The sequence below is a fragment of the Leptidea sinapis genome, chromosome 3, assembly GCF_905404315.1.
Source record: "Leptidea sinapis chromosome 3, ilLepSina1.1, whole genome shotgun sequence".
NCBI lineage: Eukaryota > Metazoa > Arthropoda > Insecta > Lepidoptera > Pieridae > Leptidea > Leptidea sinapis.
The window spans coordinates 16890869-16959279 of NC_066267.1; the positions used below are offsets into that span (position 1 = coordinate 16890869).

General features: G+C 35.1%; 1 protein-coding gene across 1 annotated transcript; it reads left to right on the plus strand.

The window, feature by feature from the left end:
- The first annotated feature begins 9700 nt into the window (after nucleotides 1-9700).
- Nucleotides 9701-58706, plus strand: LOC126979356 (photoreceptor-specific nuclear receptor). The gene is made up of 11 exons (XM_050828596.1): nucleotides 9701-9728; nucleotides 9919-10056; nucleotides 10882-10996; nucleotides 24270-24373; nucleotides 40951-41065; nucleotides 50853-50998; nucleotides 52577-52667; nucleotides 53898-54006; nucleotides 55308-55422; nucleotides 56550-56669; nucleotides 58176-58706. Exons 1-11 carry the CDS (start codon nucleotides 9701-9703, stop codon nucleotides 58412-58414), a joined length of 1320 nt encoding a protein of 439 aa, XP_050684553.1. The 3' UTR covers nucleotides 58415-58706.
- The last annotated feature ends 9705 nt before the right edge of the window (nucleotides 58707-68411 follow it).

Genomic DNA, 68411 nt, shown 5'->3' on the forward strand with positions numbered 1-68411 from the left:
TATTAATAGTAATTACAGTCTCGCGATTGGTCACGGAGTATAATCCGGCTAAGTTTGAAAGTTCGAACAGTTACTTAAAACGTAGTGGATTATAGCCGTCATCTGTCAATCTGTCAATGTCTGCGCGTTTCATACAATCGAGTGAATCGCTTTTTTCTTAGAGAGTTTCGCTAGGCTGGCTAAAATTCGAATAGCTATATTTAGTTATTGGGAACTCTAACCCCGATTGTTGTAAAATGTAAAACTACAAAAAATTTACCTCACTAACTCACAGTTGCACAAAACTTGGCAACAAGAAATTTGTTTGTCAGTCTGTATTGTTCTTTAAGATATGATATCCTGAATAGCATTCCATGCGGCGGTGTCGCGTGCCGGGTCGTCTCCTTCCTGCTGCTTGTGGTGCCAGGTCGATCACGACCATCATGCTCACGAAGAATCCTTACACAAACAATGAAATAATTCTTGATGCTTTGAAATAGTCTTGGCAAATTCCTATAAAACAGTTTTTTTTATTATTATTAACAACGTCTGTCGGGTCAGCTAGTATTGTATAAAAATTTCTTGACACGTTGTTTGTCCTCGATGTGCTCCTAATGAATTAAATTTTAATCAAATTCTGCCCACTGAGTACATTTTGATCCAACTTGAGAGATAGAATAGTTTTTACTTCAATTCATGTCCCTGATTTTTTTTTTATTTCAAACTTTATTTCTATATGAATAACTGTGAGATAAATTTTTGACTCTCAGTCTGCTGTGACATTATTTCATTTCAAGAACAGGGAAAAACGAAATAATTGTTGTAATCTTAGCAGTGCCGGATTGAGAAAGCGCGGGGCCCGTAGCAAATTACGTTGAGGTCTTGGGCCTTGGCGTGCTATGAGATTAAAGTGTTATGAACATCCTCAATACATTTTGTATTTCACTTTTTTTTGTTAATTTGTTTTAGTAAAACTATGTTTAGACAAGTATTTCAATAGGCAAGTAAATTAACATAAGCTATGTCTAAAACTAAATATTTCATCAAACTTAAAAAGTCACAAAATATTTTGCAAACTAATCATAAAAATATAGTAGAAAATTGCGAAAGTTGCTCAAGTCATTCACCAATATCATTGGAGTATAACTGGTCGAGATAGCTTGCTTGATGGAGATCACCTTCTCTTCGGCTAAAATACGATATGGTGGAATTAGGACTTAGTCGTCTATTATAGCAATAGATGGCCTTATACGTATCAATATTAGTATGTAGTGTGTACCACTCACTGTCCTGTATAAATAACACTGGACATTCTGTTCCAGTATATGTTTGACAGAAATTTATTTGAGCCTATTTGAAGCGCCACTCGCGAGCGTCCAGAGAACTAGTTTTGACGTATAATACAAATGGCTGCGAGAGAAGCATACTCTGAAGTACTTTAGCATTTTGAATTAATTTCTGTCGTTTCCCGTGTTATTTATACTTCAGGAATCAACGTAATAAAGTACACAGTTTTTTTGTAAGTAGTTTTCCCATCGATGTTGTTTAGCTGAGGTTGTCAATACTGGTTTTAGTACCGCAGACTCTCGCTACATGGCCAACAGCGCCAAAATGGCGAATATCAAACAGGCACAAAAGCACTTTGACAGCCGCCAGTCCAGTGGTTAATAGTACAGCTCAGTGGTACCACGTATTCATAAATTTCACTGAAAGAACGATCAGGCGGATGTGGTTATGTGGGGCCCCAATTTACGCGGGGCCTGCATCAGTTGCTACTTTTGTCACCTGGTTGATCCGGCACTGGATTAATATCCATTCATTAGAATAATTAGATTGCAATGGAACTTCTACAAATTGAAATGAAATACTTGAATTCGTAATAAACAATAAGTAATAAGCGCGTACACCTTCCTTCAAGGCCGGCAACGCTCCTGTGATTCCTCTGGTATGATTGTAGGCGGCGGTGATCACTTAACAAAAAAAAACAAAAAGGATTATTAAAATTTAGATACTTACTTAGCTTCAGAATCCTATAGAAATGTAAATTAAATATAAATTGTCTATGAATGAGAATGTGTGTACTTGTAATAAGCAGGCATGTTTAAAATGACTAAACTAAACTAACACATTGCTAATTTTCTGGTAGGCATTGCTGTAAATGTACTCTATATAATGAAATATATGACAAACCGTTTAATATACATTTTACTTAAAGCATAAAGAAAAAATATTTATTGCCTATGGTATTATATATATCTATACAGCCAATACCTACCCGTTGAAGACATAAAAGAAAATTGTATGAGACATAAAAAGTACAGTTTGGAAAATTGGAAGTCGCGGAGAGAGCGAAGTAAATCCCTGTATCAAGATAAATCAATGTTTGTACAGAGGCACTTATAGGCGGACAAAGACAACCATGGAGCTGCATTAATTATGACTTTTGATATGGTATACTCAGAGTAATAAAGTTTTTATGAGTCTTGTCACTTAAAGTGATTTTAGTATACCATGAATTAAGTAAACTTTTAGCACAAAACATATTTTAACTAACTAATTATTGAATAATAAATATATTTTGTCGGTTGACATTCCCACACAGAAGTATTATATCTACAATTAGGTACTTAAACTTTTGCTTTTTTTTTAAATCTCAAACAAATTCACAGCATTTGTTACTAATGATATATGATAATATTCACATTGTTTGGATGTTAAATAAAAACAATTTTATTTATCATTTTATTATTAATTATTTGCCCACTTCGCTACCGTGGACAGTATATTTTCTTATATTTTCTCATAAGCGTTTATAAATAATTTAAGAAAATATATATTTGAAATATCATTCCTTTATGAAACAAAAGATGCTGAAATATTTTAGGTATAACGACACAGCGACTCCTTCCCTTGCTCTGTTCCAACCAGCGAAGCAACTTTGTCGCTTGCCGTTTTATTTGGTTTTCTTTTGACGCGAGCTTCTGAGCCTCTCTGATTAATTTCCAGAGCCTTTGAGAATCACGTCTGAACAATCTTTTGTGCCGCAATTATTTTAAAGGTGTACCTTTCTCTTTTTCTTTTGGGATACAACAATTAATAGTAGACGCGTGTTTCTTAATTCATTTATAGTGAGAGATGACTACAAAATATACTAGCGGCTCGCTATGATAGCCGGTTTGACATATTATAATAGTGATGTGAAATGTCATTTTATTCTCGAAAAAAGTATAATCAAATCTATTAGTCTTTGTTGCAAGTAGTACCTTATTAATAAAACAAAACTATTTAAAATGTTTACTTAATATATTTGAACGAACTGAATATTGGAATGAAAATGAATATACATACTGTTTATGCACATAAGAAACATATGAATACAAAAAGAGACCAAAAAAAGGTGTAACAAAAGGCCAGATTTAATCAGATCCATCCATACTGCGATTTTCACTGTCGTCACTGCTATCATCACCTAAATTAATTATAAGTTCGTTTTCTAAGATATTATCTATTTTCACATCTCTTTCATAATCTTCCCTTATTAATTTAACAGTTCTATTTCCCAGTCTCCTTTAGTCACATGTTCACAAGCTTCTTCTAATATTTTCAGAATTTTTGTTGTGGTATATGGGGGTTCTGTATTGCAGCATATCACTTAATTTGAGCCCTCATCAACTCAATTGCATTATATTCACAATGGTAAGGCGGTAACCGTATAACTGTGCCCATGTTCTAACGCTATTTCGTCAATGACGTATCGGATCTTGGTTGGTTTGTTTTCTTTTAGAAGACATACTAATTCTGTGCCAGTCTCGCCATATTTTTCTTTAGTTATTCGTCTAACAGTTCGTTAGTTAATAGGTAAAATTGGGCCTCCATTTTGAGATTCATGATCGAAATAGTTACAAAGGCGTATAACGAACTCACGTGTCTCACTGTTTAGAACAGTTCTCTGCGTACGTTCGGCCATATCGACGAAATCTTTAACAAAAGGCGTAAACAGAGTCCAAATTAATGAGCAAGGGTTAACAGTAATGCAGTATCAATATCCGAAATCCAAAGCCAGGTCAAAACTATATCATAATCGCAGTGCACTCACAATTTGTACTTTTCGAAGCAACGTCAAGTCGAAACTGCTTTGTTTTGCATTGACTATTGACGCGAGTTTGCCGGAGATTGTAGTTGTGCTGGCCAGCGATCCTATGTGACGATCGTATTAGATTCCATTTTTAAAAAAATTTAATTTCGAAAAACAAATGCCGTGGTTTGGGGTAAATAAGAACACCAACAATTAGAATCTTATAAAAATAAAAAATAAATATTCACGGGATCCAAATATAGTTTAGAAATCAATGTAATAAATAAATTTTGTATCCTTAAATTATACATTCGATAAATTTTTATGACTAACTGCACGTCACTATTGACAATGAAGAACAGTAATTTGCTCCTTCAATGTAATTATTAATTATTACGAAATTTCATGAGTGGACAAACGTCAAAACGGCCATCATAGTGTGCCGTACGTATAAAAAATGTTTAGATAAAAATGAAAATGAAATTATCTATTCCTACAAATAAATAAAATTGGAGTGTCTGTTTGTAAAATTGAAATAACCGTTTTTTACTACATGTATATACATACACCAAAATAACAATTTTTTCAATTTTTGTCTGTCTGTCTGTTTGTTCCAGCTAATCTCTAAAATGGCTGGACCAATTTTGAAGGGACTTTTAATGGCAGGTAGCTGATGTAATAAGGAATAAATTAGGCTACGTTTGTTTAAAAAGATCTTTTATTTTAGAAAAAATAAAGTAATGTTGCAATGTCCAAGAAACGGTCTACTAACTCTAAAAATAATTTATATGGCAAAACAACGTTTGCCGGGTCAGCTAGTCTTAATATATACCTATATATCCAGTATCCTGATGTATGCTTTCAGTGAACTCCTAAACTAATTAACTGATTTTAATGGGGATTACTTCATGGAATGCAGTTTAGTCGAACTTGAGAGATAGGATAGTTTTTATTCCGATTCGAGACCCATAATTATTTTTATTTCCAATATTTATTTTGTATGGACATATTTTCTATGAGAGAATTTATTGGCAGACGGTTTGACAGTTCTGCTGTGAAACAATTTCATTATACGAAATAATTCATGTGATGAAATATTATTGACAAATTCTTAAAAACAGTATTTTATTTATAATGCAGAGAACAACCTCCGTCGAGTCAGCTAGTATTTAAATAAGATTTGTAAATATCGCATACAAAAAATTATACTCTATTATGGCTGAGGTAGAGCCTAGATGCTAAATGGCCGACTCGACAATTCTAGTCCGGCTTGCTTATAAGCCTGCTGCTGTTTTTACATCAGTAAATAATATTTTGAAGTTATTCTTCTTTAGATGCGGCATGAAAAAATGATGAGAGTGAAATTTTAAGATGCACGCGCATCACTATAACACAAAAGTAACAGGGTGAAGTTGGTTCCTAAAATCTTCTGACGTTTTCGACATTCGTTATTTTTTTTTTGATTTCTTCATCCTTTATTAGGACAGGTAAAAGGTTCAAGCCCATACAGCCGCATCCGTTATTAAATAATTAATTGTCAAAGCCATCGTTGCAATTTTTTACAATATTGTTCTTTCTACAAACGTAGAATAGCACGAGAAATATATCATTTTAAGGATTTTTGCTTTGTAAGGCCAAAGAAGTATAACTTCTTGCGTGCATACATAAGAACTCATACACTTATTTTTTTTAATAAATATGCCATTTTAAAAACTGGTTCTTATAATTATATTTTTTTTATGGAATAGGAGGACAAACGAGCGTACGGGTCACCTGGTGTTAAGTGATCAGCGCCGCCCACATTCTCTTGCAACACCAGAGGAATCACAAGAGCGTTACCGGCCTTTAAGGAAGGTGTAAGCGCTTTTTTTGAAGGTACCCATGTCGTATCGTCCCGGAAACACCGCACAAGGAAGCTCATTCCACAGCTTTGTAGTACGAGGAAGAAAGCTTCTTGAAAACCGCACTGTGGAGGACCGCCACACATTCAGATGATGGGGATGATATCCTAACTTGTGGCGTGTCGTGCGAAGGTGAAATTCGGCGGCAGGAATCAGGTTAAACAGCTCTTCGGAACACTCCCCGTGATAAATGCGGTAGAAGACACATAATAAGACTCTGCGATCTTTTCATTGTATTGTGTGTCTCAGTTCTAACTATTCTGCTATGTCGCAGCGTGTTAAGTTAAGGTAAGAAGTATGGCTAAAACAGGCATCCTAACAAGGACACCAACGGGGCACTACAGACTGATTAAAGACTTACTGAGAGTGTATAGATTCTGTAACAGTTGAGATGATATTGCCATTTCACTGCGAAAATTATAAAATTTTATCATATTTTTTAATCTTCACGGAAACGGAAACAGCAGCGTTACTAAACAGTATGCTATAGTTAATACTTTTCGTATTCATATGTACGATCACTCGACGCTTTACGACTCCTGTGATTCATCTGTTGAACTTCTCAATCGGTCACTCTTGTCAGAGTGTTCGTGTTCGCTAAAATGATGCAACATTAGTATCCGTTGGTCTCCGTAGTTTTGGGTCACACTGCCTCCGTCGCGATGCTCCTCCACTTTTGGTGGTTTGTAGCATTGCGGGAGCACTTCACCACAGTTGTCTGGGTCACTGCTTTGATAAGATCCGTCCATCGCGTTGGTGAGCGTCATATCGCTCTTTTCTCCTCCACCTGTCCCTGCACTATCAACCGCTCCATCGATCCTTCATTTCTGGAGATGTGACCAAATAACTTCAGAATTCGTAGTTGCACAGTCGACGATAGCCTTTCTTTTATCTTCAGTTCTTTTAAGATGGAATTGTTGGTTCGGAAAGCTGTCCAAGGGATCTTCAAGAGTCGCCTCCAACACCACATCTCTAAGGCATCAATTTTGCGGCGGACTTGCAGTCTTGGGAACCAGATTTCAGCCCTGTAGAGGAAGATTGGAAACACAAGGCATCTGGAGTTACAAGAGAGTATAGTGCGGTGATCACTTACCATCCGGTGACCCGAATGTATGAAACGACCGTTTCTCCCCCTCATCCATAAAAAAGTAAATAAATATGTGAACATTGTAACAATATTATGTGAACTTTAGATTAAGGATTGATCTCTGCTGCGTTGGAACTAGATACCGCAGGCGTAGTCGCAAAGTGCGGCAGCTAATGCTATGCCCAAGTGGGCGTACTCGAGCCAGTCTCGAACAATGTGTGACGTTGACGAGCCACATGTTCTGTTAAACCTTGCTAATAATTGGAACGTACGGCGGGTTGCGTAGTAAAACTTTGTAAAAATAATACTAATAGAATTAAGAAAGACGCTGGGATCACATACCATCAATAAGTATTTTGTATTTTCTTAATTTCAATGTAAAATAACAAGAAGCGTATGTTACAAAATTTGAAATACTCACATAAGCATCTTTACAAATAGCCAATACACACTACAATACAATGTTGCCGTAATAAAAAAGCTATTGTTCTTAGGTAGTGCGGTATCTAGTTGGAGGCAGAGCGGAGACCAATCCTTAATCTAAGAATTGAATCATAATTAGAGAATTTTATAAAGCAAATCTCTTGATTACCAATCAAAATCAGGGTTCTTGTCGACCTGTAATCCAAGCCACAGACTATAGATCCCTATCAGCGCTCGTTTCAAGCATTACATAAGGATCAACCATGTGATTTAAAAATTTACGAATTATTAAAGTATATAAAAAAAACAGATACTACTTTTAATTTTAAATTTATCTTACTTACTTATAATTTAGGTACCCCTTTTGGGTAATAGCCTCCTCCAAAGAATTCCATGCAGTTCTGTTAATTGCGGTCTCTATTGCTATTCAGTTCTTTATAAGCTATTTTAATATTTCTGTTTCTCTTTTTTCAGTTTTTTTATAAGGTTCTATAAGTATCGTAACATCTTCTAATTTCTTTGTTTGTTGTTTTGTAAAGTATTTAAGCTTTTTTTGTTCGTTTCAATTAAAACCAAGTATATCAATAAATTTCTCCGATCTTTTAACGATATAAATCAGTCTAATAAAATAATCATTGAAATCACACCCTTTCATCCTAATAGCATTTCCGTATATGATATAAAGAAGGGGTCCCAATAGAGCCCCTAGAACAACACGTTTAAGTGTGATTATAGCGCTTATACCCTGCTGATAAGATCGAAATATTTTGTACATATTTCAAATGTGTACACTAAATCGATTAAGTGATTGCCATAATGCCACATGATCAAATTTATATCAAGTAATGAAATAAAGCTAATTTATTTAAATAGATTTGAATAGTATGGTATGAATTTATTTCATAACTGAAGCTGCGTAGGTATAGTAGTATCGAGTATATTAGAAATGACATCAAAAAGAATTCTAATGGGATAAATTTTGAGAAAATAAAGGCCTTTTATGCCTTTTTATATCCCCTGACGCTTTTAATTTTTATGACTTTTAAGATGAAATCTTATATTAAGTTATTAATGAAATATTAAGGTTGTCTTGATAATATTAGTTATATTGGCGTTATATACTGCTGTGTAACGTGGACTTTAAAGAAGAAGTTACAAGACGCTTGCAGGCTTTCAAAATGTGATGCTAAAACCGAATATAGCGCAAAAGCTGGACACAAATAAAACCGTTCTTCAGTGCGTTAAAATACACTCAAGAATGATGCTGAGTGTAAAGAAGATCAAGATTATCGCCCAGCCAATAGTTCAGAAAAAATGCTTCATCTCATCATGATGGGAAAGATGGAGGGGGCTACGGCTACGGGAGTGCACCGGGAAAATATCCGTCGAACAACTGTTCTGTCTCTCCGGTGATAGAGACGGATTCAAAAAGCTGTCGGCAAACCTTCATGACTAAAGATGCACTTAAGAAGATGGAATCAAACTGTCGACTCAGTAGAATGATTACTCGTTTTGCTGGAATGAAAAGAACTTTTATCTCATTTTATCATAATTTTTTTTCGATATAAATCAAGGAATTAATAAAGTAAAGAAAAACTTGACGGTTTATAGCAAGAGTCTTCGAAAAACAAACAGTAGATTGCCGGAAGGCTTTCTGACAGCTTTTACAAGCTAATTGTTCTAGGTAAAGTGGAGGTGAACGATAAGCGGCTGGTCAACTTCTCAGTGGTCGAGCTAAGTTACCAAATCTTACTGGCGTCCAAGTGGCCACAGCCCGTAGAAAAGCCGATGACCTAGTGTTAAATGTAGTTATAATTTTGTAGTTATCATGTATAACACGGCTCGTCAGGTCGTTTTCTGCCTTCAAATAATATTTGTGAAGGGAACGATGGCTGGTCTATGTGTCAACTCGTGAACGGGTGCTGCTTGTGGTGGCAGGTCGATCTGTTATAGTTAATATATCATTGCATTTGTTGGATTCGATTTCTAATTATGACAGTAATCACGATAAAGATTGATGCATCCAATATACAATAATTTATATTTTTACAATTTATTCTTTGTTACTTTTTATGACATATTTGATATTTAAACCGGTTTTAACTTTGGACACGATTCATATATTGGATGCAAAATGCAGCACCTTACAAACTAATTTGTTGTGTATACAGCCTTTGTAAAGTACCAACATTGCCACCTTAAGTACAACGAATTTCTTGACACTTGGATTTGAGTATGTCCATGGGTCACAACTTCCCATCATGTAACCCTATTGACCTTATATAAAAAATTTGAACTTTAAAAAGAGATAAAAATATAAAAAAAATCCGCTGAGTTTCCTCCAGGAAAACTGGCAATTATTGTCCAATTATGACTATCATTTAGTGACTTGAAAATCGAATTAAAAGTTTTTATTGAATTTAAAGCTTGGCCTGATATTTTGCTGTCGACAGGTGACGACAGCACTTCTCCGCGGAGGTGGTCACCTCCAACATCGGCGGCGCTGGTGGCTGCGGCGCTAGCACCGCCAGCACTCAGACCCTGGCTGCCGGATCCTCCCACTAAGAAAAGCAATCATTTGGGTAAGACAGGTTGGCATCAAGCCTCTCTCAACTTCAAATATATTTATTCAAAATATAAAATCAATTTTTGAACTCAGCAGTAGGTACATTTTTTTATTTTGGTGTGGGGTTTACATTAATTAGGTACATGAGAAATTAAAATTAATGTTTACATTTTATTTATCAAGAACATGACTTGTAGAGCTATAGATTATTACAGTAGGTTGTATTGAAACGGAATTTCACCTGATGGACTAACAAAATAATTTTTCAAGGTTTCTCTAGTCTTATTCACGCTTCTTCCGTAGTGATTATATCTCCGTGAAACTGGCACATTCTTTAGGGACTCAAAGTCCACCTCGGGAATATCAACGGAAGTAAGACCTTCTTTATCGATGTAAAATAAAATTCATCAAATTCGTCCATCTTAGCTGGACGGCAGAAACGAACTGACTATCAGAATAACAGAAAAGGCGCACAGTGTAAACAACGCCTTGTTCTGACTAGGATTTCGGACGTACTCGTCAGAACAAACTTTCGTCAGAACTCGCATCCATAGTAACCCTAGCCTTAATCAGCAACGAAAATCTCTGCTTAAACCAATTTGACACTCTACTCAACATCTCATGTTGGCTTGCCAAAGTTCTCTTATTGACTCTCTCGTTCCAGAGTTCGGAACAAGTTGCCCCCACCGCACCACCTCTTCCGAAGCACACGCACCGTACACAAAGATTTTTCTTAATTTGATGTAACAATTAGTATAGTGGCAAGCGCTTAAAGAAGAAACTTTTTTAGTAGAGTTTTTATAAGCGTATCTATATACATTCCAATTAATAGTCAATTGCATTGTTTTAGGTCTCGTATGTGTTGTCTGCGGTGACACGAGCTCCGGCAAACATTACGGCATCCTGGCCTGCAATGGATGTAGTGGCTTCTTCAAGAGATCCGTCAGGCGGAAACTTATATATAGGTATTTATGCTATTATATTTATCTATTAGAAATTAATGTTATTTACTTTGAATATCTTTTGGGATATTCAAAGCCAATAAATATAAAGATATTTTTGAGGGACGTAGACGCTAACTATGGGCCTTATGAGGAAGCTCACTGTTGCTCAGCGGAGTTTCCCTGCGAGATTGAATCAGAATTGAGGAGATCCGTAGGAGAACCAAAGTCACCGACAAAGCCCAAATGATTGCGAAACTGAAGTGGCAGTGGGCAGGCCATATAGCTCGGCGGACAGATGGCCGTTGTGGCAGTAAGGTCCTCGAATGGCGACCACATACCGGTACCACATAGACGTAGTGTTGGTAGGTGGAGTTGGATGAGGGCAGCGCAGGACCGATCGTCGTGGAGATCTTTGGGGGAGGCCGTTGTCCAGCAGTGGACGTCTTCCGGCTGAAATGATGATGATGATCTTTTGGGATGATATGAAAACAAGTTGGATATTAATCCAACTTGTTTTGACGACTTGCGCTATGATGAAGTAACCAATAGACTGGCTAACATGATTAGCCGTAGTACTTCAAGTTATCTCAGATTTGTCTCAATATGTATATACATATTACATACCTACGGCAAGACCCAACTCGCTCCACTTTACCACAGAGGCTTTATATGCTGGTTTTCATGCATAAAGTATCCAAAAAATTTTGTCATAAACACAATACAAAAAAGTATGTTTTCATTGAGCTAAGTAAATATCGCAATTCAAATACCGTTAACATTTTTACCGTGAAAAATAGATCAACCAAACATTTCACGTTGTTTGAACAAATGTTGTTACTTATGTTGTCAATGTAAATGCTCTTCAAACCTCAATTTTAACATCTGCTGTTCCAATTTTCATCTTTGTTCCTTTAAGAACGTCACAATGTTTGTATGGTAGCTTGTGATTGGCGCATTCAAATTCAAATATATTTCATGCGAAACTAGCTCTGTCCCGCGATATGTACTTTGTTTGGAAGTTTGTAATTTTGATCGTTAATTGTACGAGAACTTGAAGTCTTGCTTTTGGTAACAAATAATTGATGTGTTTTTTATGACAGTAATATATGACAGTATACTTTAAAGTCAGTTAAATATTGTTAGTTTTAGTTCTATTTCATTAATTATTAACATTAAATAAAATTACACAGCAGACGGTAATCACTGGTTGGCTCTGCACAGGGTTTCCTAGTGAGCCATCCAGAGGAATTTAATACATTTAAGGTGCCTCTTTGTTTCTGTTTTTGAGACTGACACTGTAAATTTATATCAGGCATGAAGAGCAATGTATGTAATTATAATTAATAATAAATAAATAAAGACAGTAAGGAACGAGACGAGCAGGACGTTCAGCTGATAATTGATACGCCCTGCCCTTCTTGATTCTTGAGTAACCTAAAAATTCTGAGCAATACAACTACAACTGCACTCGTCACCTTGAGTCATAAGATGTTAAGACTCATTTGCCCAGTAATTTCACTAGCTACGGCGCCCTTCAGACCGAAACACAATAACGCTTACACATTACTGGTTCACAGCAGAAGGCGCCACTATGGTACTTATATATAGGTATACCTATCCGGTATCCTATGCAAAGAAGTACTGGTACTTCACATACAAGCGATTAGTTAATATTGAAGGAATAATATTAACAAGATGGACTGACGGTCTGAAGATCGCCGGAATACGAGTGTACGATGTAGCTTGTCACGCACACTAAAGTAATAAACCTAGCCTGTTTGTGCGTTGCCTAACAGCAGGAGACTCTATCTAAATGTTTAAGTGTCTAAGGAGAAAATTATGAAGGTAGCGCTGTTTATTTGACTAAATCTGTTCCATGGTTCAACCCGTGTATACAATTTATTTGTCTTATTATTTACATTCATACTAATCGTATGGTAAATTATAATGTCTATTGGAGCCATTTATGGGTACCGCAACGGCGCCTATTTCTTGCGTGAAGCAGTAATGTGTAAGCATTACTGTGTTTCAGTCTGAAGGGCGACGTAGCTAGGGAAATTACTGGGCAAATGAGACTCAACATCTTATGTCTCAGGGTGACAAGCGCAGTTGTAGTGCCGCTCAGAGTTTTTGGGTTTTTCAAGAATACTGAGCGGCACTGCCTTGTAATGGGGAGGGTGTATCAATTACCATCAGCTGAACGTCCTGCTCATCTCGACACGTACTGGCACAAAAAAAAACATGTAGTAACAGATAAATTTAAGAAGATTATAATATTTAGAGTGCCAATTCAATGCATAATTAAAGTATTTGAAATAACAGTGATAGTCAAATATGTGTTAATAAAATGTTGATAATTAAAAATAGTGTCATTTGTAACACTAGAAATAAAAGTAATCTTATAATGATTCAAAAGGCTATTGAAAATAAATAAATCATTAATGTGACAATGTGTACAAAATAACTGAATAATCCTTTAAAATATTTGTTAACCGGGTTTTTATAAAATATAATAAGGTAAATAATAATAAGTAGAAAAAGGTGTATTATTAATCAATGAGGTAAGCTTTGAATATTTTAAAATTACAAACAGTTGTAGGTTTTTGTGTCTACAGAAAGTGATTTTGGATTCTATTATATTCTTATTTTATAGCAATAACAATGACAGTACAATTTTTAATTTTTATCTATATATATATAAAAATGAATTGCTGTTTGTTACTCTCGCTCTTTGATTATCCTTTGATGTGTCCAATTAAAAGAGTCCGTTTAAAGAAAAAAGAAAGAATAGTTTAAAATTAATAACTAATTAGAATCCTTATATCTTTCTAACTTTCTCAGGAATATAATAATTATTGTAGTATGATACATTTTATGTACGATTTAATATTTGGTAGGTCTGAGAATCGGTCGTCCTCTATTTTTTATATCCCAAAAATTTTAATTATTGAATTTTCCTCTTATTATATGGCAATACAACGTTTGCTGGGTCAGCTAGTTTTTTATAAATAATATATTGCAATCTGTCTCGTCCTAGACAGATTCATCAATAGGTCATGAATTTATATCAGGCTTGTGCGATACTCGTTCATTGACAAGTCCGCCTCATTACAATCGGTCTACATTAGAAGAACCTGTGGGTTTTTCCTTTTTCTTGATATTGTGACACTCAGTTATTTCTTGCTTAACTGTTTTCATGTTAAGGTCATGATACAATCTGTGGTTGCTGATATACGTGTACCATGGTGTGTTAACTATCATTCTTAGCATCTTTGACTGAAACCTTTGCAGGATCTCAATGTTTGAGTTTGCCGCCGTGCCCCACATCTGCAATGCGTAAGACCATATGGGTTTGATGATGCATTTACACAGAAGGAGATTATTTGTCAGTAATAAGTGTGACCTTTTGTATAACATGTATGTTACAATGCCAGTACAAAATTGTATATTTTATTAAAAAGAGCGCAAATAATGAATTTTGGAAGGGTTTCTTGCGCCGCTTTTTGTCTCACGGAGCGCTATTTGTTTCCGGAGCGGTAGTACCTAGTATTAGAAAAGACATCCAAAAGAATTCGAAAGGAATAAATTTTGAGAAAATAAATGCCTTTTATTTATTAGAAATGAATAATTTTATTTGATTACGACAGCACACACAGGTAAAACAGTTCCGGAGCGAGTATCTTCAATCAAGAAATCAATAAGTATGTCTGGGTGAGAGTCGTAGTCTTTGTTAGTTGTGTATATACTGAAGGACATAAATAATCACTACATTTTATAAAACAAAGTCCTTCGCCGCGTCTTCTGTCTGTCTGGTCACTGATAAGCACAAAAACTGCACCGATTTTCATGCTGTTTTCACCAATAAATGAGTGTTTCTCGAGAAAGGTTTTAGAACATAATTGTTCAATTTTAGTCAGGTGTCGCAAAAAAATAAGTCGTCTGGGAGCTTTCAACAAAAACGCTGTCTAAACCCTTTTGAGATATAACAAAATAAAGTATGGTGGTTTTGTGTATCTAATATAGTTCTTAATATATTAAACATAGGAATGTAAAAGCTGTTTACACAAATTCAATATTAATCCTTATCATTTTAAAATAAGTTAGATATTTACTCTGTTAATTTTGAAATAAGTTAGATATTTTAATTTCTTCATAAAATATGACTCTCCCCCCGCACCTATTGCCCCCTACAAATAAGGAACGGTCGTTGAAAGGTATGATCATTAGAATCAATTTTGTGTCTAGATAGTCTCTTGCTGTTAGACAACCGTTAAAAACAGGCCAGGTTTAATTCTTTAGTGTATATGACAAGATACGTCTAACACTCGCGGTTTGTATGACACTTTGTTAGTGTGCGTGCATTGCTCAAAATAGAGGTTAACTCTAAGCTCATTTTTTTTCGACGTCTATTTAGACGTATAATAAAATTAAATAAAAATAAAATAAGCCTTAACTGCTACTACTACTACTTCACAAATATTATAAATATCGCTATTTGAATCCATTTAGGCCCAGCGGCTCTTTTACTTCATCTTCCCAGCGTTTAGTTTGACGCCTTTTTCTTCTACTTCCATCTCTTGGATACCAGTGTATTATTATAGTCAATTTTTCTTGTTTTTCTCTTAACTTGCGTAAGTAATAAGTACATTCTAATGGGTAAGACCCATTGCCATTTCAGTGTTCTGCATATTGATTTTGCGTCTTTGAATTAAGTCATTCTTTTTATATCTTTCAATTTTACTTTCTCTACTTTTAACTCTCTAGACGACTCTATCTAGACGTATCAATGAACTAAAAGGCATAATAGACATTTATTTTCTCAAAATTGAAGAAACAAACAACAGAAACAAGATCAAGAAAAAAATAAAGCGCAAGAAACTCTCTAATCTATGCTCACATTGTAAATGTTAGTAAAGATTACATTTTTAAAGTCAATATTTATCAGCCATTCGAAGGACACGATATTAAGATACAAGTTTCAAAATGAAAATAACCTCTCCTTTTGTTGAGCGATTAATTCAATCTCAATTATAATTACTAGAAAAAAATCACAATGGAGAATCAAGTGCGCGTACCCTTGCTATCAAAAACGCAAAATCCCTTAATCCCTATCAAAAACCTGCCACTAGACACATCTGCAACAAAACTGTGTCTATGACAATAGGGGACTCGCGAACGCTTGAACCTACTTAATCCATTGTGATCGTAATTCTTACTGCATCTGTGGCCCAAAGCACTTTGCTCGCAGTATGAGTTGTGATCAAAAATATTTTTTTTACATATTCAAATAAAACAAATTTTATTTGATTGGAGTAAACAATTTGTTATGTTTTAAAGTGATTTCGCTCACTTCTGGGGTTAATTACACAAATAACATTTGAAAACAAAATTTATGAACGATGCGGGCCTCGAACGCGCGACCTTTAAAAATGAGCTACAACATAAAATGGCGAAAAATGACATTATTGGCGGCAATTTACATATTAAAACTTAAAAGGTCCATTTATTATAAAAAAAAAGACCGGACAAGTGCGATTCGGAGTCGCCCACCGAGGGTTCAATACAATTTTTTTATGATTTAATTACAAATGTTTTCAGATTTTCCCCAATACTTGTAGCATAAGACGGTATTACTTGCGAAGTTTCATAGTTCTTGGTCAACGGAAAATACTCTACTTATTTTGATTCGCTTGAGAGTGTCAAAATATACGTTTTTGCAACATAAACGGCCGCATCTTTTCAAAAGACCGTAAAATATCGTTCAAACTCGATACCCCACGCGATCCCGAGATTCCCGAGGTATTGACAGACAGACAGACGGTCGAACGGACTGATAACAAAACCCTAAAGCGTGGTTTAGGGTGGCCAAACAAACAAGAATATTTTCAAGTTTTATTATGTGGAGATGTCCTTTCATAATAATAAACATAAACTAAACGTAAAGTAAACTTGGTATAAAGTTATAGGTACGTGATACAAAAACCAAGAATATTTTTTTATGAAAATAAGGGACGAGACGAGCAGAACGTACAGCTGATGCTAATTTATACGCCCTGTCTATTACAATGTAGTGCCACAAAAGATTTTTGAAAAACCCAAAAATTCTGTGCGGCACTACAACTGCGCTCGTTACGTTGAGACATAAGATGTCAAGTCTCATTTGCCCAGTAATTTCACTAGATCGGCGCCCTTCAGACAGAAACACAGTAATGCTTACACATTACTGCTTCACGGCAGAAATAGGCGCCGTTTTGGTACCCATAATCTAGCCGAGATCCTGTGCAAAGCAGCCTCCCACTGGTAATATGCAAAATGGTGGTGAATATGCAAAATGTTGACTATATCGTTGACAACACTGTCAATACAATGATAATTCTAAAGTTTTCTGAATGTCAAGCAGCCTCACAAATAAACGCGGGATACTTTATATGTCCGAATGAACCAATCATAAGCAAAATGTCTGTAATTTTTTTGATATTTGAGGTTGTACTGTTGAAAAGGTGAACAATAGACTCGTAATTGATGAAAAATTGATAATCCGCCAATAGACATCTGCGATGCCAGAAATCAAGAGATGCGTTGCCGCTAAAGATGTTTCATCAATAACACGTTGTACTTCTAGCTAAATTATAAAAATAGGTAGAAGAACCAAAGTTAGACATAGCCCAGATGTTTGCGTAACTGTAACTGAAGTGGTAGTGGGCAGGGCACATAGCTCGACGGACAGAGGGCCGGTGGGGTACTAAGGTCAAGATCGCCGGTATAGGTTGGATGAAGGCAGCACAGAGCCTTCGTCGCGCAGATCTTTGAGGGGAGGCCTTTGTCCAGCAGTGAACGTCTTCCGGCTGAAATGATAAGGATGATAAAAGTAGAAAAACTAGATTTTCGGGGTCTTGAAACAGTCATTCCAAAATTATAAAAGAAAAAAGGGTATGGTTTACATACAGCATGTATTGTTGTATCACGCGCCAAAAAAAAGCGTCGAAAGAATGGCGGACATTTTGCCATTGCCAGCATCAGAAGAATCACAGGAGCGTTGCTTGCCTTTTAGAAAGGCTTTTATTTTTTGGAGGTACCTATGTCGTATCGACCTGGTAACACCGCGCAAGAAATTTTTGATGTAAGCAACAAATAAATTGTCTCCATTAGTGAACAGAGGAATTTTCGTTGAATGTTGTTTAACTTTAGAAGTAGGTGAAGTATTCGAAGGCATGTCGCAAAAACTTTCAAAATGAATGAAATTATAAAAAAGTGTGTGTGTGTACTTATGCACGCAAGAAGTTATACTTCTTTGGCGTAAAAAAGGAAATTCCTTAAAATTATGTATTCCTCCTGCTATTCTACGTTCTAGAAAGAACAATATTGTAAAAATCTTGCAAAGATGGCTTTGACAATTAATTATTAAATAACGAATACGGCTGTATGGGCTTAAACCCTTTGCCTGTCCTAATAATGAACGAAGAAACCAAAAATTTTAGGAAGCAACTTCACCCTGTTACTTTTGTGTTACAGTGATGCGCGCCCATCTTAAAATTTAACTCTCACCATTTTTTCCATAACGCGCCTAAAGAAGTATAACTTCAAAAACATTTGATTCTTCCAATATTTAATACCTTGTGTGATACTTACCGCTGTGTTAGGAAATTTATAGAAGCACATGTAGTATCAACAACATCAATTGATCAATTCCCTGTATATCTGCACGATGACCCTCAACGCAAGATAATATTAAAAACAGTTTAACATCGGGAGCTCATCTCGTTACAATTAATTCGCCACCCGCCTCAATAACGCACCCCACATTATAAGTGTGACATGTGGTTCACTGCGATCTACAAATTGATTTTGTGAAGGTCTTTTGTTGGTCATTGTTGTGACTCGCTCCTGTAATCTAATGAGTTCAATGCGTTTTGTCTTTGAATCCGTGATTTTATTGCAACTTATTATATTATAAGTATAATACTTTTTTTTGGCATAGCAAGACAAAATAACTCCAAACTTTTTATTTAATATTATATAAATCTACGCGCCTCAATAGGGCTACTGCCTAGCTATCCAACGCATGAATGCAACCAGTATTCTTGGTACACTTCCCCGTAATGACAGTTTTAATTTAATTTTATCATAGTACATATTATAAATATATTTATAAGATTTGTTTAGTTTTAATAAATTTATTTATTGATTAAATAATATGATGATTAGCTTGTACAAAAGTGTCGATGTCGATTACACAAATCTCCGCCTTAACGCTACAATATGGCTGCAGCATAAGAAATTTAAAACTATTTTTAATACAAATCTTTGTAGTACCGTGACGTCCTGATTACCATGGTGATATGTCCTGTCAGTGTCCCGGCTTGCTTAATAAATATCACTTCACACTATACTAGAGGGGGATCGACTAACTTCATGGTGTTGGCAAATCGTGTCGCTATGCGAAAAAATCCTATTTTTTTTTTGACCTAAAGGCATCATATGAAGTGTTACTAAGTCTTAGAACCAGTTCAAACTGACCGGTTTCTTGTTATCTTTTATTTGATCGTTTTATGTGTATCAATTATTTCGTTCCATACCTTAGTTTTGCTGTCGGTAAAAACCCGACCTAAAATTCATATATTCGAAACTCCCAAAATAAAGGGCTCCACGCGCATAAATAAGTTTTCAATTCTATAAAAAAATTAAACTGGCAACATCTGAACGAAAACCGAGTTTAAGTGCAGAAGTACCCTTTTCGTTGGTCGACAAATGTCACAAGAGCTAAGCCTATTATATGAAGGATTACCAGTAATGAAATATCTTTAATCTTTATTAGACCGCCGCAGATTCTTGTGCTCATTCACTTTGATTGAATAGTTTTTCCTTTCGCTAAGGGATTTGTACGATTTGATTGCTTTTCCTAATATTTCTGAGTGCTTAAGGGAAATTGGTTTTACAAACCGCTTGTGTAGAAAACAAGGATTTGTTACGTGTGTAATGAATTAATGGTAAATGTTAGTATCGATACGATTCTATGACGCTCTTTTTTCAAAACACGTAAACAAGCATTGACGTAATAATGTTTACTACATAGGTACCTACTAGAAACGACGTTTCACCTTGATTGCTTGTAACTCGAGTTGTGGCCATTTGTAGTCAACTCACTTAGTCTACGCTCAGCGTTTGTAGCTATAGCACACATGCCTTAATGTGTATTGAGAAAACAGAAGTAAGGAGTGGCCTTTAATTAACAGGTTCAACATATTTTATTTGAAACACACTTCATTTAATTATACTTTGTTGAATTAACTGATGACGAGATGTCATCGCGTCACTACTGTCGACTTTTACATAAAACATTGAATGATTTTTTTAACAAGTTTCACAACATATACCCGTTTCTTCCCGATTATTTGGGCTATAGTGGGTTGTATCTCTGTATCTTTAATTATTTTATTATTATTATATTATTATGATTGAATGTTAATTTTAACTTAGCAGATGCACAGATGGACATAGAAGGGTTCCTGTAAGAGGCTTAAAATTTAATATTTGGTTGTTTTTGACTGGACTCGCGGGTTTTGGTTTGTGGGAATTATAAATACATACCACATAATATTGTAAAGGCCTTTATTTTTTGTTTAGTTTAGCTTACATTGTTTTTTGATCTCTCCGGGACTAGAAGTTAAAATAATAATCAGAAATCTCGAATCATAATCCTAAATTAATCCGTGAGTGATCACTTCCAACAGTGCCGACTTCGATATTAATCTACATTCGACATCAAGGAGTATGTTAAGAACATGTTTTATATAAAAAATCATGGCGTTTGAGTTGCCACAGACTAGGATATTAGACTAGGTACTTAGTATGCATTATTTAATGTAAATATTTTGAAAATCAGCCATTTTGCATCGGAGATGCGTTAAAAAACAAAATGGCGCTCGCGGAAGTGACAGAAGTGCGATCCGAAGCGCGCTGGGAGCAAAATTACAAACGGTCGGATCACCATCAAACTTATAATGCATACTGCATTATAAGTTTTTAATATATTATATGATTTTTAATTTATTACTTTATTAGGACCAAGGAGTTTGTCCTTAGCAACACACTTACATTTTACTATAAGTAACTAATAAATATATTAATAATTAATTGGGAAACCAACTACATTAGCCACATATAAAATATACAAGGGAGATGAACACGTACATCTTTAAAAACAATCAAATGTTTGTGTTTGGTAACTATTACGTAAGAAAGCATTGTGCAGCTTATGATTGCTGTGTTAAATTATATTTAATATAGGTGTAAAGGGCCCTGTAGACGGTCAAATTTGTTTGTCGAATTTGTTTGTCAAACTTCATGTTTTCATCAAACAAAAGCGCATACGATCAAACCAATAGATCAAATAAATTTGCCCATATTTCAGTTTTCTCCTTGACGTTCGTGTGTTGTTATCATCTTCTGTCGTATATAACAATGAGTAATAATACAGATAAGGCGTTTTTGGCATTGACACTAGCACTATGTATGAAGAAAAAGAAAAAGGTCGTCGATGGTCTAGAGAGTGGTTGAAATTACGGGATAAATATACGCACGAAAATTTGTTACGGGAAATAGTGCTCACAGAACCAAATGACTATGCAAACTTCCTGCGCATGGACCATAAAACATTTGAAGATTTATTAACATTGCTAAGTCCTTGCATAGCAAAACAGGCTACCGTTATGCGTAAATCTATACCAGCTTCTCAAAGATTATCTATAACCTTGAGGTACCTGGCTAGTGGCGCCGATTTTGAAGACCTAAAATTTCAAGCCTGCATTGCACCTCGTACACTCAGCGGCATTATCATTGAAACTTGTGAGGCAATAAATGAAAAATTAAACAATATTCAGGTAAGATTTTTATTTCAAAATTACAAAATATATAATTTAAAGAGAATAAAAATTGTTTATAAATTTGGCTGCTGTATCATCTTCAGGTTCGGTTGGATTATTTTCATTTGTTTGCGAGTCTGAAATATGAATCATCACAGGTTGCTCCGTATTGGACAGATATGATTGTTCAGATGAAGTGTGTGAAATAGGAGATGGGGTGTACGGAATAGGTGATGGAGTGTTCCAAGCGAGTGCTGGCTGAGACGGATTAATAACTACTGAATGTCTATGAAGGTTTCCTTCTTCTCCTTCAAAGAGTATTTCGTTTATGAATTTTTCTGCCAGTCTTCTTTGTTCTCCAGACATGCGCTCTAGTTTAAAGGCCCAGTTTCTTGCCATCACTTGATATTCATTTTCAGGTTTTTTGAAATAATCCCTGGCTAATGTCATTAAGTCATGTTGCAAGTCCTCCTTTTTCTTCTTTTTTATTTGTACAGGACTAATAGATGCTGAAGGTGGCAAAGGTGATTGTGTTGATGTTGATGTTGGTAGTTTTGATGATGATTCCTAGAAACCAAAACAATAAATATAAACATATTACATAATAATAATAATACATAATAATAAACATATTACATAATAATAATAAGTATTTTTATGTTTTAGATACCCAAAACACAAGAAAGTTGGAAAATATTGGCACAACAATTTGGAAATTCATGGAACTTTGATAATTGCATTGGAGCTGTAGACGGAAAGCATATCACTTTACAAAAACCTGAGCATTCCGGTTCCTATTATTATAATTATAAAGGAACACACACCATAGTGCTTATGGCCATAGCTAATGCAAATTATGAATTTATCATGATTGATGTCGGTACAAATGGTAGAGTGTCAGATGGAGGAGTACTTAAAAATACAAAATTTTGGAATATGTTTGAGAACAACCAGTTGCAGATTCCAGAGCCACAGGAATTGCCAAACTTTAATAAAAAAATGCCATTTGTATTTGTAGGCGATGAAGCTTTCCAGCTTCTTCCAAATTTTATGAAGCCCTACAATAAGCAGGTTTTAAATGATAACAGAAGGATTTTCAATTATCGTTTATCCCGTGCTCGGCGAATAATTGAAAATGTATTCGGCATTCTTGCGAGTCGTTTTAAGATTCTCCAAAAACCCATCAAATTATCTCCTACAAAAGCTAAAATTGTAGTAATGGCGTGTTGTCATTTACACAATTTACTAATGAAACAAAAAAACTACATTAGGAATGGAGAATTAGACATGAAAGATTGTATTACAGGGACTGTCATACAAGGATCTTGGAGAAATGAGTCAAATCAATTGTTGAATATCGAACGTACACGGGCTGGAAATAGCGCTACATTAGCAAAAGAAGTGAGAGATGATTTTTGTGAATATTTTAATTCAACGGGTGCTATTCCATGGCAAAACAAATGTTTAGAATAGGTATTTGCTGTACTTGTGAAAATAAAAAATATTTATTAATTGGTTAAGTTAAAATATTATTATTGGTTAGGTTAAAATATTATGTTGTACCTATTTGTAACAAGTTGTTTATAAAAATATTCTTTTGAAAATTAATTCTTATTTGAAAATGAAAAAATTACAAATGTTTAGAGTAGGTAACTGTATATGTTGTACTTGTAGAATTAAAATAAAATAAACATTGCTACTATTTAGCGTTTGTCCTGTTATTGAACTGATCCCCGATTCTTCCTCCACTTGGTCTTGTAGAAATTCAAGCTCTTTGTAGTACCATAATGAAGGTACATAGAGTTCATCAGTACCAGATCTAGAAAGCATAGATTTTTTCACCTTATTATTTTCACGCTAGAAAGTTGTTTGTAAAATATTATTTTTTTTTTAACATCTTCTTCAGTGATGTTCCCGCGAGACACTTTCAATAACTCCGTCATTTTTTTGATCGCATTCATTCTCTTGTGTTTATCCATATAATCTTTTGATTTTATTCTCCACAGCATCGGCATGTCGCGATATACGGAGATAAATTCCAAAAGAAATTCTTTTTCAGACATGTTGCCGTTATTGATTGTCGCAGTTGTGTTCTCCATGGTTTCAAGGCGATAACTGAGATATTATTTGACAAACACCGTTGCACACTATCAAACAGGTTTGCCAAACACACCGTCAATCAAAATTTCCATCAAACAGGTCAAACATTTCCATTGTTTGACAAACACGTCAAACAAGCTCGCACACTTTCAAAAAATTTGACAAACACGTTTGTCAAACAAATATTTGACAAATAATTTGACCGTTTACAGGGCCCTTAATTCTTATCTTTGAATTTACTTATAAAAAGAAGCGTAAAAGGCCTACGAGTCACGAATTAGTGAACTTACTCGCACGTCTATCATACCTTTAACAGTCTATTTGTTTGCCAGATGCCAGGCGGGTACTGGACGATGCGTGGTTGACAAGGCACACAGGAATCAATGTCAGGCGTGCAGGCTGAAGAAATGTCTCGCTATGGGAATGAATAAGGATGGTAAGTATTTTTTATAATAGGTAATTCAGATATTAAAGTAGGGTGTTCACCTTAGAATGACGTGTTAGAAGCTATTAGAAGCATTCTAAGTATATATTTATTAATTATAATAAAAAAGAAAGGAATGAGATATGCGCCCTCCCACCAACTGTGCAGTGCTGCTCAAAATTATTAGAGGTTCCACGATTGCGCCCGTCACTTGGTGGCATACGATGCTAAATCTCAGTGGCAGTAGGCAATTTCATCAGCTGCCTAACTGGCAGAAAAAGGCGCCACTATTATTAAGTAGCCCCAGATTAGAAAAGTAACACCTCAAAACTTTTAGTGAACAAGTTACAACAATTTGTTCCCCATATTATCAACAACCATTGTGAGCTAATAAATCAACTGTCTGTTGTACTCACGGGGCGTCCGCCTCCTGTCTGTTGCATTATGACGTCATAATTGACAAGTATCTGACGTTGACAGCGCGACGAGCGTGCAATAATTGCGCTGACCCAATATTATGATCGGGATGTTATTGGGATGTCATATTTGTATACACTTATAAGTATCTATATAATAGAAGCCATATTTTCGTGTCCAATTTTAGGGATCCTCAGTCAAAGGAAATTATGTTACTAAGACTCTGCTTATTAAAGTGAAACTTTTATTACATCGTCTAAAACTTTTTCGTCTGTGTGTTGCATGTCGCTTGACGGTCGCCTATAGCTCGCAGCAGCTGGCCGTGTAGTGCATAGACTATTAGTCATTTGTGCCACTGTTCCACGCTATTTTGTTGTTTTTGTCAGTGTTTAATGTAAATGTTGTTCGTCAGTGTTTAATGTTATCCCTTTTAATCACTATTTTTAAGCAGGGCTAAGACACAGAGTTCAATAAAAATATCATTTGGAGACTTAGTCTACTTTTATTATTTCCCATTATCATTCCAATTTTCCAAGTATAAAATTAAGATTGATAAAGCGATTTTTATACCCTTAATGGAATATTATTCCAAAAATTATAGTTAAATGTCTATAATGTTAAAAAAAGTTTCACTTTTGCCGTGGTTTCATAAAACCACACAATCCTTTTTTTATATATGAGAACAAGTGACGGAACCAAGAAGACGATCACCTGACAAGCGCTTTTAAATTTAGTTTAGTCTGAAATGTGCAGTGATTTGACATAAGTTTGAAATAGAAGTAATTATAGTATGGTGATTCGCGAAGCATAATCCGGCTAAGTTTGAAAGCGAACAGTTGCTTTAAATGTTGTGGATTTCGGCTATCTCCGTTTTTTACAAGATTATAGTGCCAATCTATCAACGATTGCACGTTTCATACAATCGAGTGAATCGCTTTTTTTCTTAGAGAGTTTCGTTAGGCTGGAATTAACCTAAAATTCTGAGCGCCATAATTGCGCTCGTTATTTTGGGATATAAGATGTTAAGTCTTCCTTAGATGTTAAGTAATTTTACTAGCTGTAAAATGTAAACGCTTTAAACTTAAATGCTCTCCGTCTGTCACCCCTCAAAAAATGGGAGGCTCCTTTGCACAGGATGCCGGCTAGATTATGGGTACCACAACGGCGCCTATTTCTGCCGTGAAGCAGTAATGTGTAAGCATTACTGTGTTTCGGTCTGAAGGGCGCCGTAGCTAGTGAAATTACTGGGCAAATGAGACTTAATATCTTGTCTCAAGGCGACAGGCGCAGTTGTAATGCCGCTCAGAATTTTTGGGGGTTTCAAGAATCCTGAGCGGCACTGCATTGTAATGGGCAGAGCGTATCAATTACCATCAGCTGAACGTCCTGCTCGTCTCGTCCCTTATTATCATAAAAAAAATAGTAAACGTTTGTATAGGGTCTTCGAATCTATCTGTAAAAAACTAAACCTACATTATATTATAAGTTCAAAGGGAAATAGCACTTCCTTAAATCAGAAATGGAATGAGGCGTGCGTATTTCTTAATGGTTACGATCGACTTACGGCCGTTTCCAATATTCAGTCTATCTCCGGTTGTGGCTTACTTGAGATAAAAATCGTTACTATCGTTGACTTTTCTGTCTCAATAAACATATCGATGGTAACTCACCTTCTCCGTACACGCTGTCTGACAATGGGAGGACTATAGCTTACCAGCGATAGAAGTTTGTATGGAAATTGTCACGCGTCCCAATATAAGGCGATAAGAATGACTTATCGGGTATATTGGGACAGCTTCAGATTATTGACAGATAATTACTGACAGTAGAAGGTAGTAATTTATCTCTATCTGTAGATAGAACCACCGTTACTGGGTACGGGAGGGGATATGCACAAGATACCGGCTAGAAAGGTACCACAGCGGTTCCTTTTCCTGCCGGGACGCAGTGATGTGCAAGCATTATTGTATTTAGGTTTTAAAAGGCAACATACGTAAATAGTAATACTACTCATGTAATGACACTTAGCATGTTATGCCTCTAACCGACGATCGCATTTGTAATGCCGCTCAGAATTTTGGTTCGATCAAGAATCCTGAGCGGCACTGCATTGTAATGCGCAGGGCGTATCAGTAACCATCACATGAAAGCCTTGCTCGTTCGGCCATTTTTTCTGATGACAAAAGAGAACAAAACAACACCCATATTTTCCGTATATAGCCACGCTTTTCTTTGGATTATTGCTTTAAATTAACGAGCTATACCCATACAAATTCTCAGTGCCCAATTTACCCTGCTTAAATTAAGGATTAAATTTTGAAAAAAACCGAAGCCGAACATTAATTATCTCTTACCAGAAGCAGGAATACATAACTTCTTACTTCTTACTTTTGAAAATGCGCTGGACTTTCATACAGAAATTCGTCCCTTCTTATCCCCTAAGGGGTGTAATTTACAATAATCTCTTCCGAGTTACGTACGTCAACTAAGTGCTTTTTTCTTCTTCAGGAACTTTTACCCATACCAACAGTGCTAAAATACGTTCACCCTAAAAATAGTTAAACTCGGGCTCGTCGCAACTAAAATGTGATTTTTATAAATATGCATGATAGTTATTTAAGCAACTGTTTTAATAGTTTACCTAATTATTAACAGTTGCATACAAGACTATATCTACACCCATAATATGAATCCTCTATAAAAGATTCTGAAATAGTTAGCTTACATTAAAAAAGCCAGTCCTGGTAATCATAAAAATCAAAAAAATAAATAATCATAATATCAATCAAAGGAGTATTATTATGAAAACGGATGATATAATGTTGTACAGAATTTCATTACAAGATTCGTTTGGATGATGTAATGGTTATCAGGACATTGGGTGTTTTAATGTTAGCAATAAGCTAACTTTTAGAATTGTAAATAGAGGATTTAAAGCATGGTTGTAGATAAACATCCTTACTAAATCTGTTCTATCTTTATATTACAGTTGGTAAATTATTAATTATTCTTACTAAGTAGATAAAACAACTTACCTACGATGATACGGAAGCGTTATTTCAAAACATCTGCAATAGGAAAACCTTCTTTGTATTTCCATATATGAAAAATTAAAATATGTAAAAAATAAAGTATTTGACTATTATTATTATAAATGTTGTAATGCGCTTGTATTCGATTAAAAATAAAAACATTTAAATCTCGTCCGCTTGGAATAAGTCACACAGCGAGCAATGCAAATTGTTTAAAATAAGGATCGCACGCGTTGCCACGTGGCAGTATGTATCTGTCTACAAATGAGGGCTTACCTACCCTTTATGTGATTTTTTTCGGTTAGCCCATGCATAAGTTTGTTAGCTTTATGCGGTGGAATAATTTAAACGGTGAAATCTTATTGTTTAGTGACAGTGCTATTTTGTGGGGTCTATCTTAAGTGCGTTTTAGGAATTTGCTGCAAAAATAAGCAAGGCTCAGGCTTAGATCTATAGAGCTTACTTAGACTTTACTTACGTAAAACTTAGCTTTGAGCACTCTCCCAATTTAGGCAAAACTCAAAGTGAAATAAACATTTTCCAATGAGACTTCAACTAAGCGCTCTTAAAACGTCATTAAATAATTTAGTTAATTCGAATTACTGAGTCTACCATATGTTCAGAAAAAGTAGATTCGAGAAAAGAACATACAAGACACTCAACGGCCACTCTTTTCAATCAATAGAGTATTTTGCAATGGCTGTAATATGCATAAAACAAATTAGTTTGTATCTAAGGCTGCATCCAATAATCGTCTTTAAATAATATAAATTATTTTTTAAAAGTAATAAAGAATAAACTATATTTAAATATTAGTTATTGTCTATATTGGATGCATCAATCTTTAGAGCTTGAATTCATTGTTTGTGTAAGGATGCTTCGTGAACATGATGGTCGTGATTACTGTCATAATTAGTAATCGCATCTGACAAAATATACAAACCAAAAAAATAAAATATGGGTAAACCATCCCTTGACCCCTGTTGTTGTAGAGCAAGAGCCCGTGAACCCCAGAGCTACGTTATTTTATAAAAGCTGAAAGTTTGTCAGCGAATGCTCCCACCACAGGTAAGAACGATGGACCATTATGAAGTTTGGGTTACAGTGTCTTTGGAAGGTAAACGTGGAACTATCAAAATTGTCTGGCTAATGAGGAAACATCAACTACTTATTACCCAAGTATATATATATAAAAATCAGCTTTTATACTATGACGTAATTAAAATTATAATTTCATGAGAATTAAGGGCAATGAATAAAATGATTTTTAATATTTTGAAGGTAATACCGAAAAATCGCACTTTATTATTTGATGTATTTAGATTGATATTTTACACACCTTTTACCGGTACTCCGTTTACCGGCCAAAGCCGCTGTTACCCAAACTCCATAATGGTCCATCATTTTAACGTAACGTCTAACGTAGGTCTGGGGTTCACGGGCTCTTACACCATTGCGGATGTCCATTGGCGGTTGTCTCACCACTCTCCATCATTTGAGCCTCTTGCCCGTTTGCTTCATAAAAAGTGGTATTGATCGAATCTTACCCATGTGAAGCCAGGATAGACAACTAGTGGTAAATAACCCGTTATCAGCTTTTTAGCTATTAGTTTTAAATTTATTTTTAGTTATTTGAAGTTAGCAGTGTTGTAGCTATATGTAAGGGTGGGATAAATCGAACAATGCAAAGCCTCAGGCAATGGGTTACTAATCGTAGCTTTACGAGTTATGCCGTGAAGGGTGAATTATTTGCTTAGTTAGATAAGCACTTAGCTAAATTGATATGTTAAAATGCTTGCTTATGACGTCTGAGTAATTCGATAAATAACAGTAATTACAGCTTATATTTAATAAAACACCTACTGTCAAATTAATAGAAATTCTATTCTGTTCATGCCAGTCCGAACTACAGAGTTACCTAATCTACGACAATATATTGTTTGTTGAATTTGATTGACATGTCGTAAACAGTCAGCTGCACTTGGAATTAGTTCTTTATATGGAGGGTAGAGTCAAGGAGAAGGTAACATTTAAAGTTAACAAGTTGAAAAAGTGTCCAACTTATGTAGTAAGTAATAGTTCAATAAACTTCCACAATAGCGCTGGTGTAGGCTCAGGGTATGGTATGAAGTATGGTGAATGTAGAAATTGTAAACGAATTGAAGTATGCTGATTTAAAAAATCAATATAATTGTCGAGTAAGGAATTTAAAAATGAAAATATTAACAACTTACATCGTACAAAATAATGTAGTAAATATATCCTTAAAGAGTTATTATGAGAAAACGTGTAGCTAGTAAAAAAAAAGTAATAGTTCGTAATAAGACAGATAAATTAGTGCAGAAGAGACTCAGGTTTTCCCTTTTCATTGCTAAATAATTAATAAAGAAATATTTATTTTCTATAATAATTTATCTTTATTACAAATAAAAAAGTAAGACACTTTTAAACGGAAATATTTTCGTGCGGAGCTGGTTTTCCTTAGGGTATTTCATAGGCATGAAGTTTGGGTAACTAACATCTAGGTTATAAAAAAAGATAGTATTCATATGTTTAAAATCTAAATTATTCTTTTATTAGTCAATTGACTATACTGAGGTTTTTTGGTCTTTACATCATATATTCTATCACTTATTTTTACTTCAATGATCTCAATTATATTGAATTTTGCTGGTTTTATGTTCTTTTACATATATATTTCTTAAAATAATACCATACCAACGAAAATAGACAAATGTTTGAATGTTTAAGGTTTTCAAAAACCTTAAAGTCAATCTTGAATTTCAATCTGTTGAGAGTAACATCAACAACTTTATAGTATTTTTAATTTTGTATTACGCGAATTAGCACACACACGTAACTTTTTTCTGTGTGAACTTGTTCAAGAGAAACTATGTACATATTGTAAATGGTACGGGGAACTTGCTGCAATTTAGCCGTTGTTGAGATGAAGTCTCATCTCAGCAGTCGCACGAATGAACACAAAAAATTCTAAATACTATTTCGGCTTCATTTATGATTGCTTAATATACAGAAATACTTATGATTTTAATTATAAGTATAGATATTTTAAAAATATATTAGTTTATGTGTGAGTATATTAACAAAGTTTGTTCAAGTAAAACATGAACTAGAAAGAGGAACAGAGCTCAAACCGATCATTAAATATTCATTTTATTTTAACAACCGCAAACCGCCATGCCCTTAAGCCGGATCTAACAAGTCGGTTTACCACCACGCCTCCATTTTAATGAACGTTACATTGCAAAATGCAGATAATTAAGCAAAAACTACAAAGCAATGCCCTAGAGCGGTTCAAACTTTACATTCAAATGAGCACCCCCTAAAGTGTCTAATTCAGTTTCGTTGCGTTGGTGGGAAAAAGTTTTTAATTTTTATCGAATAAAGCGGACCCGACACACGACGAAAATATCATTAAATTAGGGGGGGTTTTCTTTTTTTTTAACGAAAATACGGGACGAGACGAGCAGGACGTTCAGCTGATGGTAATTGATACACCTTCCCCATTTCAATGCAGTGCCACTCAAGATTTTTGAAAAACCCAAAAATTCTGAGCGGCACTACAATTGCGCTCGTCACCTTGAGACATAAGATTTTAAGTCTCATTTGCCCAGTAATTTCACTAGCTACGGCGCCCTTCAGACCGAAACACAGTAATGTTTACACGTTACTGCTTCACGGCAGAAGTAGGCGCCGTTGTGGTACCCATAATCTAGCCGGGATCCTGTGCATAGGAGCCTCCCACTGGTAAACTCAATTGGTGCAATTGGGCAATTGCTATTTTTTTTAAGAAATTAAAATCAAACAAAGAAACACGAAGATACAGGCACTTAAGCTTATGGAGTAAGGGTATGTACCCATTCTCAATTATTCTGTTGCTATCTCGCAATACAAAAATTGTACACATATACAGGATATGTGTACAAAAAGAAAAATTAATAAATATACCTCTGTAGGTATATTTATTAATTATGGCAAAACTAATTTCACATTTCACTGACACGCACAGGTCGCAATTTATTATGGCTATCTCTGTTTAATCAGAAAAGTTTATTTTAATGATACTATATATATAAATATTTGATACTTCTCATCTCCGAAATATTAAATATATCAATATCTAAAAGTATTTGCATTAGAATTGCCTAGAATATTAAGAAATGCTATCGAAATTTAGACAATTTTATTCAATATATCTAAAATTCATTAAGGTATTTGTATTGTAAACAAAACTCGATAAAACAAACCTTTTTAAAGACGAAAATCCACGCAATCAAACTTGAAACTTCCATTCCTCGATTACCATAAACTCGAACAATGAAACGTTGATTCAATTTAACACGAAAAGAAACTGACAAAAAGATGTCGATGTAATGAGGGCCCGGAGCGCCTCCCTGTGACGTTCTCGACGCGCTCTGGCCTTTATTGCTTTAAGCTTTGCATTATTTTGCTCTCGACTCTCTCCAGTGTAAAGGAAAGCTTAATTTAGTTACACTTTGAGATGTCGAGGCGACAATCTCATTAAGGCCCGGGTTTGAGGATGGCTCACTTTGTCAAACGCCTCGGTGTATCCTCTGTGCTATTTAATTAGTTCAACTAAATTTTATGTATTTTCGTCATTGTTCCTGCTCTTACCTGAAATTACACTTCAGTCAGAGCTAATAGTATCTAGCCTTATCATTCTTGCACAAAATTTACTTGTTATTCGTCCAGATCCAGAAAGCAAACTATAATAATAAACTATATGATCCTAAGGCTTATATAAAGTGCTATTATAGTAATATTTTAATTGTATTCATACCTGTTAAATATAAAATATAAATAATATTATACATAACAATGCATAATTGAAAGCAGCATAATTGAAAATATATTCATCATCATTATGTTCTTGAAATCAAATTTGTGAGCGAAAACGTAGCATAAAACAGAGAATTAAAGATTCATTTGTAAAATGAAATGCTAATGGGGTGATTTCATGTTTTAATCTCGTCTCTGCCTTTTCCGTAGCCTTTAAGCTCGGACATTTGTGTAACATTGCGAGCAAATGGCAATTTATTTATAACGTTATATTATTATAGATTTAGTTTATTTGTATTAATATTTCATATTTTGAATAAATAATAATGTATATCCATAATAGTTGTGATAACCTGTTAAATAATTCTGATATTGTAAGGCACTTTTGTATCTTTATCAACTATTACGTACTTAAGTTGTATCTTATCTTTAAACTACTTTTTTCTTAGTAAAAAACAAAAATGAAAGGTATAACTTAGTGGTGTTATCATTACGTGTTATGACAGTTTGTTAAACTTAAAACCCAGTTTTAGTATAATCTTATAATTCTATAATATAAGAAGTTGCAGATTGCAGAAGCGCCTTCCTTCAATTACTAAACTGCGTGGTGTGGTGTAGTTAGTTATATTTAATAATAAACAACACAAATATGTTAGGCAGGGTTGCATCAACCAACTATAACAATTTTTAGATAACGTCATAACTTTAACTGTTAACCGTAACCGTCCAATCTTCACCGGTTGAAGCTATTGTTAATGTTAAATATCTAAATAGCGACCTGTCAGAAGCATAAAATAAATATTAGATATTGACTTTATATTTCACTTTTTAACTTTAACTATGCCAAGCAATACTATAGTGCAATACATTCCGCAGTCTATGTTAAAGTCAGCGTTAAATTTTACTAAAACCTTAAATATAACAGCTATGATGTCCCAGACTTTGTCAGTATTTTTTAGGTTTTCTGCTATAACTCTATTGAAGATGTTTGTAATGATTAAGTTTTTTGGCAGCAGGTGAGGTGGGATGGGCTTCTAATATACTTAGTCTGGTCATAAAAACTGTTACAATTAAAAATAAAGGAAATCCAATTCAAAAAACGACTTCAGTGGTGGTTTGGTGGTTTGGTGGTTTCACATCGCCAAAAGTGTTTCAAGGTACCAACGCCATGTTCAATAACTAAGAATGGTCCTTCCAGCAGGTTCGGTGCCGAACCATAAAGCTCAGTCTACGCACTAGTCTTGGTTGGAAACGAACGTTCCGGATTTCATCAGAGCTGAAGCCTGACCGTCGTCTAGTCTCCATCTTAATCCGCTGGTTTATGATTTATTGTCAGTTTGAGAGAGTACGACTTGCCCTAAATGCCATGATAATTTGGAGTCCTTAAAACAATCCGTACGATTGGCAGTGAAGAATTTTCCCATGGAAAGAGTGCGTGCTTCTATTGATAACAACGTATAGGACTATATTGTAGCCAATGGAGATTACTTCATTCGAAGTGGTCTCGAAGTCTTCGAAGCTTTTAATATTTTATATTGTTTTATATATATGTATTTAACTAATACACTGTAAAAGTAATAAAATATCTTGTTTGCAATACAAAATTTTCTTTTCTTTGTTTCAGTATTTATGGCAAAACTAGGTATAATACTTAACAAGAATATTTCTGTAAAATAAACGATATTGTTACCGACTGTACTCAAAAGGCGACTTGTACCCTAACACCTAACTGTTTATACCAGAGTTAAGGCTATAGACACTGATTAATGCGATTTTAATCCTTTCATAAAACCCCGAATCCAACCAGATTTAAATCACTCTTATCCTGCCTAAAGTTACATTGCAAAGTGAGAGATTTGAATTTTGAACCTTATGACATTAATTTTCGGGCGCATTTCGTATAACCAAAAATGTATTAAAGTCTCTTTGATACGGCATGGAAAAGGATTTCTAGCTTCTAAACATATAACTTTGCGTTTAATCTCCAAAGATTTAAGGTCGCGTTTTGAGCTGTCAAAATGATAGATTGTGTTAAACCAAATACAAAGGATGTTCAACTTTAAGGTTTGGTGCGAAGGCTTAAAATGATTGAACGCAGATTTTCAGAATCAATAACCTGTAAACCCGAATGAGTTTGATGGCAGTGTGGGAGCGTGAGCGATGTACAAATTGTAGATGCGTGTGAAAGAGATGCTGGTATGTTAGTCAAGTTCGTTTTGAGTAAATGGATTTAGGGATGTACGGCAGATGAGGCTTGCACCTGATCAACTTGATTTTATTTTTCAATTATTGTGGAGTACGTTTGATAGAGTACTTTTACTACAGATAACCCTATTGTTTGTCACAGATTAATAATGTTACTATTTCACACGGTCTATTACTTTTTAACCAACTTCAAAATGGAGGAGGTTCTCAATTCGATCGGTTTTTTACCACCGATTACGATGAGATTTGTTATCCTATTTACGTAATTCTTCTTTAGTTCGATGCGGAATTGATGCCATTTGGTCTCATAAAAAATACATAGTTTCGCCCAGTAGTTTTCATTTTATTAGTATGGATTCTCCTTAAGCCGTTGATTTAATATAAGGTTGATTGGACGAATTAATTATATAACTGATAAGCTCATCGACAACTTTTGGCTAACAATTTTGATTTATCATGTTAGCGAATGTTTAGTTTAAATAAATCTTCCAAAGCTACATATAGTTCATAGATTGATCGATAAAACGCAAGTTTTTAACAGAACACGAAAAAGGTAAGTAGATGGTTTGACCCTCATGTCGTATACAATAAGGCTTATATTAGGTTATACCTCCGCGTTCTTATACTAAAATAGGCACAAAAAAATATCTAATGTATCACTGTTCTTGTACTAACACTGGGTTTTAAGTTACTTTGTTACTAACACATTATGATCCTTTATTGGTCGAAATAAAGAATTTATTATTATTGAAAGGGCTATTAGGGTAGGTAAGTATCTAGTGCAGTGATCTACAATGGAATTCCAAGATTCTTTATGCATTATGTTTTAATTTTATGCAATAATATTTTCGCAAAGCAAACAATAGTCTTTACTAAGGGTATCTATTCTTGTTTGCGCTCTTTTAAAAAAGCATACTATTTTCAACTTTCATATTATGTATAAATGAATCAATGATGAATGTAAATTCTTTATTGTTACAAAAACATTAAAAGTTGTAATTTGTACAAGAGTTATGGTAGCAAATAGTATCTACCTCCTCAGTGATGTCTTCCAGCTAACCTAAAAGTGCAGAATATTTTATCATAACTTGAAATTAGCCAATAAATTACCATACTATAAGGCTGATTTACACGTATCAAGTTCACTAAAAATTTACTAAATTTTAACTTAATTTTAAGTGACGGGTTACCGTGTAAACAGTGAATTAAGTAAGAAGTTGCAAGTTAAAATTTAGTTGCAAGTAAACAAGGTAGAATAGAATTTTGTCTATTTTTGGTTAAGTTGGTGGGCGTGGCTAATCACTTGACACGTTTGGACAGGCAAAATTTAGTTAAATTTAAGTGAAAAGCATAAGCTGGCGGAGTGATTGCAACGTAGTTCCTACTTAATAAAAATCTTTCGAAAATGTCGAAGTGGACGGAAGACACGACTATAAAGTTCATTGAAGAATACATAAAGGACGATTGTTTATGGAATATTAAAAGCTTAAATTACAGAAATAAGCAAGCAAAACAACATAGTCTTGCCGCTATAGCGTCAGCCATGGCGATTGCAAATTTTGGTGTTAAGGAAGTTGAAACAAAAATAAAGAGTATTAGATCAAAATATTACATATCTTGAGCGAATAAATGAGTTTAACTAGTTATTTAGTATTTTTACGTGTAAACGGTTACTTAAAATTAAGTCGCTTGAAATTTAGTTAAAATTTAGTTAAGACTTGGCAACTTAATACGTGTAAATCAGCCAATAGGATAAATACACACACATACCAACATTAATATTGTTTCTTGTACCTAGGGTCAATGATATACTTAAATATGTCGCAGGGATATGATAGAAATAGAGATTTGGTCAATTCCCTAAGTGATTTGATCAAATCACGGAAGATATTAAAATAACAACAGGATTTTATCATTTCTCTAAACAAATCCAGCAATTTGATGAAATACCAGAATTTGTTCCGTGAAATAAAAAAAAATCTTTTCTTTGGTATTTTTTTAAAAGTATTATCTGGTAAGACTTAGACATAATTTTCATCATTAAAGCAACGTTATAGAATATGAGGACAACCAACTTCCAGTAAATTTTTTAATAGTTCGATTTCTACTTCAGCCGCTCTTTTTAAAATCGTTAGTCGGAGAAAACTGAATTTTGTTGCGTGATCCTGGTAATGTAAAAGCCATTTATAACTTTTGTCGGGGGTTGACTGTAAGTTAATAAGCCTGACCGCGGTGGTTAAAATCAGTAGATACAATTGGACAAACAACGATACCTTTTCTTGGGAATTTCTTTTTGGATTGACACACCATACACAGTTTCAAAAATTGCAATCAAACAGAAGTGGGAATTAAATATCTGGATTACAAATTATACAGCATTTTGTCTCTGCCGCCGAGGCCCGTCGATTGGTGAGTCTCACGAAGTATAACATAATATTCATCTGAATCACTCATTACCTACATTACATCATATTTACTTTCATAATAATATTGCTTGTTTGTTCTCTTTACTTTCATTACTGCAGCTGATTTAAATTGTTCAATCGCTGTTATAACCTCTTCTATCATTTCTCGAGTCCATACAGTTTTTCCCAATAGTTTTATTGACTAGCATGCGCGGATTGATGTTTTTTTGTCATTTCACGGAAACAATTCTGGTATTTGATCAAATCACTAGATTTGTTTAGAGAAATGATAAAATCCTGTTGTTATTTTAACATCTTCCGTGATTTGATCAAATCACTTAGGGAATTGACCAAATCTCTGTTTTTATCATATCCCTGCGACATATACACAACATAGATTCTTGCGCCTCTTCTAGAGTAGAAGAGCGCCATTTGTTTCCGAAGCGGCAGTAGTATCTAGTATATTAGAAATGACATCAAAAAGAATTCTAAAGGAATCAATTTTGAGAAAATAAATACCTTTTATATCATACACAACATACATTTATATTGTTAAATAAATGCACAAAAGAGGAGATAAAAATAGGATTTATTACAAAGGAATAACCACTAGTTACTAAGTCATAAGATAAACCCCCTTATTCATAATAGTCTGCTAACTTAAAGCATTGCTAATTCTCACTCTGTCTTCTTCTATTGACCTAAGTCAGAATGAGAAAGAAAAAACACTCCTAAGCGGCTGTTTAAAGTTAGTAGACCATTATGAATAAGGAGGAAAGTATGCATATATATATTATTTATACTATACGTTTTCTCTAAATAACTTGTAAGAAATAGTTTTTTATTAATTTTTTAAATGCATTGAGTGTCTGAGCTTTTCTTATATAAATGGGTATAGCATTACACAGACTGATAGCCTCGACCATAAATTAACTAATTAATTAATTAATTATTAAAATAGGTGTTAGTGTATTTAGTAATACACGTATTTAAGTAACCGTTAACGACAATCTATTTATTTATTAAAGCACACCACATCATATACAATACAATTTTCTTAATCTAATGTTACAATTAGTAGTTCTAAAGTATACGACAATTATGGTGAACATAAAAATTACAAAAAATACTCCCTAAATACTTCTGAAAAATAGAACTTATACTATCTAAACTATAATAAAAACAAAAAAATAAAAAATGAAAGTACAAATTATAACTTTAACTTATTAAAATAATGAAAATAATGAAGACGAAAAAAAAAGAAAAACTACTTATTTGACAAATGCGATTGAGTACGAGCTAAGTGTTTAACAACAGTTTCTTTAAACCTGACCAGCCCACCACCGAATATATCAAGTTCTGAATTGGTATCGTTTAACTTATTGTACTCGCGAAGAATTCGAGCGAGAGGCGCCTGAACTCCCAGGTTGGTTTTTACAGAAGGAACTTGGAAGATTCTCTTGATTTTGAACCTTGGAAATAAATATGGGACAGTAAGGTTAATATTCTGCAAGAGGTTACTACATTGTATTTGACCGTTTAAGAGTTTGTACAAAAATATTACTCCGGAAAGAGATCTCCGATCGAGCAATGAAATCATATTAAATTTCCTGAGGCGCTGATGGTACGGGTGTCTATGAGAGAATCCAGTACTAATGTATGCAAGGTGTCGTGTGAATGCTCTTTGAATACTCTCGATGCGTTGCGAATGGATCGCATATAGGGGATTCCATATAATACTACCATATTCGATATGACTGCGCACTAGAGCGTTATATAGAATTGTTTTTGTTTTGGAGCCGAAACAATTCGAGTTTCGCTTTATAAATCCTAACATTCGTGCGGATGTGGTAACTAATTTATTAACTTGTGCAATAAACGTTAGTTTGCTATCAATAGTTACCCCCAAGTCACGAATTTCCTGCACTTCTTTTAATGGTGCGCCATCGAGCTCATACACTGTAACAAGCGGTTTTTTTTTTCTAGTGTACTTAATATGAAAACATTTGCTTGCATTTAGAATCATACCATTTAATAGGCACCAATCTTTTATACCATTGAGATCACTTTGAACAAAAGCAGCCTCAGAGGCAGAGTTGATAACTTTATAAATTTTTAAATCATCGGCGAAGAGAGATGCTTTACAATATTTGATATGATTCCTAACGTCATTCACAAATATCAAAAAGAGCAACGGTCCCTGGGGAACACCAGATCGCGCAATATATGAATTAGATTCAGTGCCTCCTACAACTACTGACTGAAGTCTATTATGAAGATATGACTCGAACCACTTCAGTAAATTTCCTCCAATTCCATAATCTAAATCATAATCATAATCTAAACCCAAGCTCGTTGTCCTACATTGTCCCTCGGATCTCTCAGGTCTGAGGCATTCATTTTGGAATGGGTGGTAGTTTCTGGACTTTCAATAAGTAGTGTCACATCCTATTTTGAATAAAAATATTTGAATTCGAATTTGATCGATTAGGTATTTTATAGAGCCTATTCTAGTCGGCTCTATAAAATACGCCTACGCATAAAGCCTACACTAGTACTCTAGTATTCTCTAGAATCATACAATATCTGTTTCTCGCAGTGAAGCTGTAAAAAATCACTCCTTTAAGCAAAAAAAGTGTGTGCGTGTAATCTTTACGAGCGATTAAAGTAAAACTTAAGTATAATTAACTTTAGGAATAATTAACAGATACATATATATACTTTTTTTGCTTATCTGAAAGATCATAGACAAAATATTTTATTTTCGTTTGCCCTTGTTTGTCCCACCTATTCTAGGACATCCAGCAGGTGTATAACAAATATTCTTAAAAAGTTGAAAGACAAGAAGATTTAATTTATACCATTAAATATATACTTACATTAATGAAAGCCGTGTCATTAATAAATAATTGAATAAAAATAATTACATTATTAATATCACACATATCAAAATAACGTTGTTATTGAATATGGCTCTATGGGCTCGGACCTTTTGCCTGTCCGATGGATGAAGAAAAATTAACGAACGTTGCAAACGTCAGACTGAGAAGTGAGAACTTTTATTTATTAGAAAGTAGTCATAAATGAACAAATACACTTTAGCAATTTGAAACAATTTTTTAAACCATTAAATTATAATGGTGAAATTTTTTTTCAAATGACTTTTTTCTGTTGGAAGTACGAACGTAACTTCCGTCAGAAAAATATTCTGAGTCAACCCCAAGCAGCCTAAAGAAGGTTTACTTGAAAATAGGAAGTTCGAGGAAAAATTTCTTCGACTTTAGTTAAAGCGCTGTCTTCAATAGAGTATCTTAGCTCCATCTTCCGTCTCTATCGGGAAATGAGAACTCAAAGATGGCGGTATGGAGGCGTGGTTATTTGATTTATAGTGCCGTACGACGGATAACTTTAACTACTTGCTTATTCCATAACCTACATTTGTGTAACTTAGCTAAGCTTTATTATATTTTATTCTTTCACCAGAAGAATGGTACATTGTCATTGAGTCACATAGACTATTTACAAATATTCACATCCTATAATGTAAAAATAGGTAAACATCGTTGGTGTGCAACAATTGCTGTAACAAAGTGTAGTTTCGTTTATTACTTTTATTTGTATTTAAATATAATAGTTACGCACTATATTACGTAATATATCTTATCAGAATTATTAGAAAGAACCTTAGAACATTATTGTCTTTTGCCAGCTGTGCAAAATGAACGACAACCACGCAATACGGCAACAATCAGACCAGAGGCGTTGCGCGATATGGACCAAGAGAGGGCGCTGCGCGAGGCAGCCGTCGCTGTTGGTGTGTTTGGGTGAGTTAATTTTATTTTTACATAATTGAATTGATTCATCTAAAAAATAGAACAAATATTATATATATTCAATTTATCTACATACCTACAGCTTTTACTTCATTACGATTCATTAGTCTTATATTATGTATAAAATAATTAACCTTATCTACACCACCCACTACACCCATGCTTTAAATCCTCTTATAAAGATTCTAACACAGCTTATTGCCAACATTAAAACGCCCAATGTACTAATAACCATTACATCATCCAAACGAATGTTGTAATGAAATTCAGTACAACATTATATCATCCGTTTTCATAATAACACTCCTTTAGATGATATTGTGGTTACTAGGACTGGCTTTTTTAATGTTAGCAGTAATTTAACTGTTTCAGAATCTTTTATAGAGGATGTTGACAAAGTCTTGTATGCAACAGCTGTTGATAATTAGGTATTAAAACACTCATGTGATACTATTTGACCCACATTCGTGTTTTAATAGCCCTTATTACACAACAGTTGCATGAATAACTATTAATATTATATTAATCCACTCTCAATAATTTGTTCGAGCATATTTACACTTAAAATAGTAATTAAATATGTTTGCATTAATACATGAAAGAGAAATAATATATTTGCAATCATCCTTCTTTGTATAATGCGTGCATGATAAAATAACAATAAAAAGTTATAAACATTTCAAGTTGAAGCTTTTGAAACGCTGCCGAGTGCTCGTTGTGACTTCTCTCTTGGAAACGATGGCGACTTCCTTTGACGAACGAACTGCTGTTGCGGAAAACCCAGGCTTTGTGAATATATCTATGATTTCTAGTGAAAAATGTGCTATGAATAAATTGTATTGTATATTATTCAACTTTATTATATTATGTCACTATACCATCTACTCGACTCCGTAAAATTGCTAAATCTTTTAAAGTGGTTTGTGTTATATTTTATAATAAACTTCCAAATGATATTAAAATATTACCAATTAAAATATTTTAATGTATCGTAAACAATAAATTAACATCTAAGGCCTATTATAATGCGAAAGATTATTTAAATGATAAAATATAGTTGGAATTAAATTGTTAATGAATATTGGTATACTCATTTGAATGCTATTGTAACTTTCGTACTTCATCCTGACTTGCACTAAATAACTTAGTATACAGTTTTAGAGAGAATAAAGTTTTTTTTAAATTTGAATTATGCGAGTGGACCGTGGGGTAAGTAAGTGAGCGGGGTTAAGACGGGGTATTAAAGAACGATTCCCAGCTGCAAATTATTGTGCATTCAAATCTATTTCCCTATTTCTTTCATAGAAAATGCCTCCAAAGCCTCTCTATTTTTTTATCCAGTGACTCATTTATTGCCCGAGGAAAATCTTTCAAAAATTCCCAAACAAATTTAAAAATAAAGATGTCAGACTAAAACTGAAAGCTTCCTTAGATGCCTGTGTCTCAATAACATCGCATACTGCCTGCGCTCTTTACGTTTAAAATGCAATAAAAATGTCAATTTCGTGTCTATATGATGTTTCATATCTTGATATGTCTCTATTATGTTTTATATCACTTCTTCTGGTAATTACTTAGTCTTCATTATAAGTCTAATTAGGGATATATCTACCATACGAAATTGAGTATCAAATTCGCAAGAATTTAAAAACTTTAAATACCGCTATCTTACAGCATCCTTCGTAGGTGCGGTAAATCAATGATTAATTGCAAATGAAATCCACAATTGTACGTTCCATCCTAATAATACAGGTTGTTTTTGAGAAGGGCGGTGATTTCTATGTCGGAAACTACGAGACTTAGAGGAAAGTCGTAAAAGGAGTCATGCCCTCGATTTATAAAAAAAAAAAAAAAATCTGCATATTTTGTTTTAGTTTTTTTTTTAAATTTCTTGATATTTTGACGGAAATCGACACGGTAGATTTTTGGAAAAAAAAATTACATATTTAGTATTATTGGAGCAATGGACGCTGTTCCTGATTAGGATCAATCTTTGCAAACTTTAACTTTCGTTATTAGTAATACATATCGTATTACTAATAACGAAAGTACATACCAATTTTCTGCTTTATTATTTTGACATGGAAGCAAACTCACCCCCTATTCAATCTTTTTGTTAGAAATCTTACTTTTAGTGATATTCTATCTAGGATAAATCCTGTCATGGTATCAAATGCAGTAAGGCCATTAGAGACGTATAAACTTATGCACTGGAGTCATTTTGAGCAACTTATTAATTAGGTACGAGTAAAAGTGAGATATGAAAAGCAGTTTGTAATTTTTTCTATTTGCTTTCATAACATTTTTAGTAATACATATCTTAGCAAAATTGATTCTTATCAGCAACAGAGGCCATTAATCCAGAAATACAGGTTGTAATTTTTTTTGAAAAATCATTCGGGTCAATTTCCGTCAAAATGCTGCTTAGTTATTGGTTTCTTATAAATCGAGGGCAGTGTCCTTTCACAACTTTCCTCTAAGTATCGTAGTTTCCGACTTGGTCATCACCGCCCTTAAAAAAAAAACAGTACTTACGTACTTACCCTGTACCAATAATCGTAACAATATCAACACGCCTATTATTTTTTTTTTGTTATTTTTTTTTATGAAAATAATTTGATGAAACAAGCAGGACGTTCAGTTGATGGTAACTGATACGCCTTGTCCATTTAAATGCAGTGAAAGTGAAAATCCAAAAATTTTGAGCGGCACTACAAATGCGCTCGTCTCCTTGAGACAATATATTAAGTCTCATTTGCCCAGTAATTTCACTAGCTACAGCGCCCTTCAGACCGAAACAAAATAATGTTTACACATTACTGCTTAACGGCAGAAATAGGCGCCGTTGTGGTACCCATAATCTAGCCGGAATCCTGTGCAAAGGAACCTCCCACTGGTAAAAAATTATGCACTCATTGCTATATTACAAATGCATTCCAGCTTTCATTTAACTCCAAATAACATTTTTTACAATACAAACATGGTGCTCTAATCTCCTTCACCATATGTTATTATCTTTTACGATTCATTTTTAGAAAGCGATGAAGTTATAACAGCTGTTTATTTCTTTTCCTAATCCTCTAAAAAGTTCTGAATACTTCTAGCAAGGTGCAACATCCCATACCCGGCTTTGATCTCTGATGCCTAACCATTTTAAGAAATTCACCTTTAATAACTTTGATCCTAATATATACTTGAACCCGCACCCTTAGGGTTTATGAATCCCAGATGTCAGGGATATCACTTTAAAAATAACAAAACTGTTTAGATAACACGAATAAAATTAGAAAAAAAAAAATTATGAACGATGCGGGACTCGAACTCGCGACCTCTCGCGTTCCGAACAAGCGCTCTTCCAACTGAATATCGTTGATAAAATCTTGTATGCTTCCAACACTCTAAACATGCGGGTTCGAGTACCGACCGCATCGTTCATAAAAAATTATTTTCAAATTTTATTTGTGAAATTAATCCCAGAAGTGAGGGTTATCACTTTGAAAAACATAACAAATTGTTTAGATAAGTTGTATTAAAAATTCAGTAAAAAAATATGACGTGGTAAAAATAGACCCATCATAAACAATCTATTCTCGAATACGACTAAAGAGGAACTGCAGATTTGAATATAGAAACACATTTTAAAATAGAATTCTAATAAAAGATGGTATTTAATAGTAGGTGGAGAAACGTTTATATTGTGTCTGACGTCAAGTCATTGAGACGTAAATCAAGTCTCAAAGCCAGGCTGATCAAAGGTTGGGTCGGGAATGGTGTATGGGTGACTAGTCGTTACCGTGATGTGCTTAATGTATTGAAAATCTAGACTAGTGTGATAAATTAACTTGCGGAAGCCCAATAAATACTTTTTTATTTTCAACGACAAAGAATAATTAAATAAACATTTTTCTTAAGAAAGTTTCCCTAATTTTATCCCTTGAAACTACAAATTATGGTTTAAGACGATATTCGCCATTCAGAAAAAGCAGTGGCTAGCTTTCTTATGGTAAAAGGCCATTCTGAAAGTTTTGCAAAAAAAGGCTTTATCATTTGTCATTTATCGGCGTTAGATTTTTATAAAAAAGCTTCCTGAAAACATAACAAAAATACCCAAAGAGATGCTGGTAAAAGTGCGCTACTTGTAGTGGGTGGCTGTATGGTCCTTGTATCGGTCCTTGTTTTTTTTTTAATTTAAGTTATTGATTAGGTATGAGTTATTATACTTGTAGAATGACTAATAAATTGCTCTCATAATATTAATTTATTTACATTGTATCTGGATTGTGATACATCACCTGTATTCAATAACTCTTGTTTTTATATTGCTTTAATTTACCTTTATTTTTTTGACTTACTCGTGTAAGGCATTGATGTTTGAGTTATTTTTATTGCATCACTTTACATGTATTGTATTTAAAATGATCATAACAGTGACAATGAGTCTCTTGCTATTCTCAGGAAAACTCAACCTTTTCCGAAGGGATGATGAATGTAAAAAGAAAAAAGTTTCTACATTCCTACATTATGTCATTTCCTTGACCCAGATGAATAAAGTAATGTTGATTTGATTTGAATTGATAGACTGTCTGTATTATATTGTAATTACTTACTTTCTTATTTTGTTCTGTTACACTTAAATTTTCTTTCTGTTCTGACAGCGACGGTAAGTTAACATACTTACTTTTAATTTGATGAATTTCGACAGATCGACCATAAATGTGGCCATCAAAGAAAAGAATAATATAATAGAAATTAGCAATTTGGCAGTGAAATCATACCAATTGTCGGGAGTGCAGATTGCTGTCCTCTCTCATACATAGAGCTTCTATGCTAATGTAATATTTGTAAACGAAGCGCATACTTATGTGAGTTTTATGGGGTCGGGGTGCTTCAATTGCGTTTATGGCGTTTGTATTCCATTACATTATGAGGAACTATGATTTATTTTTCATGATAGCTATTAATGGAATTTTTGAAGTGAAACTTCTATATCGACGTATGAGAGAAATTTTATAGCAATGCCGTCACGATTTTCGGTTACGCGCCATGTTGGTTTTCGTATCAAAGTTCAGTATAGTGACGTAAAGAATAATATATAAGTTTGAAAGTGATAAAGTAAAAATACTAATTTGTATGCATGTCTTTTGTAGGTAATTAAATAGCTTTAATTTAATAGGGATTTTTTTTTTAAACCTTTTCTACCCAATTTCTGCGAAGTTGTAAATAGTAGAAAAACGATATGTCATAAGGAAGTTTCATTTATTACCTGTGTACTGGTATATACAAATATTTTTTTTACATGTTAGAAACAAATAAAAAATACTGTATTTTTATTTTAAAAATTCTTGAGGCTTCATACTGTAAAATGTGAAGAAATATTTTCGCAACGATAATAATCGAAACGCCCTGTACTTTTCCCGGGGCGTAAAAAGAATAGGGGAGTCCCCGGCCCATGGGTGTCGTAAGAGGCGACTAAGGGCTTTTTAGAAGTGGGAGAGTCACGCTGCCGTCTTTTGACGTCAGCACAATCGGGCCAGACTCGTCCGGGTTAATTACCACACTCGCACAGAATACCGGCGTGAAGTAGCGGCCTAGTGCCGCTATGTTTCGCATAGGTTAGTGTCGAGGACCGGTGGCCATTCCCCCCCCCCCCTCCACCCGAATATGACAGCGGTACTAAAAAAGATTTTACCCCAGGAGGGTACCGGCTCTACCAGAGTTGGAGAATCGCTCCCCGGGCACTCTAGCTCGGGTTCTGGGGAGGGCACAGAACCGCGCATGACCAAGGACAAACGAGGCAGTATCACCACGGCACCCCGCTCCACACTCAACGTGGACTTTTGCAATATCAGGGGAATTCACTCCAATTTAAACGCCGTCCACCACCACCTTGAGACGGCGCAGCCGGCCTTGTGTTTCCTTACTGAGACGCAGATATCTCGACCTAGCGATACGTCATATTTAACGTACCCCGGGTACAAAATTGAGCACAATTTTTTGCCTCATGCCGGGGTATGTGTGTACGTTAGGGAGGATATCTGCTGTCGCCGTCTCGGCAATTTTGAGGGTAGGGACCTGTCCACTCTCTGGCTCCGCGTAGATTTAGAGGACCGCGTCCGCATCTATGCGTGTGTCTACAGGTCCCATAGTGGTAACGCAGATACCGATCATCTCATGGGCTGCGTTCAAGCGGCAATTTACGACGTACTTGCACAGATCCCCTCCGCTGAAATCGTAGTCTTGGGTGATTTCAACGGGCACAATGCCGAATGGCTTGGATCACGTCCCACAGACTACGCAGGGCGATCTGTGCATAATTTTGCATTGGCGTATGGTCTGTCCCAATTGGTTGAGTCGCCAACGCGGCTCCCGGATGTGGATAGCCACATGCCGTCCTTATTGGATCTTCTGCTGACTACACATCCCGATGGTTACCAGGTCTTTGTCGACGCCCCTCTCGGAACGTCCGACCATTGCCTGGTCAGGAGTGTTGTGCCTATCCGACGCCAACGTCGCAGACCACCAGCGACCCGCCGCGTTTGGCACTACAAGTCAGCAGATTGGGATAGGATGCGTTCCTTTTTTGCATCCTACCCTTGGGGCAGGGTTTATTTCCCTTCGGATGATCCTAGTGCCTGCGCCGTTGCAGTAGCCGATGTGATACTGCAGGGTATGGATATTTTTATACCAAACTCTGTAGTACCCATCGGTGGCAGGTCAAAGCTCTGGTTCGATGCGTCTGTTAAAGCAGCATCTGACTGCAAAAAACAGGCGTATCGAACTTGGGTTGCGGCGCTGGGCACAAAGGATCCGAACTGCACAGTTTTTAAGAGGAAATACAATCGTGCCTCCAGATTTTTTAAGCGGCAAATCGCCCGTGCAAAGTCAAAACACGTCGTCAAAATCGGCGAGCAGCTTTCCAGCTACCCGACCGGAACACGCAAGTTCTGGTCGTTGTTGAAAGCTGCTCTTAGTAACTTCAGCCAGCCGTTGCACATGAGGAATGACACCCTGGCCCATACGGCAAAAGAGAAAGCCGATCTCTTGTGCACTCTTTTCGCCTCCAACTCGACTCTTGACGACAACGGAAAAACACCGCCGACCATCCCGCGGTGTCAGAGCTCTATGCTTGAAGTACAGTTCAGACAGAAAACTGTTAGGCGAGCTCTGTTTTCGTTGGACGTCAGGAAGTCGAGCGGGCCAGATGGCATTTCTCCAATCGTGCTTAGAACGTGTGCCTCTGAGTTGACGCCGGTGCTAACGCGTTTATTCCGGCACTCTTATTCTAAAGGCGTAGTCCCTGACTCATGGAAGTCAGCCCTTGTCCATCCGATCCAAAAAAAAGGAGACAGTTCGGATCCGGCAAACTACAGGCCTATTGCTATTACCTCCCTGCTCTCCAAAATCATGGAGCGCATACTTAGCCGTCAGCTCTTGGTATATCTAGAGGATCACCAGTTGATCAACAACCGACAATACGGGTTTCGCCATGGTCGGTCGGCAGGTGATCTTCTGGTATACCTAACACATAGATGGGCAGCGGCTATTGAAAGCAAGGGGGAAGGCCTGGCAGTTAGCCTGGATATAGCGAAGGCCTTTGATCGTGTATGGCACAAGGCGCTCCTCTCCAAACTTTCATCATTTGGGCTTCCCGAGAGCTTGTGCAAGTGGACCTCCAGCTTCCTCACTGGGTGCAGCATACAGGTCGTTGTCGACGGATATTGCTCGAACCCGAAGCCCGTGAATGCTGGAGTGCCCCAAGGCTGTGTGCTGTCTCCCACGCTGTTTCTTCTGCATATCAATGATATGTTGGACACCTCCAACATTCATTGCTATGCAGACGATAGCACTGGTGATGCCGTATACACTGGCCATGCAGGTCTCTCTCGGGAAATCGTCGACCAGTGCCGGGAGAAACTTGTGTCTTCTATCGAGTCCTCTCTTGAGAAGGTCGCGGAATGGGGAAAATTGAACCTTGTCCAATTTAACCCCCAGAAGACTCAAGTTTGCGCGTTTACCACTAAAAAAAACCCCATTTATCGTATCACCGCTCTTCGAAAACACTTCTCTTAAAGCCGCGCCTAGTATCGGAATACTGGGTCTCGAAATCTCGAGCGATTGCCAATTTCGTGGTCATCTGGAAGGCAAAGCCAAATTGGCTTCAAAGAAACTGGGCGTCATTAATAGAGCACGGCAATACTTCAAGCCGGCCCACATACTAGCGCTCTACAAAGCGCAGGTCCGGCCACACATGGAGTATTGCTGTCATCTCTGGTCTGGCGCACCCCAGTATCAGCTCGATCCATTTGACCGCGTGCAACGCAGAGCAGCTCGAATTGTCGGGGACCCAGTGCTCTGTGAACGGCTGGATCACTTGGCGTTGCGTAGAGACGTCGCTTCATTGTGTGTCTTCTACCGCATTTATCACGGGGAGTGTTCCGAAGAGCTGTTTAACCTGATTCCTGCCGCCGAATTCCACCTTCGCACGACACGCCACAAGTTAGGATATCATCCTCACCATCTGGATGTGTGGCGGTCCTCCACAGTGCGGTTTTCAAGGAGCTTCCTTCCACGTACTACAAAGCTGTGGAATGAGCTTCCTTGTGCGTTGTTTCAGGGACGATACGACATGGGTACCTTCAAAAAAAGCGCGTACACCTTCCTTAAAGGCCGGCAACGCTCTTGTGATTCCTCTGGTGTTGCAAGAGATTGTGGACGGCGGTGATCACTTAACAACAGGTGACCCGTACGCTCGTTTGTCCTCCTATTCGATAAAAAAAAAATAAAAAAAAAAACGAGATCTCCGTGGCGAGTCAATGGTTCTATCTACCCTTTGGACCAATGACGCATAAAAGCGACGCCAATAAGATTAGATACATTTTATCCTAAACAATCCAAAGGAATACTTTTTTGTTTTGTGAATATAATATTAAATAATTAATTATGTATGCGAGAATTCGACTAGTATTTGCCGGGGTAAAGTAACCTTGAGTTTAGAGTTGTTTACAAAAACATGTTTTTCTAGTTTCTATTAACTCCACTGTTCGATATCATTCTAGAATGATCCTTACCGGTATATAAAGGGATGCGCATTATTCATTGATTTTTTCAGTAAATGAGCGATAAAGTGAACTGTCTGGGCGATATTAGCGTGTTATTGGTGATCTGAATTATAATAATAATTATAATAAACTTTATTAGCACCATAATTACACTACTAAACATTAATCATAATTTATACGAATATAAAAAGGAACCTTTAACAAAATAAGTAACTTTAACATAATATTATGTCATAACAATAAAGAAAAATATATATACATATATATATATGTAGCTAGTATTTTATATATATATATATACTAGCGACCCTTTTACCTGCGACAATAGTTAAGTTACTTTGGGCAACATTTTCGTATTTTTAATATACTCAAATAATACACATAGAAACTGCTGTGGTTAATACATTTTTATAAGCTACAAACTATAGAACTTTCATCCCCCCACAGGTGTAAATTTAAAAAACGCTAGAACAAATATTTATTTATTTTTTATTAAATGCTTAAATACAAAGTTTCATGGCGTTATCTTAGATAATGACGAACTACCATACAAACTTTCACCCTTATTTCAACATCGCCAAGCCAAATAATCGCAAAAAATTACCTATGTTATATGAAATGGAACCAATCTCCGAGATGCAATCTGTAATAAAACAGCGAATCTTTCCACGATATCTATACGGGTATGGTGTTGTCACATTAAGTGACTATTGTTTCAGTCCGCCTGTGTCCCTGGCCATGGCTCTGTCACCTGCCAGGTACCCGCTGCTGTCACCTCACTACGCCCCGCTGCCTGCGCCACCTCCGCAACCAGACTCCTCACTCGACCACCATGAGGATGGCAACCACCATTCGGACAGCGACGGTAAGTAAATATACTAACGATTTTGGGTAGAATTTAGAATGGTTTCCAAGTAGTTGGGGTTAACCCATGGCGTGCCGAGTAACGGTCGTTTTCAATAACCTATCTCTCCTTAGTTTAACTTACTAGAGGTTGACAAATCTATCCTCTTACGCTTACTTACATATCGACATAAAACATTGGACTATAACTATATTGGACATAACAGCTATGGGTAGATAAGATCTTGTCATTAAACGGTGACAGCAATGGATCCGTTACTAGAGATACGTTATTAAAAACGGACGTTAGGCAATCTGAAGCATTTTGAAATTCGACCGGAAAGTAGATCTGAAGCACTAAGACATACGCACGCCTCGTTCGATTTCTGGTTTTATGAAGTGTTATTTCCCTTTGAACTTATAAAAGAATGAAGACGAATAATGTAGTTATAATTTTGAACAGGTAGCTTCGAACACTCTATACAAAAGTTTACAACGCTGTAACGTAACAGTACCTGACGTACGCCATATTGAGTAGTTAAAAGGTAAAAAAGCTGTCACTAATAAAATTACTGGGGTAATGAGACTTAACCTAGAACATTGGTTTTAATCAAAAATCCGCAGTGGCGCTGCATTGTAATAGGCAGGGCGTACGCGTATTACAAACCACTAATCAGTCTGGTCTATTCGTCACATTTACCTCAAAAAAAATTGTCATTTTCGTAATTCGCGTTTAATTTTTTTATGGACGAGAAGGACCTGTCACCTGATGCTAAGTGACCACCGCAGCCCATATTCTCCTTAAACACTAGAGGAATCACAGGAGCGTTGCCGGCCCTTTAGAGAATTGTACGTCTGTTGTTTGTCCTTAAAAAAGGATATAACTCAAATGAGTTATTTTAAATTATAATGAAAGAAAATACAATCTTATTCTTAATCCACCCGAATTATGTTTACTTATCCATTCACAGTTAAATAACTGTCCAACACACCGAAGAACACACTGAAGAGCATCAGAAACGTTTACTCTTGTGTGCAGTTTTGAATTTTGCATGTCCATAAATTATGAGACAAATAAATATATGGCTATAAAATTATAGGTCGATAGACGACCGGATAAATTTTTAAATTCATCAAATTAAGGTGTGGGACCTTAAAAGACGTGAGTTTAAACTCAAAAAGTTTAACAGTGGGAGGCTCCTTTGCACAGGATGCCGGGTAGATTATGGGTACCACAACGGCTCCTATTTCTGCCGTGAAGCAATAATGTATAAGCATTACTGTGTTTCGGTCTGAAGGGCGCCGTAGTTAGTGAAATTACTGGGCAAATGGGACTTAACATCTTATGTCTTAAGCGCAGTTGTAGTGCCGCTCAGAATTTTTGAGATTTTTCAAGAATCCTGAGCGGCACTGTATTGTAATGGGCAGGGCGTATCAATTACCACCAGCTGACCGTCCTGCTCGTCTCGTCCTTTATTTTCATAAAAAAAAAAACAAGGAGAATTGAGTCGAGAAATGTTCCCTCTAAGGCCCGACAAGGACTTTCAACAAATTATACAAAATGCGCACTCTTTATTTATAATAAACATGTTTATTTCAGACGACAGCATAGACGTTACCAACGAAGAAGACTCCACATCATATTCACCTCCAGTTATTTCATCCTACCCTCAAAATTGTATGCCATATGGGTAAGTACGTTTGAGTAAAACAGGAAAACTTATGCGAAACCCATTGTTATATGACTGCCTGAATATATCAATTCAATTTTAAAAATATAGTGAAACTACGTAAACAAAATTATAATTAAGGTTTCGAATTTAAAAAAATAAAGTTTTGGTGTTCCTACGAACCGAGCTGTTAAATGCAGCAAGCAAGAAGATGAAAATAACGACTATTATTATTTATTTTATGAGTTTCTGTGTTCTGGGTGTTTAATTTTTAAATCCCCGCTCTCACTCGCACAGCACCCCGTCACCGATAGTATTCCTTAAGCGTTCCGACCAGAGAGGGTTCGGCGTCACTGTCGCAGGGTCAGTAACGCAGCGATAGATCGATAGTATTATACAGTACTAAAATGTATGAACTAACATTCGAAAATGGACCTAAATGGACCGTTATAAAATAGTTAGTGATGAGGAAGATGAGACACTTATATAATATTTAGAATCACAAATTTCAATTTTGTACAATTTAAGTGACTTACAAAAACGGACCAAAAAGGTCCAGAATGAAATTGTCATCAAATAATATGTCTTTAATTGATCAGTAATTCATTCAATACAAAAGCACCACCATTAGGTATGATTTGATAACTGTGATTAACGACACAGTCGCGATGCTTGAAAACCATGAACTGCATCAGCGGCTCAGAGGCTGCGTCCATTGCTATAGAGCCGCAGTGGAAGTATAGGTTAAACTGATACACTTTCATTAATAGATATTATTTCAATGGTACTTGTATAAAGATATATAAAATAACCTATGTGTATAAAGTTTTGTGTGCATATTATTGTCTGAGAATCGGCCCATATCTATTTTACACACCCAAATTTTGAAAAAGTAGCGATTTTTTTTATTCATTCATATGGCAATAGGTACAACGTTTGTTGGGTCAGCTAGTAATTTTATGTAATTTATATCCCTGTATGAATGTGTTTTACAAATAAAATAAAACATTCGAATATTTTTTTGAAATTTAAATACTTTATTCAAAATAGCATTAATGAACTTCAAATACTTCTACCTATTCGAAAAAGTATGCCTCAGGCGTGAGAAAAACGGGCGCAAGAAACTCTTATTAATAAAAGCTAAAACATGGAAAGATTTTTATTCAATGTTGACTTTCCCGTTTAACTTTCCCTATTAAAAAGTAACATGTGTATAAACTATGATATAATACTTCAACTTGTTGTTTTTAGGCCACTGGGCGTAGAAAGTTCTGCTGAGACAGCGGCTCGGTTATTGTTCATGGCAGTAAAGTGGGCAAAGAATTTACCTTCATTCGCATCGCTGGCTTTCAGAGACCAAGTAAGTGACTGGATGAAACTGTTTTCTTTATGTTACAGAACAAACGTGCAAGTAGCTCACTCAATGGAAACCGGCCACCGCCGACCTTCTTACGCAGTAGACTCTCTCTCTTTCTCTAATGTAGTCGTATATCAAATCAGTCAACCAACTTAGGTGAGCGGCGCGACGCTCTTTGGTCATGTCCAGTCGGAGGCTCCTTTGCACAGGATGCCGGCTAGATTATAGGTACCACAACGGCGCCTATTTCTGCCGTGAAGCAGTAATGTGTAAACATTACTCTGTTACGGTCTGAAGGGCGCCGTAGTGAAATTACTTGGCAAATGAGACTTAATATCTTACGTCTCAAGATGAAGAGCGCAATAATTATAGTGCCGCTCAGAATTATTGGGTTTTTCAATAATCCTGAGTGGTATTGCATTGTAATGGGTAGGGCGTATCATTTACCATCAGCTGAACGTCCTGCTCGTCTCGTCCCTTATTTTCATAAAAAAAATGTTAATGGTCACAAGTCACAACACATCGCTACTTGCTACCGTGAATTTATGTAAGATCTGTTTTCCCAATGAGGTAACTGATATCGCACGTCGGCGATGTTAATATAATGCCCGCCGCTCAAGGATATCCGCTATACCAGAGGTAAAGGAGATGCGTTCCAGAAATAATTCCCGTAGTTTTTTTATTGCATTCATTTTTTTTCGCCAACTGAGCTATCGTCAGTCGACTATCACTTGGAACCTTTATATTATACTCGGAGACATTTTAAGAGAATACACTGGCAATACATTACTATTTAGTCACCCAATTTTTTGGGGATATGGGCGTGGCGTTATGACGCGATAAAAATTAACCAATCACATCGCTTCTCGCCAAAAGTGGTTACATGATAGATCAGTATATTATACGACTAAGTTCTATGATTGTTGTGTTGTGTAAATGCCAAGAAGCAGCTACTCTCATGGTAAAATTATACATAATAACATTCTTTTAATATTTATATTTATTAAAGTAAACTAAGTCAATTGTACACACCTATAATAATGGCAAACCAAAGCTCACTGTTTTGGTTTGCTATTCGAATTGTACACTACAAAACAAAATAATTCGAAATTTTTGTTGCTATTCGTCTCGAGTTGCACGTTCTGTGTCTGAATGCCGACTAAACGGGCATCAAACGCCTTATTGTCGGTAGAGGTCACTTGACCGCTGTGCGGTTGTTATTTATTTATACATTTGAAAAAACGATATTTTCCGCTATTAAATTTTTATACCAAGACTTACTAAAGTTATACTGTCATTTCCAGGTAATTCTACTGGAGGAAGCTTGGTCGGAATTGTTTCTACTTAACGCGATACAGTGGTGTCTTCCTCTAGATGCTGCTTGTACTGCGCTCTTTGGCAACGAGCAGACTGATCAAGGTAATTTTATAATACACAGTTTTAAAATGTCCAAAAAACATCTTGTACTATCACTGAATACATGAGGATAAAAACGTCAAATATATGTCAATAGATTATCTCACAAATATTGTAAATCGTTCAATTCACAATTTTAAGCATAAATCTCTTGTTACTCCCTACCCTCACGACCTTGATCACTCCCCGTCACCCCTAGGATTCCGAAATTGAAATATACTTTCATTAAAAGATGTTATATTTTTTACAGAAGAGAAGAACTAATGAGCATACACATGATCACCGCCGCCCACATTCTGTTGCAACACTAGAGGAAACACAGGAGCGTTGCTGGCCTTTTAGAAAAGTGTATGGGCCTTTTATGTCGTATCGTCCTGGCAACACTGCACAAGGAAGCTCATTCCACTGCTTGGTTATACGTGGATGAAAGTTCCTTGAAAAGCGCATTTTAGGGGAACTCCTGACATCAAGCTGGTGGGAATGATATCCTAATTTGTGGCGTGTCGTGCAAAGGTGGAATTCGACGGCAGGAATCAGGTCAAACAGCTCTTCGGAACATTCTCCGTGATATGCCTGGTAGAAGATACACAACGAAGCGATGTCACTACGCAACGCCAAGTTTTCCTCGTTAATAATGATCTATTGATCATTATCTATGTGAATGTTTTAGTATGTGATAATTCTGTTATTTGCAAGTAGGTACAAAAAACGGAGTGTAGGTATATTAACGGTCTCTTAACTTTTATAATTAGTGGTGAGCATCAGACCAGACAGAATCTACGTTGGCTTATAATTATCTAATATCTTTTTATCTTCACATAACCACGATCGCCAAATATCAATCACATGCTGAACTATCATTAGTGTCTCACCATTAACACCACATCGGAGTCAACTATAAGTGGGCACAAATTAAAATATTTTTATTCAAAATCACTTAACGAACGTCAAAAACTACCTCCCATTAAAAATAGAAAGTTTGTATAACATATCTTGTCTTATTAATAAACGCAATGTAAAGTGTATGTTAGTCCAAGTTTAAAATTACTTCACCCCTCCCTGTCATGTAATTCTTTAGAAACAATGTTTTAATCTTGGAATAACTTTAATCAAATATAAAATATTTTCAGAGTCCGGCACAAATTCTCCAACACTCCGTCGTCTGCGGGAAGTTCTGGCGCGCTACAGAGCGGTTCTCGTTGACCCCGCAGAGTTCGCTTGTATGAAGGCCATTGTCCTCTTTAAATCAGGTACATATTGAACAATGCACTAACATCCTCATACCAAAGACATCTCGGGAGCATTGCCGACCTTAAGATGGGTTAAATAACTTTTTGAAACTACCCATGCCATGTCATCCTACCAACACCGAGTATGAAATTACACTAATTAATTGAAAGAATTACTAAACAATGCGGTTTTAAAGCAATTGCTTTGGTGAAATATTTTTTTTCAAACTACCGATATCATATCATCCTGGAAAAACCGAGTAAGGAATTACACTAATTAATTTATAAACAATTACTAAAGAATGCGGTTTTAAAGCACCAAAAGGTGAAATAACTCTTTGAAACTACCGATGCCATATCATCCTGGAACACCGAGCATAGAACTACATTAATTATTTACTTAAGAATTACTAAACAATGCGGTTTTAAGCGGTTGCTTTGGTGAAATAACTTTTTGAAACTAACGATGCCATATCATCCAGGAACACCGAGCATAGAACTACATTAATTATTTACTTAAGAATTACTAAACAATGCGGTTTTAAGCGGTTGCTTTGGTGAAATAACTTTTTGAAACTAACGATGCCATATCATCCTGGAACACCGAGCATAGAACTACATTAATTATTTACTTAAGAATTACTAAACAATGCGGTTTTAAGCGGTTGCTTTGGTGAAATAACTTTTTGAAACTAACGATGCCATATCATCCTGGAACACCGAGCATAGAACTACATTAATTATTTACTTAAGAATTACTAAACAATGCGGTTTTAAGCGGTTGCTTTGGTGAAATAACTTTTTGAAACTAACGATGCCATATCATCCTGGAACACCGAGCATAGAACTACATTAATTATTTACTTAAGAATTACTAAACAATGCGGTTTTAAGCGGTTGCTTTGGTGAAATAACTTTTTGAAACTAACGATGCCATATCATCCTGGAACACCGAGCATAGAACTACATTAATTATTTACTTAAGAATTACTAAACAATGCGGTTTTAAGCGGTTGCTTTGGTGAAATAACTTTTTGAAACTAACGATGCCATATCATCCTGGAACACCGAGCATAGAACTACATTAATTATTTACTTAAGAATTACTAAACAATGCGGTTTTAAGCGGTTGCTTTGGTGAAATAACTTTTTGAAACTAACGATGCCATATCATCCTGGAACACCGAGCATAGAACTACATTAATTATTTACTTAAGAATTACTAAACAATGCGGTTTTAAGCGGTTGCTTTGGTGAAATAACTTTTTGAAACTAACGATGCCATATCATCCAGGAAACACTGAACATGGAATTACATTTATTAATTAATTATTAAGAATAAACTAAACAATGCGGTTTAAAAGTAGTTGCTTTGGTGAACGTTACGTTTGGTTTGAGAGGTCGCGGATTTAAGTCCCGCATTATTCATAAATTTTGTTTTCAAATTTTATTTGTGTAACTAAGCCCAGAAGTGAGGGTTATCACTTTTAAAAATAACAAATTGTTTATAAAATATATTTTCCCCAGAAACCCGCGGCCTGAAAGATCCTCTTCAGATAGAGAACCTGCAAGACCAAGCTCAGGTTATGCTGATGTCCCACGCTCGGAACGCCCACGGCGCTGCCCCGGCACGCTTCGGTCGACTACTGCTTCTCCTTCCACTCTTGAGGCTCACCACACCATTGCAGCTAGAGAGAGAATTCTTCGCGAAGACCATCGGACACACGCCCATGGAGAAGGTCTTAGCTGATATGTATAAGAACTAGATAATTAAAAAGAAAAAGTAGATACCTTGGTGTATAAAAGAGATGTAATATATTAAAAAGGCTTAATAATTCTAAAAATAATAAAATAAATAACCCAATTGACTCCTTATATTATGTCGATATACTCGCAATGCAAACAGTTGAGCCAATCAACTGAGGTAAGCGGGCGCCACGCTGAATGCACATTGGTCAGGTAATATTATAATATTGTGGATTTATATTACAACTATGTTATGGTATCTGAAAGTCCCTTTATTCGCGTCAGTGGGTTATAAGTTTGATACTTCATCAAAATTATAGTTATTGTATGAGGTGTATATAAATTACAGGCATCTGAGTTTCAGCATAACGGACGCATAGTAGATTAAAGGTCGTTTATATACAGTATGGATTGCATAGATATGAAATAAATAAAAATATAAGTAATACTTGTCCATGGAAGTAACGCAAAAGTATTTTTTTAATTAAAAACTTTAAATTGAAAAAGTGAAATTTTCAAACAAAATAAATATTTAAATAAATTTAGAAAGACTAAACTCTCAGTGGTGACAACGTACATTGACCTCCGGAGTGATGTACGATTTCGGCTTTTGAAGTCATCGCAAGATGTAGCAAAGAGCGAGAGACAAACAGACGGCAAGGTCGCTTTAAATCTGTCCGATGAACGACCAGCGACTTTGAACTTGAATCACGCGTAACGACAACAGCGCTTTTTGATGTTCAAAGATTCAAGTTCGTTGAATAATTGACCTAGTGACCCACGTTCATATTCGCTCAAAATTAAAAGTCTACATTTTGACCTAATTAGTGCACCGATTTCGTTCATGTTTTGTGTATCGACAGCAAATGCGATGACAAGTATGTAGCTACATTTAATTATTATATGCAAAATCCATACTGTATTAAAAACAGTGTGTGTTTAAACCCCATGGCAGAAGTGAAAACTCATGAAAGCGATGTTAATAATACGAAATATTTTTGTTGTTTACTCATAAACTAGTTTACAATATTATATATAATTATTGTTATTGTGTATATATTACTCTTTCTAATCCCATTGCCTTATAGCCTAAACAAATGATCGTATTTGGTACGGCCGAACCATCGCGATCGGTGCGATACGCTCACCGGAGATACGTCCGATGGTCCGGCCGTACCAAATCTGACCAAGTGTTTAGGCTATTAGTCGACACGAGCCAACTTTACCTGAACGGGATACACATACAGCTAAAGAGCTCTCTTTCATTCAATATCCACAGAATAAAGAGCTCAGCGCGCCAAAAGGTGTTTTACATAAAAAAAATTGTAACCAATTTACATAAAGAAACTACGCTGTATTTCCCACTTTCCAGTCGTTAACTATATGTTCGTACAGTTTTATAATAATTTTTGTAAATACTTCTTTTAGATCAGAAATAAATTCATTGTCTTGTAGATTCGTACTTAGCTTATATATGAAGCTTGGCTTTACTGTGTAGATAAATATGATATTATATTAATTTTTACGCTTAACTTGTATATGCTACCCGTAAGTACATATTATTTATAATATTTCAATCGAATCAAAAGTATTACTAACCTTGATTATGTGTTATTAGTTAGATTTATAAGAAAGACATCATATTGCTTGCATTAACTACCACCAAGATAATATGACCTTCATATTTCTGTCAAAAATATGTAATACATACCTAAAATTTATCTCAAGCAAAATTATGTGTATAACGCAGAGCTTTTTGTCCAGTTGTGTTTCGAGTTTCGACCGCGCTTTAAATACAACTCCACGCAATGACGAAGTGTATAGTGCGAAACTGTCCAAATAACAGCTTAACCAAAGGTATAAAAAAATATTTAACAAAAAACAATCGACTTCATAAATAACTATTCTAAAACGTAAAGTATGTGTCAAAAATAGTTACTAACATACGTCAGAACGGCCTAGCATGCATTTGTTCAGTGACGCATCGTGTTAGATTCGCATTATGGAGGGTAGAGATAAGGAGAAACATCTGAAAAAGTGTCCGTCAAAATGCATTAAATAAGGGCGGCGCCACTTTAGCGTCAGGGTAAATCTTAAAAGAAGCGCCAAATATAAATCACTCTAGGTGCTCGTTTCAATATAATAATTCTGTAAGGTTATATTTACTACCTACATTATTTTGTACAACGTAAGTTGTTGAAATTTTCAATATTTAACTACTTTAGTCGATAATGTAAGATGTCACATCTACAATTGCTTCATTCATACTATACCCTGAACCACTTTTTCAACATTTCTCCTTGAGATGTTTCTCCTTTTCCTCTACCTTCCATAATTCGCTATAAATAAAACATTAATTAATTCAATATTTTTATTTCTGTAATTAATAATGTTATTTGAATCCCATACTATCTGTTGTTACTAAACTATAATAAAACTAACAAGACGCGCGTCTAGATGGACTGGCAGCTGTGAACACCATAATAAAAATAGCGGTAAACTGTTAGCCTCTAATTTCAGCAACGCACGCACACAAATTAAAGTGACTAACGTATCGCGAGTCTAAGCCGTAGCTGTGATGCACACTAAAATAATATAAAGATGGCCTCTTCTGGGAGGTTCTATCTAGATGTTTTACCTACCTAAATAAAGTACCTAATTAATATTGTATTTATTATCCTAAGTACATAAAGGTTTACACGAATTGGCCATATCTCAATATAAATAGCGTTTTTTTCATAATTATTTTATATTTATATTACTGCCTGGCGCCTTTTTCAATTTTTCAAAAATTTCTTTAGCGGTGTTGAGCACTTTTCTTGGGATAGGTAAAAAATGTTAAACTCGCGTCAGGACCCGTGACCTGATCGAAAATTCGTAAGACAGTCGTTGAAATTATGGGTGAAAGTTGATTTTTGTGAGAGATAAACTTATTTTGAAGTGTTAATCTTTTTTTGTGTGATATAATTTTCATTTTTGTGTACGATAGCGTAATAAATTAATATTGTATTTAACCACAAAAATGCTAGTTGGTAATTTATACAGATAAATAAAGCAATTCGTGCGTAATAATACCGTAATCATTCCAAAATATTCAAAAATGCACAACGTAAATCAAGTTTTCACTTCTGCCGGCACTCCCGAGTGCAACCCCTATTTTTTTTATAATATTTCTGTTGACATTTTCGGTGAATTAACTATCGGTGATAAACGTAAAACTCAGAATTAGTCTTCCCTATAAATTTTCTAAAAATTTTTTTGAATTTCAGGTAATTTGTGATACTTAGGTAATGGTTTAATTACCAAAAGTATAAAAAATATGGTGTTTTGTTATTTTAGAGAAAGTTTGCGTGCTATAGGTACGTCGGATTTCTAATAATTACCTATGTGTGAAAACTACGTCCGTTTTGCGACACCTTTCTACTGTATAATATTTATTTAAAAAAAAACAATGCTTATATATAATATAGTTATATTTACAGTAATAAACTTAGATAATTAATACATCTAGATAGAGTCTCTTGCTGTAAGACAACCGATAAAAACAGGCCAGGAATATAACTTTAATGTGCGTGAGAAGCTACGTCTTACACTCGCGATTTGAATGACACTTTTTGTCAGTGTGTGTGCATTCCTCAAAATAGAGGTTAGTTCTAAAGTAAATTTTTTTCGACGTTTCCACACCTATCATAGTCTGTCTAGTCGTATGAATGATCAAAGGTAATAAATATAATTATCTACATGAAATTAAAAGTATTCCTACGAGGAAGTGTACCAAGAATACTGGCAGCATTTCCGCGTTGGATAGCTAATCTTGAATACATTAAAACTGTATAGTGTAGTAATATTCCAAATCAATTCAATCCTCTTTATAGAGCTGTGTATGTATTAGAATTATTATTAAAATGCAACATTATTTAATCGTAATATTGTAAACAATGTATTAATTATTATAATTATAACACGATCGCTATAAAATTGTCGTTTCTGTACAACCTTCATAGCATTTTACGTAGCATTTAAATGTACCCAGACCCTTTGTATTATAGCGTATTTAAATGCGTCTTTTTGCGTCCAATTACCAGTCTAGCGAAACTCTCTAAGAAATAAATTATAGTTTAAAAAAACTAAAAAGCATACTTTACATAAAATTCAACTAAAAAATGGAAAAGAAATTTTAATAAATTTAAATTGAAAATAGTGTACCTAACAGAAACATATTTTGTTGTAAAAAAGCGTGGGGTGCTTTTTAAGATATTATTAAAATAATAATTCTTCTACACCATTACACTTATTTTTCATTTTTTAGTTAAATTTTCTATAAAAGCGTATTTTTAAAACTATTAAGTACTTTAACATCAATTCCTGCCTTATCGACTATAGATAAAAATTCACGGACTAGTAAAAAATAAGGACTCCGTGTTACCGTACATAACAGTGTAGCAGCAAAACAAGCCGAATAACGTGTAAATACATAGCCTCACGCACACACTTACAGTAATACAAGCCGATAGGCGGCCATTATGAGAATTGTCAACGTCTGAGACAGATCAGTTTGCGTCGCAAAAAAATTTAAAAATGCCGTCGCGCGTTGTGAAAACGTGTAAAAACAATACTACGGAACATAAAAAGTGTCAAGGAATTACATTTCACAGATAGAATTTATTTTAGTCTTTACCAACATTTTTTTAAAGTAGTGTGGAACACTACTTCAAACCGGCCCATATTTGTGTGCTTTATAAGGTGCGGTTCCAGCCACATAATGAGTATTGTTCCCATTTTTGAGCAGAGCTGATCGAATTGTCGGGGATCCAGTACTATCAATACTATCAGTACTGTGAAAATTTCCATTACTTGGCGTTTTGGAGAGACGTGGCATCTTAGAAGACACAAAATGACTGACAGATGGTAGACCGCATTTGTCACGGTCATAAAAGTATGAATTGTAATTTTGTCTTTCTAGGAAGATGACGCTGTACCAAGAACTGAACTTAAGACCCTTTACCCTTTATATAAGTGTTATTATATGATATGTATTTACTTGTTGTTTGTTCTCTAAAAATCCACTTATTTGATACCACGTCAGTGGCAAAAAAAACGCATTTAAGAATGAATTTTGTGTAGGTATTCTTAAAATAAGAAACGTTAGTACGACATTTTTATATCAGTTAAAACAAAGATACTGCAAACAATACACGGGCACAGGAATCAAACCCGCATTCCTTACTTTCAAGGTGTAACTGTTAATGTAATTTATTTATTTACTCATAATATGAAGATATTTATTTTTATTTAAGAAAACAATCTGACTATCAGATATTAAAAAATCGGAGTTACAAGTAACGTGGCTATATAATACGTATAATAACGGAAAAAAATTGTATTATCTGGTATCCCCCGTAACTGAACACACACTAGCGTAATGTTGCTGCACTTCTTAATATCATGGCGCGGAGTCCTTCTTTTTTTATTGGTCTGTGATAAAAATTATATAAAATAATAATAATATAATAAATATCAAAAATCTTAGTTTGCAAATTGAGTAATGGAATAATCTTATCAAATTAGTGTATTGTCATCGGTCCTCGATAAATCGACAGAGTTTGAATGAAATCTGGCCGTTTAAAGTGGGTCAAAATCGCGTCTAAAGGAGTCAGTTACAAACATACAAGTGAAGCATTAGCTTTTTATATATATATAACGTATAAAAAGCGAGTCACTCGATTGTATGAAACGTGCAGTCATTGAGAGATGACGGCTATAATCTTGTAAAAAACGAAAACCACTACGTTTTAAGGAACTGTTCGCTTTCAAACTTACCCGGATAATACTTCGAAGCCAATCGCCATACTGTATTTTCAAACTTAAATCTGCACTAACTGCACGATTCCTACTAAACTTAATTTCAATTTTTACTTAGGCAGTCCCGCCTCTTATTACTTTAGTTTCTATCATGCATGATTTAATCAAAATAATTTATCTTTTTCACCAAAGAGTAAAGGAATATAACCATAGACTATAACTGCATATCACAAGTACGGAGTACCTACACGAAATCACTTTCATGAGTTTGGTATTCCTGTGCCATAACACTACTTTGTTACGTAGGTATATTAGTAAATACTTTAACAAATCAATACCTTTGTATTGCTTACCATCGATGTTGTAAATGGCTCAGGCTAACCGTCAACAACTTACAGCAATATTTTTGAAAATTTATTGAAGGAACTTTTTAAGCCGTTGCACGTAGACAGAAAACGGAGTAAACCTTTACTATTTTAATTTATTACACGAAATATTAATATTACCGATTTATTCATATGAAGTAGCAGATTACCTACTGTCATCAGCAATCTGCTCGACTTCACTGACATAGTACGCCAATAAATGTTTCACAACCAAAATAAGTTATTTTTTTACTTGGTACAAATATGAACTTGATACCTACTATAATCGTCATAACCTACGCATCTTATATGAATAAATATTATATGAAGTGATTTAATACGTTTTTAAGCATAAAATAGCAACAAGGTTATTTTATTATTCGCAGAAATAGGTAAGTAGTAGGAAGCATTTTGTATAATGATTTACCTTATGGATCTTCGCAAGATCTACACAGCTATTTCTATACCTACGAAAATTTTGTGGATCGCTGGTGCCTACGAGTATGGTAGGGAATAATTTACCTGTAGTACTAGTTACCATTTGACTTTTACACACCGATTCTCAGCTCTCAAGGATGAAAATTATGCTTTGGATAATATAGGTCTATGTGGGTGCTTTATATTTATTTATTTATTTAAAGGTGCTCCAACAACACATACACAATACACTCTTAAACTTAAATATTGCACAAAAATAGTTCCAGTGTACGAGTCAATTACAGGTGCACACATATTCTATTGGGCACTTATACAGGGTGTCCCGTAATCAGTGGACCAACGGGATACCCGTGATAGGGGTGGTCATCATCTCTCGAAAACACCAAATTTTACTGTTCTAGGGCCAGTAGTTCAAAAGATATGATTTTTTAAGCATTATTTTGAAAATTCTACCCTTATCAACACAAAAGTTGAAAAAAAATATTTTTTATTTTTATTTTGCCCTGTTTCTTAACTTAAGGTGGCTGAGGAAACATGTGTCTTCACAATTAAATCCATTTTTGTGAATAAATATTGCCAAATTAAAAATTAAAAACCAAAACATGCGCAAATATCAAATAACTAAATTTGCAACGTGATGTTTGAAGCAAGCTAGTGCAAAAAAAATGTATGACAGCCTTGCGGACCATTATTTAAAAAACATCTGCAGTTCATACTGATTCCAAAAAGGTATAATTAATCATTATTGTGAAACAATAAAAGACAATAATTATTTTAAATCAACATTAGATAGCAATTTCTTGGCGGAATTTACAATAAAACAAAAGTAAATAGTTAGAATTTTTTTATTTATTTCTTATAATAAATGTTCGAAATGTCTTCCTCTTACTCTAAGGCATAGCCGGCATCTTCTTATAAAATTTCTTTTTAAACTTTTTAACGCCCTTTCATTATTTTTGACTTTTTCACTCACCACATTCAGTTTTTGTCTTAGCTGTCTTTCGTTATCGTTAACGGTTTCATATACGGATTCTTTAAAATATCCCCATAAAAAATAATCCAATGGATTAAGATCAGGTGATCGAGCTGGCCATGGGATTGTACCTCCTCGTCCAATCCACCTACTTGGGTAAGACTCGTTTAAATATTCCCTCACTTGTCTGCAATAATGAGCGGGTGCGCCATCATGCTGTAACCACATCCTCTCACATACCTCCTGTGGTACATTTGCTAATAAATTACTTAAGTCATTTCTTAAAAATTGCAAGTACCGAGCACCATTAAGCCTCGGTGGGAGCTCAAATGGACCAATAAGTTTACCATCTAAGATTCCAGCCCACAAATTGACTCCAAACTGGTGCTGGAATCTATCTTCTCGTACAATACGTGGATTCACAACAGCCCATTCATGTAAATTATGAATGTTAAACACTCCAACTCTTTTAAAACACGATTCATCGCTCCATAATATTGAATTGAAAAATAGTGGATCTTGTCGGCATCGGCGAAGCATCTCTGCACAAAAATCTATCCTCCGTTGATAATCAGCAGGTAATAGTGCCTGCACTCGTTGAATATGATAAGGGTATAAACTGTTTCTTTTTAAAATGCGATGTACTGTTGTTTTTGCTATACCAGTACGTCTTGAAATACGACGAACACTCGTAGAAGGTTCTTCTGTCACTTCGGCCAGTATTTGAAGTTCATCGACTCTTCTAGGTCTTCCCACGTTGTTTGCAGCTCCGGGAATTCTGCCTTCTAAATACGCGTTATTTACACGGAGAAAAATTCGATGATCCGGATAGCGGTCGCGATTAGGATAGCGCTCACGATACGTACGGGCTGCTTGCCGAGCGTTTGCATTACACAGACCGTAAATAAAATACATCTCAGCATATTCACGAGGAGTATAGGTATTAGGCATTTTATAAAATCCGGGCAAACAGTATCCAAATCACAAAGACAAACAAGGTCCAATTCAAGCGTCAGTCACCAAAAAAAAGAGTCGTAATGGTAGCGAAGTAAAAAACACGTGTGCAGCTACGAGCTATGAGCAAGTCTCTGATGAAACTAAGAATAATTTGAAAAATTAGGGTGTGGGGATCATAGGCGTCGGCCAATAGGACCCCGTAAACGAAAAAGGTACCTGAGCGAGAAAGAGATAGCATATTGTGTTATCTCTCTCTCGATAACAAAATAATTCTCAGAATAGATAGCGCTTAAATGTTTCTCGCAATTGGAGTCTAAAATTGGTTATTAAGTTATTTTTTTTGTAAAATGTAATATTGTTATACCTTTTTGGAATCAGTATGAACTGCAGATGTTTTTTAAATAATGGTCCGCAAGGCTGTCATACATTTTTTTTGCACTAGCTTGCTTCAAACATCACGTTCCAAATTTAGTTATTTGATATTTGCGCATGTTTTGGTTTTTAATTTTCAATTTGGCAATATTTATTCACAAAAATGGATTTAATTGTGAAGACACATGTTTCCTCAGCCACCTTAAGTTAAGAAACAGGGCAAAATAAAAATAAAAAATATTTTTTTTCAACTTTTGTGTTGATAAGGGTAGAATTTTCAAAATAATGCTTAAAAAATCATATCTTTTGAACTACTGGCCCTAGAACAGAAAAATTTGGTGTTTTCGATAGATGATGACCACCCCTATCACGGGTATCCCGTTGGTCCACTGATTACGGGACACCCTGTATATAACACAGAGACTTATACAGTATATAAAAAATATGATATTTATATATATGTATATAGATAAAGAATAAAGCTATATGTGTGTGTGTGAGAGAGAGAGGGGGAGAGAGAGGGTGTGAATGTGCGTACATGTGTGGGAGAGGGTAGGTGTTCTCAGTTCATAGGCGAGCTATCCATCCAAAAACAATAAAAATAACATAGAAGTATGTGGCTCACAGAAAAAGGATGCCTGTTTATAATAAGAAAGTCAATGATTATTTTTAATCTTTTACTTCAAGCAAATGATTCTTAATATCTAAGACATACTTATACCTATTTGTTTAACTATCTATATATTTTGCGAATATCGGAATCAACTTTAACGATTTAATTGATATTCAGTATTCACTGCATGGGGATTTTTGGAGGCGAAATACCGATCTGCTATTCCTATTTCTGGGAAAACGCGTTTTCTGGCACTGTATTGTATCACCTCGTCACCTTTTCTCATAAAAAAGACAAGTATGTATGTCAAGAACGTGGTAAGTGGAAGTCCGGATCTCTGACCTCGGTAAGGCGATCGTGACTGTATTAATGAGTGTTACGTAAATATGTACCTATTTGATAAACACAATGATAATTCTACGTAGATGTCAAAAACAAGTTTCATAAGCTCTGCATTAATAAAATTAAATCTTGATGTAACAAATAAAAAATCTGAA

What these genes read in the sequence shown, in the direction of transcription:
- LOC126979356 (XM_050828596.1), top strand. Translation starts at nt 9,701, where the DNA reads ATGTCCATGGGTCACAACTTCCCATCAT. An exon ending in CAATCATTTGGGTAAGACAG is followed by an intron (nt 10,057 to 10,881) that starts GTTGGCATCAAG and finishes GCATTGTTTTAG; the next exon opens with GTCTCGTATGTGTTGTCTGC. An exon ending in CATTGTCCTCTTTAAATCAG is followed by an intron (nt 56,670 to 58,175) that starts GTACATATTGAA and finishes TATTTTCCCCAG; the next exon opens with AAACCCGCGGCCTGAAAGAT.